Source organism: Lissotriton vulgaris, chromosome 1_1, assembly GCF_964263255.1.
Source record: "Lissotriton vulgaris chromosome 1_1, aLisVul1.2, whole genome shotgun sequence".
In the NCBI taxonomy this organism is placed as follows: Eukaryota; Metazoa; Chordata; class Amphibia; order Caudata; family Salamandridae; genus Lissotriton; species Lissotriton vulgaris.
The window spans coordinates 573438550-573510638 of NC_141685.1; positions in this window are offsets into that span (position 1 = coordinate 573438550).

Sequence of the window (72089 nt, forward strand, 5' to 3'; positions counted from 1 at the left end):
GCCGCATCGCACTGGATCATCGCATTGCGGCGCCATCTTGTTGCATCACACTGAATCACAGTAAGAAACCGAAGCATCACCTCCTCTCCGGTAAGGAGCCGATGCATCACTTCCCCTGTGCTGCAGTAAGGAACCAACGCATCACCTTCCCTCTGACTAATTTTTTTGTCTTGCGTGACGCATCCAAGGTACTTTGAAAGTAAAGTGTTGTATTTACCATCTACATCGAACTAAGCTATTTCTACCATTTTAAAGTCTTATTTTTGGTTACCCTATTTTAGATTTTTGTCATTTGGTCTTGTGTTAAGTCTAGTAAAGATTACTTATTTTTCTAAACTGGTGTGGTGTCCATTTGTACTGTATGTGTTCACAAATGCTTTACACATTGTCTCTGAGATAAGCCTGCCTGCTTGTGCCGAGCTACGAAGGGGGTAAGCAGTGGTTATTTTAGGAGTGCATCCCTCTTTCCCTGACTAGAAGCAAGGGTCCCTATCTGGACAAAGGTGCAAGCCATTGGTAACTGGAGATCCCCATTTCTAACACAAACCCACATGCAACAACAAAATATACAGACAGATGCACATCACCCACTTCAGCTCCCTCTACCTCCCAACCCCAATCCTCACCCACCTCTCCTATCCATACTCCTCCAAAATTCACCTCTTACCTGTCTCTAATCACTGTCAAACCTAGACCGACCCATTCCATAAAAGATCCTTGAGATGCCACTCCCTTTATCTTGTCTTTCACTTTTGAATCTTGGACTATGGGTACTTGGATCACACACCCCTTTTTCTTCAACTTTTTGCATGGTATAACAACTTGTATTTTTCGGGTGCCTATTTCTCCAATAGGCATAGTTTGGTGCTTTCAGCCAGGGTCATGCATTATGGCTTGAACTGGCCTTGTGATTGCAATGTACCGGTGAGGGTGTACCTGCTTTCACAAGGAGATTATTAAAACCTGTCACTTGGCAGATAACAAAACTTGTTCAATAAGTTTGGATCTACGGGTGCGTCTTTTGAAACCTATAAAAATCTTTTCTATGCAAACTGGCTTGGACTTGTGCCATCTTATGTGTATGTTTAAACAATAGATTTTTTGAATACTTATGCATGTTAATATCCTTTTGCAGCCCTGATGAAATTCCCAAGGCACGAATGGGAATGAAACGCGTTGGCTGTGCCGTTGTATGTGAAAATAAAGAATACTTTTAAAAAAAAGAACAGAAGATCTACGCATTTCATGGACTCTCTTGTATCACTGACTTCATTGTGTGCGCCTCTCCACTCTTATATACTATTGCTCAGATACACATCCTCGGCAGCGGATGGTGAGAGTAGCCGCACCACCAAATATTTCTGAAACAGACAAAGTTAATGTGCAAAACCCTGGTCAGCTGCTGTGTGCTTTTGTTCATTGTACAGATTTATATTACACAATTATTACAAATTAGTAAAAACTTACCTTATTTTCGATTTTTTTTGTCTATATTTTATCTAGTCGATATTATGTCTAGTCTATATTTTTGGTTCGATATTTTGGCTATTAATATCGATATAACTCGATATTTTTGTAGTCTATATTATGTCTGGTCGATATTTTGTCTAGTCTATATTTTTTCCTCGTTATTATGTCCAGTCTATATTTTGGAATCAATGGTATGTCTGTTTACCATCATGAAGGCAGCTTGCATGAAATTAAAAAATCTAATCAAATTATACAGGTGTGTTTTTTCAACTTTCTTAAATGACCACATTACAAACATATCTATCACACATTAATAAAAGATTGCTTTTAACCGCATCGCTGCGGCGGCTTTTCCCGCTGTGTGCGGCAATTTACAAAAAGCTGCGTTACATGACGAGCTCAGCTCATCATCCGCACACGACTACCGTGGCTGATGACGAGCTCAGCTCATCATCAGCAGCGAAGGGGTTAAGAGTAATTTAAAAATGCTCGAGGCCAGAGCTAATGTAAACAGACAACGATTTTGGTGATGACGGTATTAATTTGCTTTGTGGTCAAGCAGCAGCAGCAAAAGCAGGACTTGGACGATTCTGTTCGTAATGGAAAAGGAAGTGGAAACAAGAAAAAAGGTTAGTTTCTGTGTTATATTCCTTCGAAACCACCAACTCAGGTATGGGGGTCTCATCTCCAAAGTTAAGTTAGAAACACTGTCTGTACTCCCTTCGACAACCGCTCTTACTTATGGCACTATCAACACGGGTGGAAATATCTTGTGGAAATGGTGGCACTTGGAGAGACTTTCATCCATTGACCTACTAGCATCTAAATAGAGCCTTCAGACCGCTTAGTAGGCAGACGGAGAATCTGATGGAAAAGTGATGACGGGACCAGAACCACCAAAATCTAAATCATTTGCTTAGTACCTGTAGCCTATCTCTGATCTATTTACTGCGTGTAACTGACAGTTGGACTTTGTGTATTCATCCTAGACTTCCACACACAATAGGGAGCTTAGGTTTGCCTGGATGGGCCATCACTGGCAGGATGCGAGAGAAAAGATAGGCACATTACCACTTAGACCTGAATAGGCTGTGTCCTGCTGCCACACAGAGGGCTGCATAACCCCTATAAGTAGTCTGGAGCAGGACATGGAAGGCAGGATGGCTGGGGACAGAATACAAAAAGGAAAAAATACCTGCCAATCAGATTCAGTTGTAGACCTAAAATAAGAGGTCCTTTAGTAAATGTAGAACCAGCCGGACCTCATGGAAGCATATCAAAACATGATAACGAATATATAGAAATGTTATTGATTAGAAAACAAAATTCTCAATACATAATTATCAGGCCACAAAAAGATTTTAAAAAAAAGTAGATCATCAATACAGTTCCACATACATACAAAGCTCTCATACCATCATACATACCAAAATACCATACAATTCATACCACACACAGGCAACAAATCCACAAGTAATAGTTGTAGATGGAAAACAATCATCGGGGGGTGGAAAGAAGATCAGTCAGGTTATACCCAGATGAAAAAGACGCCGACGCTCGTTTCGGTGTTAGGCCCAAGGCGGGGCTACACCTTCCTCAGGGCTGAGATGTACAGTTCACAGTGGGACACAATATCAATTTAAAATGGAGGCACGCCAAATTTCAAGTAGATAGACTGGCCTCAAATGGCCAGACAATTATGGGATCCCAAAATTAGAAGCTTCAAACTAAGCTCATAAGGAGTCAAATCCGTTTTTCAAGGCAGCGTCCACAATAGATCCTTTCCAGTAGCAACGAATGTGGAGAGTGGAGATAGGATATACCAGTACTTCTGGAAGCACCTTTCACGGGTCAGTTACGATCAAAGGGGCATTTCAGATTTCGAGGATAAGTAAAAGGTATCTGCAATGTGAATACTACTGTCGGTAGTACGATGTGCCAGAGGGTTCCAGCAACATCAAGCTAGGGACGTCAAAAGGAAACCCCTGAAAGCTTCTTCCCCACTTCAAAAGCAAAACTGGGTGTAAATACTGGACATCAGACACCAACTCTGCAGTACACGTCTGGACCTGTTGATAAGAAGGAATGCTATGCTGCTGAAACACTGCCACTATGCCGGACTGCATTTTTCTACACTCATGCTTTTCTGTGTTGACCAGCTGCCTGCTGCAATCTTGCCTGGTTGAGTAGCAATGGAACTGCAGCTCTTGAACCCAAAACCCACATTTACTCCAAGGGCTATTAAGCTGTCATCCTGATCTGAATCCTCAGGGGCATAACAGGCTTCCAACAAACCTGCCAAGTGGTGCAACTCCAGTCTTGGATGCATGGAAGTGGGTTTAAGATGCTTTGCCAGCCTCTGTGAATCCAGCAGGACTGGCTCATCACCTCTGCTCCACGGCACAACGCTGAGCAGAACAGATGCATCTCTGCTACTGTGTAGATTGGAGCCACTGCAAGGAGTGGCATCACCGCCTAAGCCCACGTCGCCTCAGTGCCATAGCTCTGCGGCGCATCTTTGGCACAAGCCCTCCCATCTCTCGTCAATGGCAGCCTCAACAATGACAAACTCAGCACTGCACCCTCGGAGCTCCTCTGAGCTGGCGCATTGCCCTGACTATGTCCACACTGCAAACTTCAGATCGTAAGCCCTCATCAACAGGATCCTCAACTTCGATGCAAAAGGACAGTTCACCACAGCCTTACCGCATCTTCGCTGAGGCTCCAAGCAATGCTTTGCAATCCTGCATTTAAAGTACTCTGTTCAGCGGGCCTAACTGTGTGCCTGTAGCTGGTCCATGCTCCATTGTGGTTGGCCTGACCTTGTGGCACTGTCCTGGTCTGGCATTATCAGATATCCACAGTTGTCGCTCTACCCTTTTTGGCACTATATTCCCTAAAAACTTCCAAACTCAATATCTCTAGGTCTACTAATTTGTCTTTCGTCATTTTGTTCACGTTTTACTTATTAAACATCACTCTATTGTCTAATACTGTTGTGAGCTCCTTTTGTGGTATGTTTTCACTGTGCTACTCTTTTAAGTTTTGCCTACATACTTTGCACATTGCCTCTCAGGAAAGCCTGACTGCTCTGTGCCAAGCTACCAGAGAGCTGAGCACAAGTTAATTTGGGGTTTGCTTGTGATATCACCCTGACAAGGTTGGTGGGTGCTGCTCGACCAGGGCTCACGCCCTAGGCAACCAACAACCCATTTTCTGAAAATTTTACAAACAGGTGGAGAGACCTTGGACATGATAGTGGGACACATTGAGACCACCGTAGGATGTAAGCCATAGACGAAACCAGATTTTGTGCTTTATGTCGGCATTAGCTGCATCACCTTGCCTATTTTTTCATCTGTCAGCAACATAGAGAATTGTCACAGTGCTCCTCACACTTATATTTCACGTAGGTATGGAAAAAGTATCTTGGGCGATAAAAACTGTCAGAGACTGCTTCACAAAATCCAGATCTATAGTCAATCGCGTTGAGAGTGACCATAATCCTCAGGTTATCATGGTGAACGTAATCATGGGTAAACACGAGGAAGTTTGTATGTTGCATGGGGAGACATGTACAGAAAATCTTAAACGCCTTAAATGGACCTAATGCTCCGTCAACCTCATAGCTGCGGAGGCAGCTGCAAGCTTGCAGAACCTTGCCCTAACAGGCCCAAATCCACTAGTGGTTTGGGAAACACTCTAACGACAACATGACCAAAAGCCAGAAAGAGCACAGTTACAATAAGGGTTTGGTCTTGCTCACTGTAAAAAGACAACTCTGCATGCCAATGCTCGAAACACAAGAAGGAATGAAGGCAAAATCTTCCAACAGTCAGTCAAAACCCATATTTAGAATTACTGAAACAATTCCGCAACTAGAGACGGTGCATAAAAAAGAGACCTGGGCGCATACAAAAGCTAAACGAGAAACATCATGGGCCCAGCTGCTCCATGCCACCAAAATAAATAATTCAAAAACATTTTGGCAAATAATCAATAGGAGTGAGAAAGGCCCTGCGGCGCCAAATAATGCGAACATTAGCAAAATAGAATGGGTACAATACCTGAAATTACATTTCAAGGAAGATTTGGTGGTTACACTAGTCCTCTTAGCTTCGAAAAAGTCAAAGCTGCACTGCTGAGAATAACATCGGCAGAGGTTGTGAGTGTTGTAAAGAAATATCGGGCTGATTATGCCCCCAGCCCAAATGAGCTCCCCTAAGCAATGTTTAAGCACGTTACATCGCAGGGGCTGGCTTCCTGGTGTCAATGTTCAACTGCATTATGGAAAACAACTTTATCCCTGATAGCTGGAGGGGTTCAATAGTTCACCCCATTTTTAAAACGGATCAGGCAAGTTCACCTAGCAACTACCAGTCAATAGCACTGATGGATGTTGAATTGAAATATTTCTCTTCGCTACTATTACACGATTTGGAATTTTGGTCATATGAAAATAGAAAACTCCCCTTTAATCAAACTGGCTTCTTAAGGGTTCAAGGCACTCTAACCAACCTCATGGCCCTAATCCTAATCGCAAATAGAGCAAAGGCTACAGAAACTTCTCTACATGTGTTTTTTTAGATTTCAAGGCATCTTTTGACTATGTGCTCCGGAACAAGTATGGGCCAAACTCCAGTGATGGGCCATTCCACCCAACATCATTTGTGCAATCAGGCTGGGTTATTCGGATACATAGGTCAAGATAATAATTGGTGATGGCACCACATGTATCAAGGAAACTGCAAACAACAACTGGAAAAAAAACAGGGCTGTGTGGTTGCCCCCCTTCTTTTTAATTTGTACTTGGCGGATCTTTCAGCAGAACTGGATGGGCAGAGCATTGGAGGATGACCAATGTCGCACATTTTATATGCTGATTATCTACTGCTGTTTAGCAATACCCGAAACAGCCCCCAAAGGCTGCACAATTCCTTTGGTCCTTATATAGAAAAGAACGGCCTGGAACCAAACTACAACAAGACTAGTGTGATGTCTTGCAATACGGGCTCAACAAAAGTCCAAATGGCATCTTAATGGAAATACAATTGATGAAGTAACCTCCTATTTAGTGGTAAAAACAGATGAAAATGGCATCTCAGAAGAAGGTGATTAGGGCAAAAGCCCAGGCCATCAATTATGGATTTTAAACACTGGCTTGAACCATAAAAGGTCATGATCTGAAATCTATGGGAGCAGATATGAAAGCCAAATTGTTGCCAACCCTTGGAGATGGAGCGGAGGTAATGTTCGGTGATGAGGCTCCTCTGCTGGACAAACTGTTAATAAGAGCCTAGTGTAAACAAACCTTCAGGCTACCTAGGTCGGCGGCATTTGTAAAGCGTTTTCATGAATTGCCCGCAGCGGCCGATAACACCTTGACAAATCTAGGGGCATATTAGCAGGAACCTCATTAAAATTATCGCAGTTTTAGCGTCAGGAAACTGCTGCTAAAACGGCGATAATGGGCTTGCTGATATGCGTTATAGAATTCCAATCGCAGCCCAGGTTAGATGTTCTGCACATCTAACCTGGGCTTCTATTGGAATTCTATCATGCATATTAGCGAGCCCATTATCAACGTTTTAGCTGCAGTTTCCGGCCACTAAAACTGTGATAATTTTAACAAGGTTCTTGCTAATATGCCCCCTAGTCTTTTCCGAGATTAATTTACAGCAGGTTAATGACTCCCATAAAAAAAATCTTGATAATAGTATCAGGTGATTGTAGTTGGGTGACTTTTGGAACTCTAAAATCCGCAGTCAAGCCTTCAAGAAAGTTGTAAATAAATTGACCAGATTGGAAAGCGGGACCGCATATAAGGAAATGTTGTTCAAACGCCATCAGAGTGGCTAGTGCTGAACTTTTATTCAGTCCAAAGAGAATCGCTCGTGCTGGCAGCACCTTACAACTGGAAGTTTAAACAGTCATTTCTGGGCCTCAGATTTAGAGAGATACCAATACTTCATGCCAAAATGGAAGATGGGTGGCTTATCCGTAGTCCGGACTTGTCGCTTGTGTTTATCTGGAGACAGAGACTTTGCTCCACGTTATATGCATCTGTCCATTGCTGATTGACCAACGTAGAAGCCTATTAAGGCAAGCATCTCTTGCTCAGGGACTCAGATCTTGTTGGTCTGCACTTTAACACAAAGTTGAACATTAGACTAGTGAGGATTTCGAGTATTTTAAAAAAACTCTCAACTGATTAATATCGAGTACTGGGTGAACTTGGGGGGAGGGGGTCCTGAAACCTAATCTTAGGCTGTGACAACCCCTGCATTTTTTAGGAAAATTTACACAAACATGTAAACTGTAAAGTCGGGCTGCTAGGGTCCCCTACAGTGGCTGTTCCCCATCCCGTCTTGTGCAGGTAATAATTTACTCAACCTGTCACTTTCGTCTTGCACAGTGGCAATTTAATAAAGCACAGTCTTTTATATAGGTATCATCTTTGGCTGAAAACCATCATCCACTTAGCATAGTACCTATTCCCGCTCCTTGAATTTCCACACAAGCACTTTAACACCTGTAGTGTTGTATTTAAGGGAACGATGATTGGCAGTTCCACACATTTTTCCCTTAGTTTAACTGGGGATAGTGTTGTGCTTGACCAAGTTATCTCGAGAATTGTATTACCTGTATTTGGCATTTGTATACCTATAGATCAGAAGGGTTGAAAGAAAACGTAAAGGCCCATTATTATGATGCTGTCAGTTGACCGTCTATTTTGGAAATAGTGAAAAATGGGTCTGGGTCGTGCTATTGAGACTTTTGTCAAACACCCAGAAAGTTAAAAGGCTAGCGGGTGGAACATATGTTGGAGAAAAGGATGAATACTCAATAGAAAGAGAATTAAAAATAAAGCAGATGGGCCGTGTACAGGTTCATTTCATGTAAATAGAGCAGCCCTCACAATAATTGTTATTGAAGGCTAATGATTTTAGCATAATTATTTAGTCTGTAACACACAGATGTGCTAATGATTTTTTTATGTGGCACAATGATATCGGCACTTGCAAACAGATGTTTATTTTCTCTCCAGCGCTTGTTACCTGCATTTCATGCTTTATGAATGCTTAACGCAATACACCTTTCCACCAGCAGATGGGGGCCTTGTTTAGAAAGCAAGGTTTTTATAAATTGTTATAAAGCTAGAGTATGTTTCGTCAGTGATAACACTATTCAACGCATACCGATGTTTATTAACTTTAGAAGCAATAATATTTCTGGAACGCTCAAATGTAGTAGGAGCAGATTACTCTTCTGGGTTAGTTTGCCCTCATTTTTTAAATTATACATCTTCCGGTTTTGGGTTACATTGAATTAACTAAAGTCTGTTTCTAAGCACCTAAATATGCTTGAAAATAAATACTCAAATATAGATATCCAAACCTTTTAGAGCATTGGGATGTTGGGAGCTCAGTTCAATAATGGCTGATAGGGGCCTTCTGCGCCAGCATTCCAATGACTGACTTTCTGTTTCTTCCCTTTTAAATTGGAACATTCTTGTGCTTCTAGTGTTGGAATGTTCTAATATCTGATATTACATGTGAGCGTGCAAAGCCGGTCTAAACGTCTGTGTCTACAGTCGGGCTGTGACACTTCTAGTCACCTCTAATAAAGAAATAAGGTAGCTGCTCAACTTTAACAGACTGCTACAGTTGAGTTGTGGTGTCATAATGCCTGCTCCTAGAGAAGGCTGTCAATGTGAAAGGCAGGTCACAGAGCATCATATGCAGCTGCTGTTTAAACAAGGACAAATAAAACAGGCGTTTCTCTCTTCTGTTCTGTGTTTCCTAAAAAGGACAGTTATCACTAGAAAGGAAACATTTATGTTATCATGTTTATTTTTTACACTACAGAAACAATAGAATTTTTCTGCATATTTTTACACACCTGATTTATGTTAGTTAAACTGATTCTATGAATGGTTTTGCAACATATTAGGAACTGTATTATGGTGCGCTTAATTTCACAGTACAGATTATTTTTCTTGTTTGCATCCATACTATATGTTTTATATGAAAGAGCAAGATACCATGATTTTAATCAGTTTGCAAGAATGATGGCCATGATGCACTGGGCCAGGGACAGACTGATTTGCATATAGCCAGGTTCTGAGCTGGGATGGGGCAGTGAGATAAATAACGGTGATGGATCAAGCCCTGATCTTTGGACTGGGTAAGAGTGGTCTGTTTAACTCAGACACTCTGTTCATCACCACCCCCCTTTTTGTAAATCGTTTTTGGCCACTATAGGTGTGGCAGGGTATACTCAGACATGAGTCCCTTTCTCACTGCTCCATCAGGATTCAAGCAAGCCGGGCCGAAGAAGGCTGAAACGCCAGAAACCGGTCCCCGGTAGCTTGTCTCCTTTCTGGTGAAGAATTGGCTTGGTAGTTTAGTCTGCCCTGTTCCCATGATGCACTGGGCCAGGGACAGACTGATTTGCATATAGCCAGGTTCTGAGCTGGGATGGGGCAGTGAGATAAATAACGGTGATGGATCAAGCCCTGATCTTTGGACTGGGTAAGAGTGGTCTGTTTAACTCAGACAATCTGTTCATCACCACCCCCCTTTTTGTAAATCGTTTTTGGCCACTATAGGTGTGGCAGGGTATACTCAAACATGAGTCCCTTTCTCACTGCTCCATCAGGATTCAAGCAAGCCGGGCCGAAGAAGGCTGAAATGCCAGAAACCGGTCCCCGGTAGCTTGTCTCCTTTCTGGTGAAGAATTGGCTTGGTAGTTTAGTCTGCCCTGTTCCTATGATGCACTGGGCCAGGGACAGACTGATTTGCATATAGCCAGGTTCTGAGCTGGGATGGGGCAGTGAGATAAATAACGGTGATGGATCAAGCCCTGATCCTTGGACTGGGTAAGAGTGGTCTGTTTAACTCAGACACTCTGTTCATCACCACCCCCCTTTTTGTAAATCGTTTTTGGCCACTATAGGTGTGGCAGGGTATACTCAGACATGAGTCCCTTTCTCACTGCTCCATCAGGATTCAAGCAAGCCGGGCCGAAGAAGGCTGAAATGCCAGAAACCGGTCCCCGGTAGCTTGTCTCCTTTCTGGTGAAGAATTGGCTTGGTAGTTTAGTCTGCCCTGTTCCCATGATGCACTGGGTCAGGGACAGACTGATTTGCATATAGCCAGGTTCTGAGCTGGGATGGGGCAGTGAGATAAATAACGGTGATGGATCAAGCCCTGATCTTTGGACTGGGTAAGAGTGGTCTGTTTAACTCAGACACTCTGTTCATCACCACCCCCCTTTTTGTAAATCGTTTTTGGCCACTATAGGTGTGGCAGGGTATACTCAGACATGAGTCCCTTTCTCACTGCTCCATCAGGATTCAAGCAAGCCGGGCCGAAGAAGGCTGAAATGCCAGAAACCGGTCCCCGGTAGCTTGTCTCCTTTCTGGTGAAGAATTGGCTTGGTAGTTTAGTCTGCCCTGTTCCCATGATGCACTGGGCCAGGGACAGACTGATTTGCATATAGCCAGGTTCTGAGCTGGGATGGGGCAGTGAGATAAATAACGGTGATGGATCAAGCCCTGATCTTTGGACTGGGTAAGAGTGGTCTGTTTAACTCAGACACTCTGTTCATCACCACCCCCTTTTTGTAAATCATTTATTTTAGAGCATAGTATACCCTGTGCCGTATGTTAGGATATTGTCAAGATGGCCGTGTTCCTCTATATGGTCACAGAAATCTTTGGTGACTTGCCACGGTTTTAAAATTTACAACAAGTGTACTTAGTATAGTTCCTTTGCATCAGTCTTTACCAGTTGGTAAATAACCTCTCCCTCATTGTAGGCCATTGCTGGTGGCTTGGGCCTATAACTCCGGCTCAGAGCCTTTAAAACCAGGTATAGTCCTCAGCAGCATGTTTTAATACTATAATTAGCAGTAGTACAATGCAAACAGAATCACTATAGTACCATGATATCTTCGAAAAATCCATGGAGGTGGGATACTTTCATTCTTTCTAAGTACACATAATATTCCTTTAAAGGAGTCAAATTACAACATTAGATATACTATGTAGCAATGAAGAACAGTACATACTTTTACAATATGAAAAACTAGAGATCCATTCTTACCCATCTGTGCCTACATTGTGTTCATTAGTAACTATTTCTCAAGAGGTACAGAAAGTGTGTCTTAGAAACCTTCACACAGGGTGTGGCCTAAGTAACTAATACATATGAAATAGAGTCCTATGCTTGACAATCCAACTTGGCAATGTAAATTTAAAAGTAAGCAGTTGTGTTGACATATTATTCATATTTGTGATCCCATTTGAAGACTAATGAGTTATTTATTTAAATAGAGTTGGGTATCAGATTTATCGTAATTCCAAGATCTCGAGATATTGATTATTTGTCTATTTTGTGGTGAGTAGAGCGAGGTGCTGTTTACACATCTATAGGGATTCTGGATTAATATTTTTTCTTTTAAGGCCTGAAATTTTAACTTGGGTCACAGTGCTTCCAGGAGAGTACAGGGTAAAGTACATTCACTTGGAAGCAGATTTCTGCTGGTCAGGATTTGCAAAGCGAGAACTTTTTTGTCATTACACAAACTCAAGACTTTATGGTTTGTGACTGAGTTATTTTACTTAAACTCGGACTTTTATTTCCTTTCTAGGGGAAACCAAGCCTTGTTGATTTAATCTTCTTCAATGTGGTTCCATATTTGTTTTCCTGTATATGAAGAATTTGCACTGTAATTGGTTGCACAGCCAGGGAGCCATGTTGGGAATAGCGAAATATCATGATAAAGCCACACTCTGATTGGTTGGTTGCTGAAATAGTCGATTTGTGATAGATTAATCTTTGACTGACACCTGATGTTATTTGCTGTTGTTGCTGAGTTTGTTGAGAGAGTTTTACTGTGATTTTGAGTTTGCCTTCAGTCTATTAGGTGTAAAATATGGGTGGTCTATTTTCAAAAAATAAACCAAAAAGGGAGATACCTAGAGAGGGTCAGAAATTACAGAGTGAAGGAATGCCAGATTATGAAATGATGGAGCAGGTTGGGTATTACAAATGCACCTGGGTCTCTGACTGGATTAAAGATAAAGCACATGATGAGGTTTTACAGTTCCAATTAGAAGGCACCTTCAATATTAATAAGCTAGATTTCATGAGACAATCCATGTACAATATGAAACTAATGCCTAGAAGTACACATTTTGAAGCGCTTATTAAATGGGATTGCATGTCAACTGAAAAGGAAAGAGAGAAGAAAGATAACAGAACGAAGTCATTCAGGGGAAGGCTATAAAGTAACTTAAATTGTTTTAACAGAAAAGGTGAATGGAAGACAGGATAGAATGTGTGAAAGCCTTTCCTGTTGTGGCTAATGGAAAAAAGAACGATAAAGAGAAAAATAAGAAAAGAAACTTGGAGTCCAATAATGATGATCAAATTATAAGTGAATTCTTGACCTCCTGGATATACAGATAGGTTAATGGAAGCAACAAACACTGTTGTGGGGGTTGATAAGGATGCTGGGAGATACAGGAATGGCATAAGCTCCTACTGGATTTGTAGCGAGTGTCCTGATAGAAGTTACAATTGCAATGGCAGTGCCTAGAAGAAGTGTGGGAGTAGGGTACTAGAAGATAAAATACCAGTTACTCTTTGAGAGCAATGGTGATAGAGCCACTGCGTTAAAAAATTTGTTAAAATATGCAACTTCAAAAATTTCAGTAACAGCACCAAAAAGCACAGCGTGCCAACTATAGATATCTGGTTGCACTGGGCCGGGACAAATTCACAAGTTCAGGCTGAGTGTGATGGAGCATGGGCCAGCTACAGGGACCCTTTGAACAAAGTACCTTAAATCCTGATTTACGGAACAAAGATGCGTCGAACAGCCAAAGTGATGTGTCAGTTCTGAGATACAGCAAGACTGTAATGTGAAGTCCAGCTACGTTGTCAAGAATCCCATCGACGAGGGCTTCCAATGTGAAGTCTGGTGTTGAGGATGGATTGCGCAGTCGGGCTGGTGCTTTCGTTCTGAGGAGATGGGTTCCGTTGGATCCACGGAAGCTGGCTGAGCACCTTAGGCCCACTTCCAGGGGGCCAGGACTGGGGTGACACCACTTTGCAGGGTAGACTCACAGATAACAGAGTCCAGGTTGTTGGGCCAAGGTTTTTGAAGCATTCTGTCTCTAAAACTCACATAGGGAGTCCAGCCAACTAGCCCTTAGAGTCACTTTGGTGTCCTGGGTTCAAAAGATGCAGATCAAGTCCTTCTCATCCGGGAAAGAGGGCAGCAGGTCAGCACTGCAGGGCAACAGTTCCATCAGAGCAGCAGTCCATCAGTCTGCAGCACAGCACCCCTTCTTCCTGGCAGATTATCCACAGGTCTGGAAGTGTACTGAAGAGTTGGTGTCTGACGTCCAGTATTTTACCCAGTTGTGTCTTTGTAGTGGGGAGAATCTTTTAGAGTCATTCTTTTTAAGTGGACAGGTGTCCTGCATTCAGTGTCCTGACACAAGACTAACTATAGTGGGTATGCAGCCATTTGTGTGGAAGCAGGACAAAGTTTATTCAAGTGTAAGTGGGGTTGTGCCTAGCTCTTCCGTCCCATCCTGCCAGTGAAGGCCAATCCCTATTGTGTGTGGCTATCTAGGAGACATACAAAAAGCTCAACTGTGAACAACACCCAGTCATGTGACCCAGAGCAGGCTATATGGACCATGTTGCTAAGGTAGGAAAACACCAACTTTCTAAAAGAGACTTTTTCAAAATTGTAAGTTAGGGGTTTTCATTACAATTCCAAAGACACCAACCATGAACTGGCTGTCTGTAACCATTTGGAAATTACAGCTTATTAAATGTGTTGGGCTTGGCCCTTATTGTAGGGTCATCCCAGAACTGTTTGCCTTCCTCCTGGCATTTTTTCTGACCTGGTGTTGCTGGTTTTAAGACTCTGGGAACTTCATCACTGCTGTTCAGTGTTAAACTGCATGTGCTCTCTACGGTAAACTTGTTAAGATTTGTGTACACCTGTTTGGAGTATTCAATTGACCTATCAGTCCTTGTAAAGTGGTAACTTATATACCCAGGGCTAGTAAATTAAATGCTACTGGTGGGCTTGCAGTGCTGTTTCCACCACCCATCAAAGTAGCCTTCAAACCTATCTCAGGCCTCTGCCACTGCAAGGCCTGCACGTGCAGTTTACTGCCGCGGTGACATGGCACATAAAGTGATGGCCACGTCGGTAACTCCCCTTTTACTATATATATCAGCCACCCCTAAGGTAGGCCCTTGCTAACCCTATGGCCAGGTTGCAGTGTTGGTAAAAAGGTAGGACATGTGCCTTAACCGTGTGGCATGTCCCGGTAGTGACAAACAGCCTATTTGGTTTATCAATGCTGTGAGGCTGCCCTCCCATTGGAATGCATTGGGGATTCCCTGATATGTGTTTCAGTGGTAATGCTAGGAGAGGGGTGTTGTGATCACGTTTGATATGTTTGGAATACTGATGATAAATGCTGCGTAATGGTATCCACAGATTTATTATCACTATTTTAGAAATACCGCTTTTAGAAGTGGGCATTTCTGTGTGTATGTGTCTTTTTGCCTGCCTGTTGTGTATTGTATGTCTGGCTCTGGATGGCAGGGGCTGGGGAGGTGCAGTGGCTTCAGAGGGGCTGGGTGAGTCAGCGCCTGGCTGAATAGGCCTGATATGCAATTGGAGTAGTGGGAGGAGTATCACCTGAACCTGAATAGGACTGTGCCTGCCTTCCACCATGCCTGCTCCGCCCCCTGTGGCATGTCAAGCTTAAGACCTTGACTCCGGTCATAGGCCTGCACTCTCCCGGACCGCTCCTGCTCTTCGTCGCTGCTGCTGCCGCTGATTCCCCTGCCCTGGGTGTTTGAGGCTGCTGCCTCTAAGTTTGTGATTTTGCCTATTTGTGTTTTTTTGCTCAAACTGTGTTTTTATTTGGTTAATGGTGTATTGTTTTGCCACACGGCTTTTGTATTTCTTTTCTGTCACCTGTACCTGATTATTCCCCCCTTGACTGTGCTCATGACCTCGCGTGCCTTCTCCCTCGCCAGTTCCCACCACTGCTGTTCCCGGCCCCTCCCCTCTACCCGCAATCGTCTTCCCACCTCCCACCTGACCCTCCCTCCCCTCCCCTACTTTATGGAGACCGCTGCGGGGGAGCGCTCGTAAGACCTTGACTCCGGTCAAAGGCCTGCACTCTCCCCGGCAGCTCCTGCTCTTCATCGCTGCCACTGAGCCCCCTGCCCTGGGTGTTTGAGACTGCTGCCTCTGAGTTTGTGATTTTGGCTATTTGTCTTTTTTGCTCAAACTGTGTTTTTATTTGGTTAATGGTGTATTGTTTTGCCACACTGCTTTTGCATTTCTTGTCTGTCACCTGTACCTGATTATTTTTCCCCCTTTACTGTGCTCGTGCCCTCATGCCTTCCCCTGTGCCACTGCTGTTACCGGCCCCTCCCCTCTACCTGCGATTGTCTTCCCACCTCCCAGCTGAGCCTCCCTCACCTCCCCTATTTAATGCAGGCCGCAGCGCAGTCGCACCACTGGCGTGCCTAAGGCAGGCCCGACTGCGCCCGTCCACGACCTGACCGCGCCCAGCGCCTGGACCCCAGGCTCTCCGAGGCCTCACCGCTACGACTCAACCACCCTCCACGCACTCAACCCAGGAAGAACACCAACTGCGTAAGATCCTCTACTATCACCACCCAAGGTCAGGTCTTGTGGAGAGCCTGCCGCAGCTCCTTCACCTCCAACATGACCCCCACCACCACCAAAGGCCCGCCTGATGCATGCGCCACCTACATCCTGATGCGTATCCTCATCAATGTGTGCTCCCTTCACCGGCACGTGGTAGAGATCTGGGACCTAATGGACACTATCTCTCCTGACATCGCCTTCTTCTCTAAAACCTGGACCAACTCCTTATCCGGCCAAACATTGTGACTGCCATCCCCGAAGGCTACAAGATCCAGGGAAAGGATTGCTTCCACCGCCTGAGAGGATGACTCGCCATTGCTCACAAGACCCCCCTCTGCTTCTCCACGTCAAGCACTAGCGACCCCCACTCCAACACAAAACACCTTAACTTCCAGATCCAGATCCAGACCAGCCCCAGGACCACCCTATGGGGCTCCCTCCTCTGCAGACTGCCGGAGCCTTGCACCCAGTCCACAACCTTCATAGCAGAGCTCGCAGCACCCCACGCAATCACCTCCATGGACTACATCCTACCCGGGGACCTGAATTTCCACCTCGACAACCGCAATAGCCCCAACACTACAGGTCTCCTCGACAACCTCACCAACCTAGCACTGAAGCAGCTGGTCAACCCGCCCACGCCAGAGCTGGACACACTCTCAGCCCTATCTTCGCAGGTGGAACAAATATCCGGTTTAGCCACACCACCCAACCCCCCTGGACTGACCACCACTCCATCCATTGCACCTTCAACATCACCACCGCACCCAAGCCCACGCTGCGACCGCCACAAAGAAACAGGAGCAAAGCCACAGAAGATCTCCTCCTCACCACCCTTCTCCACGACCCCCCAGCACCACTACCAACACCAACTCCAATGCCACATAACTTCACTGCTGGATCTCCCGCTGCCCCGACAAACTCGCACTGCTCCAACACCCCACCAAACAACGTCCGCAGAAGGCCGCCTGGTTCACCATTGAGCTACATAAAGTCAGACGCGCTTGCAAACGCCTAGAGAAATCCTGGCGAAACCTAAAAACGACTGAAGCATTGAACAATCCCAGAAGCACCCCGAAGGAATACCATCAGCGCATAAGGGACACCAAACGAAACGGACCTTCATAAGAGACAAAATCCAGACCAACGCTACCAACGCCAAGGAACTGTTCAACATCATACAACAGATCAAGAAAGCCCCCAGCGAAGCCATGGATGTCACACCTTCCCATCAACTCTGTGACAAACTCAGCTCATACTTCAACCTAAAGATCAAGGCCCTCCATAAATAACTTCAGCGAACCCATGCCTGACCACACATCCCCCTGCAACGCGGCTGATAGGCCAACCATCATGACCTGGAACCCTGCTACCACTGAACAGATCGCAACCACCATGCAGAAAACCCACTCAGGAACCCACAGCCGACCCAACAGACCTGAAAAACTACTGGCCCATCTCTCTCCTCCCCTTTGCGGCGAAAGTCACAGAGCGACTCGTAAATGCCCAGCTGACCACCTTCATCGAAGATAACTCCATTCTAGACACCACCCAGTCTGAATTCCACAGCAACCACAGCACCGAGACCGCTCTCCTTGCCGCCACTGACGGCATCCGCTTGCAACTTGACCAGGGACATGCCGCTGCCCTCATCCTCCTAGACCTCTCCGCAGCCTTCAACACTGTTTCTGTTCACACCCTTGCAGCAAGACTTCACAACGCAGGGATACAAGGAACCGCCCTTGACTGGATCCGATCCTTTCTCTACAGCAGAACCCAGAGGATCAGACTTGCCCCCTTCCTCTCTGAACCCACCCATATCAACTGCGGAATACCCCATGGCTCTTCTCTCAGCCCCATACTCTTCAATGTCTACATGGCCCCCCTCACCACAATCGTCAGACAGCATGGGCTCAGCATCGTATCCTACGCCAACGACACCCAGCTCATTCTCTATCTCACAAACAATCCTGTAGACACCAGACTCTGATTCACTGAAGGAATGAAGACCGTGGCAGCCTGGATTAATGACAGCTGCCTGAAGCGCAACTCAGAGAAGATGGAGGTCCTCATCCTCAAATCCTGCAACTCTGCCCCGGACAACACCTGGTGGCCTTCCGCCCTCGGGAATCCACCCACTCCCACAGACCACACACAAGACCTCGGCATCATCCTCGACTCCTCCCTTTCCATGAACCACCAGATCAACACCGTCACCTCCACCGGCTTCAACTGCCTGCGCATCCTCTGCAAATCTTCCAAGTGGATCCCCTGACTGCAGAAAGACCGTCACCCATGCATTCATAACCAGTAGACCGGACTACGGCAACGCCTTGTACGCCAGAATCACCAAAACCCTACTACACAGACTCCAGACCATCCAGAACACAGCTGCCAGACTCATACTCGAAAAGCAACATCACAAACACATGTCCCAACACTTGCAAGATCTCCACTGGCTCCCCGTCGAGAAAAGGATCACCTTCAAACTCCTCGGCCAAAACCACAAATCCCTCTACAACATCAGACCCAAATACCTCAATGAGAGAGTATCCTTCCACGTACCCAAGAGGAACCTCCAATCCACCGACTTCGATCTGGTCGAGATCTCCCACATCAGCAGAAACAGAACCAGCAGGAGAGCTTTCTCCTACATAGCAGCCAAGATCTGGAACAAGCTCCCCATGAACATCAGACACTCGCCAACCCTGCACACATTCAGGATGGATCTCAAGACCTGGCTCTTTGATTAATCTGGAGCTGTCCCCCCCAGCGCCTTGAGACCCTCACGGGTCAGTAGTGCGCTTTATAAACCCCTTATTGATTGATTGATTGATTCTCTGGGGCCAGAGCCTACACTGACAATGGGGAGTGTTGTGCAATTAAGTGCTCCCCAGAACTGGTTTGGACTTGGTCCAAGGCCCTGTGCCAGGGCAGAACAAAGACTTGAGGTATATACATATTTGAGCTGTGTCCCCATATGCTGGGCTTACTTGGGCTTTGTGTCTGGTGGACTGCTGGACTGCCAGGATTAACTGCCACTGGGGACTACCTGCTGCATGCTAGGTAGCTGAAGAAGTGCCCTCTGCAAAGGGGCCCTGTGTGCTGGCCTGCTTGTGCCTACGTTTCAGCTCCTGGGGACTGCTCCGTGTATGGGAGCACCTTACGTCCCCTCTCTAGTTCAACCTGCTGGAGACAGGCGGAGCGGGCTGTCCTTCTGGCCTGGAGAGCATGAGGAGCATTAAGTTCCTTTGGGGAGAGGGAGCAGCTGGTGTGCGTGTCAGCGCCCCCCTCTGGCAAGCGTGGTTCACAGTCTCCCCTTTTTGGAGGCTCAAAGTTGTGGCAGTGTGGACCCGAAATTGACTGAGATTTTGCTCCGTAGTCACCAGGAAGTCAGGCAGAGAATGCCTGGTTGTGGGCGGGGCCCATTGCAGTGAACAGCAAGCTCACAGGAGCTGCCCCCGAAGGAGGAGAAGGAAGTCAGGCAGAGGTGAAGCCTGTTGGTGGGCGGGACTCCCGTGATGGCGAGGAGAGCCTAGCGTGTTGCCTGAGTCTGCTGGGGCTGGTGGCGAAGTTGGACCTGAGCCTCGCAGGTTCCATTCTGCGGCTTCCCACCTTTCCCACCTGTCTAAGGCGAGACACCACAAGCATTGGCAAGTCTCGCTAACTAGACCAACGAAGTCGGGAAGTGATCCTGGTGAGTAGGGCCTACGGGGTGGGCATGGTCACTCCTCCCAGTTCCCTGCATCAGCACAGTGAGGGAGCCATGGGTCTAGGGACTTTACGGGCCTGCCCAGACTGTTGCCTTCCCCCCCTGAGTTATTTCGGTTACTTCGGGCTTAGGGAGATTGGGGCCAGTGTTTGCAGCTGCACCACAAGAACGCGGGCAGCTGCGCGAGGGATGCACCTATTGGCCTGAGCCCTTACTTTGAAAAGGGGCCTTGCGAGAAAAGCTCAGGACAGGGCCCCCCTCGGACAACGCTAGACTGCCTGATGGTCGCCCCTATGTCTAGGTGGGACCCTAATGTGATTAGGTGATGTTTTATTACATTGACAGCGGGGGTTACAAATAAGTGTACACTACTAGGGTGCACTGGTAATCATGGTGTATGCATAATGTGCTTATGCTGTTCTGGCAATGTGTGCACCCTATAAGCAATTCAATTTATGCTTGAGATGTATACTGTGACAAGTGTTTACTATGGTGCACTGAGGCTGTACATGTGTAATATGCTCTTCTATGTAATGCTGTGATGTTCATGATTAAGGTGTTTATGCTAAGTGCAATGTTACCAGTACTCACTGGTTGTCTTCATTAACTGTGAATTATGATGGATATGACTGTGTCCTGATTTGCCCTGTAGTGTATATAATCCCTGTAAAGTGATACCAGGTGTCACAGTGTATATATGTGATTACGTTCTAATTTGTTTTATGGATTATGCAAAGGCTAGTTTTATATAACCTTGTGTGGAGTTTCTTTTGTGGTGTGACTAGTGTGTTGCTGCTGTGTGAGTGTGTTGCGTGAACACGTTACACATTGCATCTGGGATAAGCCTGACGGCTCGTGCCAAGCTGCCAAGGGGGTGAGCAGGTGTTATCTTCAGCGTGTAACTCCCTTGCCCTTAATAGAATGGTGGTTTCTGCCTGGCTTAGGCACAAGCCCTAGCCAACCAGAAACCCCATTTCGAACAAAATGTAATAATGTAATCCCATGGGAGAGGTAGGCTTGCAGTAGTAAAAACAGATTAGAGAGTTTTTCACTAACGGGACATATAAAACTTACAAGTACATGTCCAACCTTTTAAATACACTGCACCCTGCCCTCTGGACTGTGAAGGGCCTACCCAAAGGGTGACTTATATGTATAAAAAAGGAATGTTTCGGCATGGCCCCACCCATCAAGCAGGCCATTTGCTAGATGGGGTCTTTTCTAATGATCCCCGGCTAACCATCGGGACTCCCATTCCTCTCTCTTGGTCGGATCATTTTGCAATCCCTTTAGAATTAACAATCCCGACTGTCAAGAGTAAGGGGAATGAGCCAAGTAAAATGGAATTGAGGCGTAACCTCAAAAGCATTACCAATGATATGCTTGCCCCTAGACTGCCCACTCGGCTGATCACCTCTGAGGAGGACGTAGGGAATGCAGTAGACAGATTTGATACTGCTATTATAACTGCCATTGATGACCTGGCCCCTGCCTCACTCCGTTATTCCGCGAGGAAAAGCCCATCCGCACCGTGGTTTTCTGAATCATTAAGACTCCTCATACAGGGAGTTCGAAGACAGGAACGCCTCTGGAGGACCAGCTGGGATCTGCGAGAGAGGGATAGTCACAAATCCCTCCTAAAGGAGTACAAAACGGAGGTGATAAGGATTAAACAAGAGTATTTCACCTCGCTGACCTCCTCACTCTCCTCGCCGAAAGAGCTGTTTAAGATCGTAGACACGCTCACCTCATTGAAGGTGCCGGACCCTGTGGTTAGTTCACAGCTGCTCTGTGACGATGTTGCACAATTTTTCCAATCTAAAATTGTGGACATTTATTCGGCCTTAGAATCTCAGAGGTCGGCACTATCCTCCTCTCCGAGCTTTCCTGTCCCTCCACTAACATCCTCGGAGGAGGTACCGTCAGGGTGTTTTTCCAGCTTCCCACCCCTCTCCTTGCAGGAACTTGAAGTTCTCTTTTTGAAGACCAGGTCGGGGTCTCCTTTAGACCCTTGCCCTTTGAAACTTCTTAAACAATGCAAGGAGACTCTCTTGCCCCTGCTATTAGAGATCATGAACAGGGCAATGAGAGATGGGACCTTCCCGCTACAATGGAAAAGAGCGGTGGTTAAACCACTGTTAAAAAAGCCTACTTTGGACCCGGGCGTTCTCAAAAACTTCCGCCCCATTTCGCTGCTCCCAGCCCCAGCAAAGATGTTGGAAACTCATCTCAACCAGCATCTTGCTGCCTTCCTGGAAACCTCTGGCCTTTTAGATCACTCGCAGCATGGATTTCGGAGAGAGCATAGTACGGAGTCGGCCCTTACCACAGTGCTTGATAACATCCGTACCAGAGTGGATAAGGGCAAGACCACTCTCCTTATCCTGTTAGACCTTACGGCTGCGTTTGATACCCTGTCTCCCTCAGTGTTAACATCTCGCCTGAGGGAGATAGGGGTTGAGGGGCCTGCACTTAGTTTGCTATCCTCCTTCCTTGGCCAGAGGGAACAGAGAGTTAAGCTGGGGGAGTTCCTATCTCCATCCCTTCCTGTGCAGTGTGGGGTCCCTCAGGGGTCGGCATTAAGTCCGACCCTTTTCAACATCTATGTGACCCCATTTGCCAGGCTTATTAGATCTTACGGGATGGAGGTAGTCTCCTATGGCGACGACACGCAGATATTGATGTCTCTCGCCCAACCTGTCATCTCGGCTGCCTCCAATTTTAGACACTGTATGGAGGCAGTGGCTCAATGGATGATTTGCAATTCATTGAAGCTCAACGGCGAGAAGACAGAAATTCTGGTGTTCGGAGGCAAGGAGGAAATCTGGTCGGCGGAATGGTGGCCTTCATCTCTGGGAGTGTGCCCTACACCCACTGCTTTGGCTAGGAACCTAGGAGTCATGGTTGACCCTTATTTGGGGCTGGGCCAGCAAGTGAGTAGGACTATTTCCACCTGCTGGGGCATAATAAACATCCTGAGGAAAATAAAACATTACCTGTCCCCTCAAGCCAGAAAGCAGATAGTAGTAGCATTAATAGGCTCAAGACTAGATTATTGCAATGCCTTATACCTTGGCATTAACAAGAGTCTTATAATGCGACTCCAAATGGTGCAGAATGCTGCCGCGAAGTTTGTGTTAGATCTTCCTAGGCGGGCCTCTGCTACGGCTGCCAGGAAAGCATTGCATTGGCTTCCAATTGAGGCCAGGATTTCATTTAAGTCCCTCTGTCTGATCTATGGGGCCCTGGCCACGAATAAGTCAGGAGGCCTAAGGGATTTGTTAAATCCATACACCCCCTCCACATCCCTGCGCTCGGCCAATAAAGTCTTGCTATCAATCCCCCGTGACCGTAGAGCTAGGTGGGGTGGCAGAGCCTTCTCAACTTTGGCCCCAAGATTGTGGAACTCTCTGCCGTCTGATATTAAAACCCTTCCCTCAAAGCAAGCCTTTAGAAAGGCCCTTAAGACCTGGCTATTTGCCATAGCCTATCCTTAGCTTTGGTTCTGCCTTTTTGATTTTCTTTGTTAGGCGCCTTGATGCCCACGGGCTTAGTTGCGCGTTATAAATTTCATTTCATTTCATTTCATTTCATTCATTTCATGGCAAAAGGTTTATTTTAACTCAACACACAAAGGGTACCTAGAGGTCAAAGCAAATCTGTCATTCAACTGTGGATACCAAACCCAACACCATACCACGTATGGTGTTGGGGTTGGTATCCACAGTTGAATGACAGATTTGCTTTGACCTCTAGGTACCCTTTGTGTGTTGAGTTATATGGTTTTGGGGCATGTACCTAGTGCGGGTCATTAAACTCGCCCTTGGACCCTCCGATTAATTTGTTTGGTTCAAAAGGTTTATTTTGCCAGGTATAAATGGCAGTTTAAAACTGCACATGCAGGCTGAAATGGCTATTTAAGTTGATGAAATAATCAATGCTTGAGGTCCACTAGTATCATTCTACTTACAGGCCCTGGGCACAGGTAGTGACACTTTACTAGGGGCTTACAAGTAAATTCAATATGGCAATTGGTTATACACCAGTTCTACCATGTTTTAAGGAAAGAACACAAGCACCGATTGGCAGTGGTAAAGTGCGTAGAGTCACAAAGGGGTTTTATGACATTTTCAGGAGCTCCAATCAAAAATGGAATGTATATTTTGGATTTGTTGGGTGCAATTTGGAATCCAAAAGAAGTGGCAGTAACTAAGTGCATAGCCCATATGGCTGGCAAAGACCAGGTCACTTTAGAATATATATCTGCAGATCAAATGGCTAGGTATTGTGGCCTACAAGAACAGTCAATTGTTTAACAAAGATAAAAATGATCAATCTACCAATATTGTACTGAGTTCAAACAATGTAAGTTGCTTCTTTATGGGTTCAATGCAAACTGGGAAAAGCGGGGCTATAAAAAGAATTACCTAGAGTGAATTTAAATTCAGAACAGAACAATGTTCTGTCATATGCAATGTTACAGTGTGTGTGCTAATATTTGCATGCAGGAAGAGATAGTCTGGTTAGAATCTTCCTGAAGTACTTGTAGAATAAAGGATTCTGACATCTTACTGAGGATGTTTGTCGTGGTTGCCTAACATGCAACTTAAATAATCAGGGCAAGAAAATTATTATGGTTATGATTCACATTGGCAAATAAGAAGGTCCAGCTGAGACCTAGCCATTTTGACTGATGCCCGGTGGAGCTACCTCGCGAGCTAAAGGGGAGATGGACTTTGGATTCCCTCCTTGATCATCACCTACTCAGCCAGACGTTGGGCAAACTCTCCTGCGTCTCTCCAGACCTTATCTCCCCCTTCCCCTACCCCACCCATCTCTGCTCTCCTCTTTCCAGCTCCTGACCTTTGCCCTCTCCTGTCCTTGCCCTTAGTCTCCACCCTGTTTTTCTGTGAACGTTTTCCCTCGCGACTTGAGACCTAGCTATTTTGTCTGATGGCCGATGGAGTTACCTGGTTTAGCTAAAGGGGAGATGGGCAGTGGATTCCCTCCTTGGACGTCACCTGCCCAGTCGCTCTTTGGACAGACTCTTTTTGTCTCTCCTGTCGTCTCTCCTCTCATCCTCCCTCTTCTAACCTCCCCTTCCCCCTCCACTATTTTCTTCTCTCCTTTCTCTCCTCTCTTAATGTATTGTTTATTTTTTGACGAAATGTGTAATTGTGATTATATTCTGTTACCTTGTTGAACCTAATGTAAAGCGCTCTGATACCTTCGGGTCTAGCCAGCGCTATATATAACTCTTTAGATAGACCTGATAGAGATTCCACGGTGCAATGGCTTGAAGTATTGGTCTGCCTGTTCACCAATTGGGTGGAAGAGGTTCCCACAAGAAGAGCAAATAGCCTTACAGTTACCAAATTGATTGTGAGGGAGTTGATACCAATATTTGGACTCCTATTAAAACCGATCATGGGGCACACGTCAAGAATGAAGTATTACAAAAAAACTGCACAGCTTATGAGATCAAGCAAAGAGTTTATTGTAGTATTGACCATAATCCTCAGGTTTATTGAAACATACCATTGTTAGTCTCATGAACTGGCAAAGGTCTGTGCCTCAACTGATCTGAAGTGGTCTGATGCTCCTCATCTTTTTGTGATGAATATGACAAGTACTCCAGACAGGACAACAGGTTTGATTCCTTATGAAATCCTGATGGGCAGGGCAATGATACTTGCATTTGCGCCTTCAACAGCAATAGTTTCAATAACTGATGAGATTGTTCTGGATTTTTGCAAAGGTCAGGCTAATATGGTAAAATATGTCTCTCATTAGGTGAATGTGTCAACTGAAGACTACAAGGACACACCATACCACAATCTAAATGCCGGGGACTGGATGATTATCCAAAATTACGTTCACAACGACTGTCTGGAAGAAAGATGGCCCGTTTGAGAACACACTAATGACAAATAGTGCTATCAAGTTTGCAGGTGTGCCTCTGTGAATCCACACTGCTCAAATGAAGAGAATACAAGTAGCTGAAGCATTGGATAAAACAAATTATCAAACTGCAGAGTCTATTCATAATGCTCAAAACCACAATCCAGGTTTGGAACATGAATCCAGAAGGGGTGACAACTCCTCTGAGAGTGGTGAAGTCAAAGTGAAAAGCGAAAGCAAAAGTGAGCATAAATTTGAGGTAAGTGAAAATTCAGGTGAAGATCTTGAAATTGCTGAAGTCCAGTTACAGAGTGCATAGAGTAAAGAGCTACTGCCATGCAAAAAAAGCAAATCCTGAGAAGCAGCAAGAAGAGGTAATCTCTGATCAAAGTTGCAACAAGTTGAAGTTAAAAATAAAGTGAAAAGTTTCCTTTTGGGAGAAAGGAATTAACTGTGGAAAAAGCATGCATAGACAAATTTGATCAAGAAACAAGCTTGAGTTTGATTCAGAGCTCAGAATTTGGGCACAAGTCAAAGCCAAGATGAAGGCACCATTTTTACAACTACAGTAGACAAAGAAAGAACTGAAGACATTCTAAGAAAGAGAACCTGTAAACTAAATCATTGGGAATCAGAGAGATATTTAAGAGACTTTGAGAGACAGTTGAATCTAGAAACTAGTAAAAGTGAATCACCAAGTTGTTAAAAGATCAGCCAGAAGAGGAGCTCTGAACTAAAAATATGGCTTTCCTGAGTGGGTGTATTTAGCCTCCGTGTCTGAAGAAGATTAAGCAGATGAAATTGAAGAGGAATATTTCCAAATGAGCAAAAGTCAATATTGTTTTGAAAGTGGTTCAGACACCAAGACAGAAATTGAAGAAGAGCCACCCTAAAAGAAGATACATGAAAGAGCCTAAAAAGGTTTTTGTCTAAGAAAGTGATCTAGAGACTTTATGACAGATTTGCTTCGAATTTTTGAGATCTGAACTTTAACAGAGACTGAAAAGTAGATAATTATTTACTGTTTCTGGTTTATTAACAAGTTTAAAAAAAGAAGAAGAAGAGAAGAAGATTTTCCCACTAAAGGATTTTTTGCTTTTCAACAAAGCAGATGGGAAACAGCAACTGCTATAAGATTGTAGGGATGAGGCTGCTAATTATAACATAATTACTATTAGTTGGCCTAATGGTGTGCTTGCTGATTTCCATGGGAAGTTTTTCAAGTTATATGAATAGTGATGTTGAAGCTAAAACTAATCTTGAAGAATTTGAACAAATGATACAAATACATGAAGACCATCTAGATGGTGGCTTCAAAGATAATGTGTATACTAAAGTGACTAGGGAATACATTAACATAATTAAGGTTAGCAGGTATAATGTGTCCACTTATTTTTCTACATCAGCGGCGAAGGCTCAACAAATGTATATTTAGAGATGTCTTATTCACTGTCTTGTAACATTTCTGTAGCTATTTTTAATCATGAGGAATTTCTTTGTCCTTACCTAACTGAATTCAATGTCCCCTTGGAAATGTACTCATTAATGAGAATGATAAGTAAATTAAATATGGTGAGTATTTGAGGGTAAAGGCACAAAACAGATATGATATTAACCTGAACAGAGATTATCTGTGTTTAGTGAGCAGTGATGAGCACGATTTTATTAAAGAATATAATGAGAAAGAAGAGAAACCACTGACAAAATAGGGAGAAATTTAGAGGATCAGAATATTTTTGGCTAAGAAACGGGTAGTTCAAACACTGATAACATCTAGACTTAACTGTGGTAATGCATTGTACCTGGGCCTACATGATCATTTCATCATTAGCTTGCAGGTGGTCTAAAATGCAGCTGCCTGAACGATACTCAACTTGCCTCTGAGAATTCCATTTTCCCCATATCTCAGAGAGCTGCATTGGCTTCCTATCAGGAAGAGGATTATCTTTAAGACCTTATTGTTAATCCACAGAGCTTTGCATCAGTCAGGCGCAGGGTACCTGAGAGCAAGAATCTGTTTTTTTGGTCCCTCCAGATGTCTGCTCTCGGCCAACCTCTTTCTGGCCAAAAGTCCTCGGATTAGCAGGCCCAGATGGGAAGGGCATGTCCTTTTCTTTCTTTTGACCTTCTCTTAGGAATAAACTCTTTTTGGAATTAAGATGGATCGCATCCATCCCCCAGTTCCGGAAGTAGCTGAAAACCTGGCTTTTCTTGAATGACTGATCTGGCTCTCACTGATCTCTCTGCTCCTCCACTTACAGTGCAGAGAGTAGAATTTGGAAGTAAAAGTATGTGTGACAAATCTTATAGGGACAGTGGAGATCTTTTGTCTGAAGGGGAACCTATTATGAGGGGAATCTATAATGTTTGTAGTAAGACTGCTTATTTTTACCTGCCAAGAAACAAGGTAGGTTTGTGTTTAGTTTTTCCTAGAATGTATAATGTCGATGAGTTAGATAAAGAATATGGCATGAGAAGAGTAAAACTACATTTTGAGCAAGTGGTTTTAGACATCTTAGGATTGATTATTCTGCCAATGGGTGTAGCCATGAACTATGTGAAAATTAGATGAGTGTCTTCAGTAGTGGATAGACTTGCCGTAGATACAACAGGGTCTTTTAAAGTAGTAAATGTAGAAATGGTAGCAATTAGCGCAATGGTCATTTAGAATTGTCTTGCCTTTGATATTCATTTATCAGAGGAGGGCAGAAATTGTAAAGTAAATAAAGCAAATAGGTAATATTGTTTGTGAGTTTCTTTAATCACTCCTAACACCTATAATAGTTATGATTATTTGGCCAATTGATATATTGCTCGTACTAAAGTTTTTAGAATATATAATTAGTAGATATATTATTAAGACTGAAAGCTGTTACAATAAAAATAAAAAGATTGATGGATGTGAAAAAAGAAGGTGATAAGGAACAAAAGTATCAACAATTGAAGCAGTTGGAGAAGATGAAGGTTCCAATGAACCAAGAACGATTAATAAAGTTTATTAATGGGATTTTTGTGACCATTAAAGAACAATCAGAGGAGGGAGGTTGTTAAAATGTTTCTGATGTGCACTTTTTTGGGACAAATTATTTGTGTGACTTAATAATTTTAATGATGCATATGAACGTAACTGATGAACTAATAATTTTTTACTTAAACCAACCAATATGAGTATCCCGTAATAATGAGGTATAGTCACGCTACTTCTTCTGTTTAAGACACCCTTATTTTAAAAAGGACGCAGTTTCTGGTGTTCTGCTCATCTTGCCCACCCCGCCTCCCAATCAACTACCCTGTGTTATTTTTGTCTCCCCACACTTTCCGTGGAACCATAGGAAATGTAAGTAGAGGTGCTGGGGATAATACCCCCAAATTAACCATACTTTAGTTGAAATGGAGTTTAAATGGTATTTTTATCAGGTAACATTTGCTATGCTTCAAATGAAGAGGTCAAATGTCAGGCAATAACTTCTAGCAAATAGCTGTTCATTCTTTTAAAATGGAGATTGGTGTTTATTTCCTTTAACTGCAAAGTAAGATGATTTTATAAAGTGAACCATGGGGCAACGGGTCATGGGTACAGTAGTAATTTGTTCTAACACATCAGCAATTCCAAAAGCACAAAGGAAGCAGATTTTTTTTGTATATCTCAAGTGTGATGGAAACAAAGATTTTAATTGAATCAAAATAAATCAAGACATATTTATTTCCCAAAACTCCATTTCCACACATTATGATTTGTGCACTTTTTATCAGTAAAACTCTCTATGTCTGAGCAAATTTAGTGGACATTTCAATGGAAAATATGTTGGCTGCAAATGATACTGGCATACCACACTTTAGTAATATATTTTGTACAATGTCCTACTAAAAGCACCACCTGCTGTATACTACACCTTTACCATATCACTATCCAGCTGAATACATTTTCCACACTTGCTTTTAGTGTTACACTTGGATTTTCACAAACCATAGGACTTTAGTGATGTAACATTGATGGCAGCACCCCTAGTCTGAAAAATGTTCCAGTATCACTGCATGGACACAGAAAGCTATGACATAATGGACTGTAGTGTTAGAAAGCTTGCACTGTGAATGAAACGTTCCATCATGTACCTGATGTATAATTTTAAAGGATTTCCACTGTTAATTCTGACGCAGGCATGCAAGAGACCATCATTTTATAAGCTATTGTTAAGAAAATGTTTTTATTTCAAAGATTCGTTTTTTTAGGAAAACCTTGAACAATCAATAAAATGACCCCTTTCTGAATTCATAATTTTTCTGTTTTACCAAGATTGCAACACAAAAAGATGATGGACAGAATGCTGAACATTATCAAACATTCATCCTGAGGCAAAGCTCTGGGCCTAAATCCATCTTTTATTAGCTCACCATTCCAGTTTCGACCAAGTCATATTCAAATCAGTCTTAATCCTAGGAACAGATCAGCCAGAACTGCCAGGGCAGGTCCTCCCTGGACCGGGAAACAACCATCCTGGGATTAGTTTCGGGGTATCACCCCTTAGGCCAGGTTCGCTTGAATCTGGTGGCGTATTGAGCACGGGTTCCACATCTGGGTCTACTGATCTGACTTAGGGCAAACATTGCAGCACAAAAAAAGTACTGCATTCTGTATTCACCCATGAGTTTTACACCTGTTTACCCCACAAATGGCAAGAGAGTAGAAACTGCAAATATAGGAATTATTTCTTGCTACTTAGAAAATGGCAAACACTGTTGTGAAAATGTTTTTCTCCCTCTGTGCCTAGTTCTGAAATCTGGGAGTAAAGTATTCCTAGCAAACATACGTTTTGTTGATGCAGTCTTTAGTAAAAAAAAAACAGAATCACCCCTTCCTAAACAGCACTTTTTCCCAGTTAAGAAGAAAATCAACACGTTACCATACTTTGATTATTTTTACAGGCTTCCCCAGGATAAACCTTAGGTACTTTTACAATCAAAATGTGTTGGAGAAAAGGATGAAATGTCAGCCTGGATATCATTTGTGGAAAAACTTTTATGAAGGCTCAAACTTGAACTGCCCAAAAGTCAAATAAAGTGTTCAGAACTAGAAGAGTCCTCGGCATTTAAGAGGTTAAACAGATCCCACAGCCACCAACTCTGTTTCTACTCCACATATTTCAGAAACCTACAGTTTCAAACAACAGCCATATTCATAAAGTTGCATCAATCTTATAGGCTTAGGCCTAAGACAGAAGTAATGACGATAAAGCTAAATAATCATTCTTATTATTATGGATTCGAGTAGTCCAGTTTAGGTCCAGAAGTGCTGAATCCATGCCAGATTTTGAGAATAATGACTGTCCATATTCAATTGAATCCCATTCGAGTTTTATATGCAAATTCTCAGAGCAATGGTATAACATACAGAGTTCATAACAGGGACATTTAACATTTGCTTGGTAACTTAAAGCATACATTGATAGAACCACGGTTATATACCAAATCTATTGCAGCAGAAGTAATGTGGCAATTCACAAACATGGCCTACAAGGTATATTTTCTGTGCATTGCAAATGCTAAGTTCGCAAACAAAATATCTTACAGAACTTTAAATGAGTCTCACAGAACTCACAATCGTCATGCACCAACCCTGCAGCAGAAAGGCCACCTATCTTAAAGCACATTAAAAAATATCTCACCTGTGGAAGTAATTTGACATGCAAATTTAACTGCATAATATCTTGTGCAATAAAATAGCAGCTGTACACCAGCTTGACCATTAAACTGAATTTGCTGTCTCACCTGTAGTGCTTTGATTCACTCAGCCTACACCACATCGCTGCGCTGCCATCTCCTCGCCTGATTGCACCCTCTCAGGTCCCCAGCACTTGCACTTCCGCTTTTGCAACGCGGTCTAGTGCTCAAGGGGGAGATCAGCTGCTGCACAGCAGGGCTGATCGATGGGGTGGGCGGAAGGGAACTCTATAATTGCTGCGCTGGAGCGGATGCACAGTGAAAGAAAGCGACGCGCAAAACCTCACTAGACGGTTTTCTCAATGCGCGGTTACGTCAGAGAATGCTAAATCTGCCGCGCTGCAGCCCATCTGCGCCTTCCACGCCCGACTGGGTCCAGGGGCCAGGACCCCTGGACATTTGCTGACCTACTCAGCAGAAGACCTACGGGCGTTAGCCTTTGGGGATCCCCCTCTGGACAAATGGGTAGAAGACATAGTGAGGTCAGAGAACATATTGGAAAACAAAGAGGGAGGCTGGTGGTCCCACGGCCACCTTCCCACAAAAACACAGAGCCTGGCAATTCGCTAGGACTAAAGGTTGCGGTTCTAAATATGCGCTCACTGGAAAGCAAAGCCTTGAAATCTTCTCGCTCCTCCAGGATGGCACTATGGACATCCTGGCAGTTTACAGAAACTTGTCCTGCGGACACCTCAATCCTGGACGTTGTGGCAGCCCTTCCCGAGGACTTCGATGTCTTATGGCACAACAGGCAGCAAAAGACGAGGGGACTGGGTGTAGCTATATTTTATAATAAACGACTAGCTGTAGATAAGATAGAGGCAGAGAGCCTTGAGAGTGCTGACATTTTGGGGGTAAAAATCCACTCCAAATCCTCCTGCTTGACACTCCTGGTGGTGTATCACCCTCCACAATCGACCCCAGGTTCAATGAGCTATTCACAGAACTTGTCAGTGATCTTTTCTCACCGTGCCATTGACTCCTAGTGGTGGGGCACTTTAATTACCGCTGGGACAAGGCACCAAGAATGTTGCATGCCAGTCAATTAGAGGAAGCCATGACCTCGAGGAGAACCAACAACTGGATGACTTCCCAACCCACAGCAAGGACACATCCTCGACCTGATTTGGACCTCTCAGTCAATGCTAGGCTAACAGACATTAGTCCCTGCGCCTGGTCAGACCATTCACTAATCAGCTGCTGGGTCCCATTGACCAGCCGACCGGCGCTGTGGTACAAGGCTTGAAAAAATGCAGGCAGACAAACTAGTGGGTACTTTCCATTGTATCCCACCTGAACGATACATGAAAGGCAAACCTTGACCAGGAGAGTGAGGCCCTCACTGGCATCTTGAGAGAGGCCATAGATCAGGTGGCACCTGCCCGGGGGGAAAGAGTTAGGAACAAGGGAAAAGGGGGCCCCTGGTTCAACGAGGAGCTGAGGGGAAGGAAGCAAACCCTTCGCCAATATGAGAGACTATGGTGCGAATCATACGATACAGTTGCACTCGCAAGCTACAAAACCATGCTGGCCACATACAAAAAAGCCAGCATGACCATAAAGGCTGAATACTATGAGGCGAGAATTACGGATCCTGCAAATAAACAGAAAGAAACTTTCAGAATCCTGAAACAACTCAGCCAAAAAATAGATCAGAAATCCACACACAAGTTTCAGGCCTTCTTCCTTCATAAAGTCAGGGACATTCTATTAGATATTGACAATACACCAACTAACCAGTGCCCCCTGGAATGGGATTTAACCTTCGCATGCCTGGTAAGCAACTCACCTCCCTCCCAAGTTTAGACCACACCTCCCTGCCCCTCCTGATGAACTGTGTCAAGTCAGGCTCACCAGCGGACCCCTGTCCACCAAGGGTATTTTGAATGGTCGTTCAAGGAGTAGTGAGGGAGATCCTTGACCTACTTAATCGATCACTGGAGACAAGTTATATGCCCGCTAGGCTGAAGGAAGCCAGGGTCATCCCCCTATTGAAAAAAACGGGGGCAGATGTAGCCAATCTTAAGAACTATATGCCCATCTCCCAGCTCCCCTTCCTGGTAAAAGTAGTGGAGCAACATGTTTTCAAAACACTCTCGCTGTTCATTGAGGAACAACAGCTACTCTAGGTGCGGCAGCTTGCCTTTTGGGCCCACCATAGCGAAGAACTTGTGATGCTTTCAGTGCTGGACGACCTTAGATTCATGGCCGACAACAGGAAGCAGAGCGCCCTGATCCTATTAGACCTGTCAGCGGCGTTCAGTATGGCCAATCACGCACAGCTTTTGGCCAGGATCTCTGATTTGGGTATCCATGGGTTGGCACACCAATGGATTACATTGTTCCTGTCAAGTGGGTCCAAAGGGTACAACTGGGCGAGCAGGTGTCGAACATCAGCGCACTCACCTGTGGTGTCCCCCAAGGCTCAGCGCTGTCCCATCTCCTTTTCAACATCTACCTCCAGCCACTTGTGGCTGCATTGGTCATCATGGACTGCCAAGTGTTTAACTATGCAGATGACATACAATTAATCCTCCAGATCGATAATTCCCCTCAGGCTCCCGCCTGTGTGCAAAACATACTTAGACTCACGGTCTACTGAATGACAGCTAACTCTCTAAAAATCAACCCAGATAAAACTAAGGTCCTCGTCATTTCCTCCAAAAACAATCCCTGGAATGACCTTTTCTGGCCACAAGAGCTTGGCACCACCCCAATGCCAGTTCTGGTTGTAAAAAGCGTAGTCATCAAAATTGATGCCTATCTCTCCATGGTAAACCAAGTCTCTACTGTGGTCGGAACCTGTGTGGGCTTAATGAGACATTTGTGGAAACTTGCCCCTCTCTTCTCGTGTCGGCAATGATTGTGTCTAGGCTGGATTACGGTAATGCCTTATACATTGGCCTCCCCAAGAAACTGATCAGTAAGCAACAAGTGACCATGAACGATGCAGGTAGGCTGATCTTCAGGCTTCCAAGACAGGCTCACGCTACCCCCTACTGCAGCAGCTGTACTAGCTGTACTAGCCATTCACGTCCAGGCCCCAGTAAATATCAAAGAGGACCTAGGGAACTATGTGCCGGGACGTACACTCCGGTCATCCGAGGCAGGCCTTCCGGCCCATCCATGGTTCAAAACTGCATCGAAAGGCCGCAGAGCCTTTTCTGTTTTAATTCCTCAAGAACCTATGCAAGGAACCCGCACTCCTCCCTTTCAATGACTCAAGACTCTTCTGTTTAGGGAGGCTCTGGACACAGCATAAAGCCCCTCTGAGTGTTGTATCTATGACTGCTGGTGGGATTTGGCCACTCTCTCGAAGCGCTAAGAGACCTGTCGGAGATTATGCGGTAAACAAATCCCAGTTAACATAACAAAACATTGAGTGACTATACTCACAGGGTGTTCAAATCTTTTTATTTCGATAATGCCTTTTGCCAGATACAAATTTGTTTCATACATTTCTATTAAGTATGAATGAATGAATGATTAATGAATGATGCAATTTATAAAATGCACAAATGCCGGAGGCTTCTTGGCGCTGTGCAGAGCAAAGAAGAGCTGACGATGTCCTGAATAATATTGTAGGGGATCATTGATTAAATAGCCAGGTTTTGAGTTGCTTCCTAAAGACCGGTAATGAGGAGGCAGTTTTCAGTTCGAGTGGCAGACAGTCCCAGTGAATAGCTGTGACCATAAAAAAGCTTCTCCACCTCCCCCCCTCGAGGTTCCGAGGTTGAAGGAAGCAACCCTTGTGAGTCTAGTTGCACCAGAACACAGAGTTCTGCCTGGTATATACCACTCAAGATCTTTCTTTAAAAAGACTGGGGCTCTCCCGTAGAGTGTTTTATAGGCTAGGCAGTGTGCCTTAAAGGCCGTAACTGGAAGCCAATGCAATTGTCTAACGGCTGACCTCACTGATTTAGATTTGGGAATTTTTGAAAAGAATCAGGTGGCCGCGTTTTAAATGGTCTGCAACTTCTCGAGTGGACCTTTTGAGAGGCCAACATAGAGACTATTGTAATAATCCAGTTGTGATAAAATTAAGGCAATGACCACAGCTTTCAGAAGATCAACCAGCAGAAATGTTACCACTTTTTTGATAGTGCTAAGCCAGTGGAAGGAGGAAGAAGTGAACTTGTTGACTAAATCTTTATATTTTAACTTCCTGTCCAACAAGATCCCCGGTTTTTTTTTTGCTGAAAACACTAGTGTAGGTGCTGTGTCCAAATCCGGATGCCACCAGTTTGGATACCATATGGATGGATTATTGCCGAACTGGATGACCTCCATTTTTGTAGAGTTAAGCTTCAAGCAATTACTATCCATCCATCCACTCACTGCCCTCATGCATTTATTGACGGTGCTACAAGAATAATTTTCACTTTTTGCTAGTAATACTATAATTTGTGTGTGATCAGTGTATGATGCAAGAGACAGCCCAAAGGATTTAATCAAGGAGGCATGTGGTGGGAAATAAAGATTAAACAGTGGAGGAGACAGGGAAGAGCCCTACAGAACCCCATAGGCACGAAGTATGGATCTGAGTTAAATTCAGCAAGTGATACCACTTGCCGGCGGCCCAAGAGAAAGGACTTCAGCAAGACCAGTACTGTGTATCCAATCCCCAAATCCTGCATACGGTCTACCAATATCTCATGACTGACAGTATCAAAAGCTGCCGAGAGATCCAGCAGGATCAGAATTGCTTTGCCCCCTCCGTCAAGGGATGCTCTGATTTCCCCTGGGATTGAGATCAGAGCAGTAATGGTAGTATGATTTTCTATAAAACCGAACTGTGTCTCATTTAAAGATGATTAACCTCAATAAAAGAGGAAACTTGGAGATTCATGAATTTTTCTGCTAGGGAAGCCGCGCTATGGGTCGATAGTTGGTAGGATCCAGAAAGTTAAGATTAGGTTTCTTTACAAGAGGAAGCACTGAGGCTGGTTTCCAGGAGGTGGGGAAAATCCCTGTGTTCAACATGGAGAAGAGGATCGCATGTAAGTGACATGCTATAACTTCTGGGTCCAGGTGAGTAATCTTCAGGGGGCTCGGGTCATAGGGCGATCCCGCTTTGATCTTTGGAATAAGTAAGCAATCTGCACCACTGAGGGGGTTGTAACGTACCTAAAGCTGACTAACTTAGGGCTTGATTTTGCACCTATTGTACCAAACTTTATCCTGGAAGGAACAGGCTAGAGAATCACAAAAATCTTGACTATTGGTTGCTGTATCAGATACCATGGCAATAGGCTGCTTTTTTACAAAATGGTTTTTGTTACGTTGGTAGCTGTTTTCATTTGTATTGTATAATATTTAGATTTGGCAGCCAGGATACATTTTTATAACTGCCTAGGCATGATGTATACTTTACCCTCTCTCATGTATTCTGAGTACCATTTACGCTCCTGTCTGCGGTATTCCTGTTTGGTGGATCTAAGAGAATCATCGAACCAGGGCTAAGACTTCTTTGTTTTATTCTTTTTCGGACCCCTAAAAGTCATCAGTGATGTCATGAGTGATGTCACTGACCATGTCATGAGTGATGTAATTTGTGACGTCATCAGCAATGCATTGCAGGCGCGCAAGTTATAGTGAGTCCAACTAACTATAACGTGGGAATTTCAATGGTTTTATGTCAGTAAAATTTACAGCTAACTATAACTGGTGTGAAACCTATGGTTTTTTCAGTTAATTTAATAGGTTTTTTAAATGCTAATTCCTAACTATAACTGGTGTGAAACCTATGGTTTTTTCAGTGAATTTCAAAGGTTTTTTAAGTGCTAATTCCTAACTATAACTGGTGTGAAACCTTTGGTTTTTTCAGTGAATTTCAAAGGTTTTTTATTAGCAAATTTCTATAGCTATGAAAGTAATATTTTTTATAATGAATCCTATATTGTATATTTATTTAATACTATTTTTTTAATGTATATTCATGGTTTTTTTTTTTTGCCCTGGAGCGCTCCCGGTGCGCTCACCGGGACGCGCACCGGTAAGCGCAGTCTTGCGGCGCGCCCCAGGGCGCGTACCGGTGAGCGTCCCGTTACCGCTTTTGCCGCAAACAAAAACATCATCGTGACGTATCGCGTAGCCGTGTCCGCGTGATACGTATGGCGTAAACGCACCCGGAAGCACTCGAGCGCATACGATCGCGCAACGTAAGCATCCGACGAGCTTACGCGACGCGCCCCTGGGCCTGCCCCGGGGCGCGCCCGAGGGCACGTTGCGTAAGCGCGTCGGGTCATGTGACCTAAAAATAACACTTTTTATTGGATCAGGACAGTTTTGGTTTCCAAATGATGAAAGCCCTGGTTATGTGACCTGAAAATAACACTTTTCATTGGTTCAGGACAGTTTTTTTTTCCTAATGATGAAAGCCCCCACCTTTTTTCCTCATTCTCACTTTGTACTTTGAGTGAAGAAGACCTGTTGAAAGACCTCTCTGTACCTTTTTGGACTGAAGAATGGCTTCAGTAGCAGCAGCAGTAGGAGCATCTCAGCCACCAGCACCACCACCACCACCAAGAGGACCACCACAACACCACAGTGGTGGAGATGAAGAAGAGGAGGAGGAGGAGGAGGAGGAGGGGAGGAGGACATTCCTGCCCGAAGATAATACCCCATATAGGCCAAAGCAGCACATTATATGGGAGTTTTTTTCCATCCCAAAGGACCTCAAAAAAGTGAATGCGCCAAGGGTTACTTGCCTAATCTGTGGCATTGAACTTTCGAAGGGGGAACCCTAACAAGAAATACTCATTTGGCAATAACACCTTGATTCACCACATGCAGCGCCGACATCCTAACAACTGTGCTGCGGCAGAGGTCCGAGAACTGGCCAGAAACCCTCCCCAATCTTCACCCAGCACCTCCAAAAGAAAGCAACCCACTCCATCGGGAACAGAGACAAGGGAGATGGTCCCAAACATACAACCCCAGTTTGGGCAATACAAGATCACTTGTATATTTTGTGGTAAAACAATCACCTATGGTGAGCAAAGCATAAAGCTCATCAACCGTGCTGGTGAAAACTACAATTGCCCCAAAAAACATAATTTTTTCCAGATTTTTTTTGCTCCAGTTGAGCTGTTTACAATTCCCTGTTTTATGTTTCTCCCCATAAAAATAATTAAAAAAATATAAAATTGTTCATAAAAGCCAAAAAAGTACAAAATCTTCAAAAAAACATTAAAAAAAATATAAAACAACAAAAAGAAGAAAAAAAAAGTTATTTTTAGAACTACCTCCAATTTATAAAAAAAGGCTACATTTTTTAAAAACTCTGTCATTATTTTTTCCCCATGCTACGCTCCCCGGTTCGCTCCCCGGTGCGCGTACCAGGCGCTCCCCCGCGCAAATCGAAAAAAAAAAAAACATTTTTGCCCCGCGGGGCCCTTTTATGACCCCCACATCAAACCTCGGAGGTCAGGGGGGTCTACTCTGCTCCCTTTTGGTCATTTCCTTTCTTTGTTTTGCCACCTCTTGTGTCTCGATCCTACCGAGACACAAGATGGCGGCCGCTCCGGACTGTTTGGAATGTTGACAGACACCCCAGAGCCAATCAGCTTTCCGTGCGCGAACTCGCATAGCGCGCTGGTTCGCGCCCCGGTGCGCTTATAGATATGTATATTTTTTTGAACCTAAATTACTTAAAATCCACTGGAGCACATATCTTGAGACATAGCAAAGGCACCTCGGGCTACCAGTCCCTACAATTTTGCCAAGTTTGGTGGAAATCCATTCAGCCGTTCGGGCTAAAAGTGAGTTCAACCGCCCTATGGAAATTCACATGGGGAAAACACGTTTTAGGACCCCCCTTTTATCTCGGCCCCAGCTTGACAAATCCCCCCCAAATTTTCAGGGAAGGAGCGGAGCGCCGCGAGGCAAATTTGAGGAAAATTTCAGGCAGATTCCTCAACCGGCGCCAAAGTTATTCCCAATAGAATGTTGCGAATTCCCTATACAAAATAATCCTAACTATAACTACCTACTGGCGACCGCCAGTAGGTAATATATATACATATATCCAAAGAATTTGCCATACACAGTTCAATTTTTAGGAAAATTATGAAAATGGATCCACAATCCAGTGCTCAGGATTTTATGTGTATACCCAGCACCTCCGCCACGACACGTTTCGACCTTCAGAGGTCTTTTTCACATAACAGGCATGTGAAGTGCCTTTTGTCAGGATTCAGCCCCTGTTCAGCATTGGGCGGCACGGAACTACAATTCCCATGATGCCGGGGTGCTGACAAGAAGTGATAAAACATGTCATGGCGCGCGAGAGGTTGCGCGTAATTCTTCCTGTTTTGGTTCCTCGTCAGGTTGGGGAGGATCATCCTGATACTGGGGAGAGTGTTTGGAGCTGACGAGGCTGGGACGGAGCATCAGCAGAGTCGGTGAGTAAACGGAGCGGTGCCTGCGGATGCACCGCCTTTCCCCTGTTGCGGTGTTCTGTTAGCGGGCGCTTGCCGCTTGCGGATCCTCTCTTTTGGGCACAGCGGGTTACTGCGAGCCTTCCGCCGCGTAACGCCGTATGTGAGAATTCATTTGTGACTCAGAGATAGACATTACAGTGTGTTACAGCGTGCTAAGGAGGCAGCGTAAAGCCGTCTGATACTAGCGATTGGGAAGGTGTTCTATGGACATTACAGCGGGTTACTGCGTGCGGTGGCAGCATAACACTGTCTGTATATTGGGATCCTTACAATCAGTGCTTGATGTGCGGAGCTTGGCGGTGGTCGCAACCGCAGGTTACCGTAACTTGTGGAATTTCCTTTGGATTGAATTCCTTTACTTTGGCTGTGAGAATAACAGCGTTCTTGGTTTGCTTGATTTTTAAAGATACTATCTTCCTAGGTAGGGGGTAACCAACGTTTAAACCCAGGGAAGGCTTCCGTATTGTTTCGTTGGGTAGCCTTCAGTCAGGGTGACTTTCAACCTTGTCTTGCTGCCTTCGGATTATCTGTCCCTGTTGGTTCTCAGTTCCTGCATGGCTCATAGGATTTACAAGCAGGGTAGGGGTCTGGATAAAAGCATTTGTGTTGAGAGTTCGTTGATGATTGAAAATACACTGATACTTTATTCTGCTTTCCTCATCAGATGGTGTTACAGGGTGTCATATGGTGTTTTGTTCTAAACATATGCAGAGGACATACAGGTATTCTTGACATCTGTGATCTAGCGAGAATATATGAGAGTAGTTTGAGTACAAGTATCTTATTGTTGTGTTAAAAATCCACAATATGAAACGTATTTTTAAGATAGGCAGACAATCAAACAGATAGTAAAAGATTGTAAACAGTTAATAACATGTAAATACATATATATCAACTGTAAGCATTTCTACACTTAATCTAATAATAAGAATTAAGACATGTCCTGCGAAATGGTGCCTTACAGAAATTGTAGTACTTAGTATCTATTGAGTATTGTTGTTAATTAATACAGCCTTAAGTGGGCATCGACTCAATTCTTCTTTTATTTTGTCAAAGTGCTAGTGCTAAATGTGCTACCCCACAAAACCACCCACGTTTCTTAAAGTGCTAAGTGCGAATATAAAGATGACTAAAAAGTGAAGAAGCAATAAAACAAATATAAAATGCTTGTCAGATAATCTTTTAAATGTGCAAATAGAGCAAACAGGAAATCTCAAGTATATTACAGGCAGGTGTCGAAATCCTCGCTGGAGTTCAGACCAGATGGTGTCTTTGTGTCTAATTTTAGGATATACCTAGTTTCCAATTGACGTAGACGGGCCTCACGATTACCTCCCCTTCTTAATGGCAGGATAGTATCTACCACATAATATTTTTAGAACTCTGGATTTTTGTTATGGGTGTCCTTGAAATGCCTTGTGACTGGGTACAAGAAGTTATAGTTGTTGATTGCCCTGATGTGCTGGAGTATCCTCTTATGGACCTGCAACTTGGTACTGTCCACATATCGCAGGCCACAGGGACACTCCAGCACATATATTGCCTACTCTATTTTGCATGTTAACAGTTTTGTCATAGGTACTGTTTCTGTTTTAAAGGGGCAAGCATATGATGTTTTACTTGTAGCAAATCTACATGCCTTACACATTTCACAAATACCTTACAAGAGGATACCCAGGTTTTACCTGTCACCCTCTCTGGACTGCTTCTAACCAGCATATTGCTCATCGATCGTGCCTTTCTAAATGGTACACCCAGTTCTTATTCAGTGTTCTGCACATACGTTGGTGCTGTGTGTTATATGTAAGAATCATTCGTGTCACGGAATTGGTGTAGCTAGCGCTATTGTCATGTATTTTAGACTTTATAGACAGAGAGTCAACCCTTTCAATGTTATTAGTCTTAGCAATAGCATTGTCTATGGTCTTGGTGGAATAGCCCCTAGCGAGGAACCTCTCCCTGCTTTTTGTTGGGCCAAGTCACAATCATATGGGGCGCTGCTGATGCATTTAATATGCAGAATCTCTCCATAGGGTAGGCTTTGGATATGTTGGCTGGTATGATGGTTGGTAGTATGTAATATTGTATTCCCAGCCGTTGGCTTTCTGTACATTCTAGATTCAACTTTTCCATCACAAATAAAAACCTCAACATCAAGAAAGCAGACTCTTTCTCTACTCATATATGCAGTAAAGTGCAGGTTAAGGTTGCTGGAATTAATATGTTCTATGAAATGGAGTGAAATGCAGATCTTCAGGGCCCCTCCAAATCAGGAACACGTCATCAATATACCTGTACCAATGGCAAATGTGTTAGCTCATGATGTCTGCATAAATATTGCTGAGGACTTGCTCCTCCCATTGGCCCATTTGCAGACAGGCATAACTAGGGGAGATGCAAGCCCCCATCACCACATCTGTGTTCTGCTGATAAACCTGGTTTTAAAAGAGGAAACATTTGTTTTCCAAGCACGTCACTATCATATCAACCAACATCCTATTATGCATATACAAGCCCATTGGTCTGTAATTCAAATAATTATCGATGGCTTTGATCCCATCTTGATGTAGATATATATATATATATATATATTTGCTTCACAACTCCCATCATGAGCTCTGAACTGAGATGCGGGTGCTATAATATAAATATAACATTTTCTGGTAAGTTTTTACCATGCATATGCCTTTACCATACATGCCTTAACAAAACAAAAGTAATTGTAAAGGCATGCATGGTAAAGACATATGCTTGCTAATGACTTGCGTGGTAAATATTTGCATGGTAGTTTTGCAGTCGTTGTAATGACTGCGTTGTAAAGCCATTCGTGGTAATGGCTTGCGTGGTTCTGTCATACATGTCTCTTAGAAATTGCTACTGTGTAACGCATCAGGTCAGTGGCCTAACTGACTCCATGTAGCTGACTTGTGCTCCATCACAGTCTGGCTGAACTTGTGACCTTGTCCTGGTCCATCGGAACCTGATAACCATAATTTAAGTTTTGTGCTTGTTGGTGGTATATTCAATTAAATCTTTAAAATTGCATATTTCCAGGTGTTCTGTTCATATTTTGTCATTTTAATCTCAAATTCTTTAATATATTTTACCCAATTCTTCTAAATTGGTTTTGGATCTTACTTGTGCTGTGTTTCACTTTATTATTTATCCTTGATCTTTATTGCATACTGACTCTATTAAAATGCAAAATTCGGGGCTGGTACCCCAAGCTTGGTGAATGGTAAAGTTCCGTTGCTGTTGTTTGTGGATGACACTCTGTTAATTTCAAAAACACCGAGTGGCCTCCAAAAACTTTTGGAGAGCTTTTTTTTGTAGAGCATGGCTTGCGAGTCTAAATTTATGACTTTTAGGCATCGCAAAAAATTTAAGGGAAAGCTACTCCTAGGTATTAGTGAGATTTTGGAACAGGTAGACTCTTTTACATACCTGGGGATCAAACTTACATCAAACTTATCCTGGGGCCACCAGATTGATGCTGCCATGTGAAACATAAACAAAGAGGTGGAGTAATTTTTTAAGTATTACATCCTAGCCATACTAGGCCCATTTCTAGCTCATGAAAATCTATGTAGTCCAGTCTCTAGGTACTGCACTGTATGTGGCTGAGCTGCGGGGGTATGGCGATATAACAGGATCGTCAAAATTTGAGTATGAATTTACTAGAGAGCTGGCTGTGCTCCCAGTGAGTACCCCGTTATAACCCTTAGTTATGGATCTGGGCATTAAAAAGGTACCCCTGAAGGCCCAGTTGTGTCCCTTATTATCCTGGCATAGGATTTGGGTTACACCGGAGCCAGCACATTATGCAGCAGAATTGATCAAATTAGATAAATCAAATACCGTACCCTGGCTGATCTCAGGAAAGCAGTCCTTGAAGGCGATTGGCCTTGGTGAGCTTGGTCTGCACTTGGAGATTGGAAAAATCCCATCAAAGAATGCTATGAAAATATATATTGGTCCTATGTCCTGTAGAGGGAAGAGGGGAGAGCTAGGAATGCCTCACTTGCTAGGCACATTTTGAAATTTTAAGTTTTCCCACAGGTATGAGCAGTACTGGGATTTGATAACTGTCTCGCTTGACAGAAAGCTCTATCAACAATTTAGAGTGGGCACACTCCCTATAAAGGCGTTTACAGTGAAATGGAATGGGGGGGACGGGGTGGATTGCCCATTCTGTGAAGGACAAAAAGAGACTATTCCATATGTGTTATTTGTTTGTCCATTGTAGGCTAAGCGCCACTCTGCTTGGATTGCACCAGTTTGTAGGCAGCTAAGCACTGCTAGCTATCTTGTAGCACTAAGAATTTTACGCATGGATCCATCTTCGTTGTACGTATGTGCCATTGCTAAATATTTGGGTTTGATGTGGGCAAAAAGGAGAGCCACCATTTCTGCTAAAGGCTCCTAAAGGTTTTACTTGACTGTGTAGATTTTTTATCATGAGTTTTAGCTACATTTTATAGGGAATACCATTTGTAATGAGTTTCATTGTAAGTGAATAGTGATTATTGCCTGAAATGGACCTAAATAAGCTGTTTAATATGACAACTTATTAGTACTGTGGCACTGTGTGTATGAAATATGTTTATTTATTTTCCACTTTTATGGCTATGCCAAAATAAAGTGAGACCTTGACCTCGGTCACAGGCCCACACTCTCCCCGACTGCTCCTGCATTCCGTTCCTGCCTTGTGTGTTCGAGGCTGCTGTTAGCTACTGTTAACTCTTTGTTTCTGATTTTTGTATTGTTCAGATTATTGTTTTGTGCCCTTTAATTTCTTTAAATCCACGCCTACCTGCTTTCTTGTCTCATTCCTGCTATTCTTTGACCCTATTGTCCCCCCTGGTTTCTGGTCCCTCTCTCCGTCCACACCACTCGCTTCCCACCTCTGTTCACCCGGCCCCTCCCTTCTCCTTGTACCTGCTTTCCCACCCGTTTTCCCGCCTCCCAGCTGAGCGTCCCTCTCCTCCCCTACAAATGCAGACCTCTGCGGGGAGCACTCGTGAGACCTTGACCTCGGTCATAGGCCCGCACTCTCCCCCACAGCTCCTGCATTCCATTGCTGCCTCTGGTACCCTGCCTTGTGTGTTCCAGGCTGCTGCGAGCTACTGCTAACTCTTTGTTTCTGAATATTGTATTGTTCGGATTATTGGTTTGTGCCCTTTAATTTCTTAAAATCCACACCTGCCTTCTTTCTCGTCTCATTCCTGCTATTCTTTAACCCCATTGTCTCCCCTGGTTTCTGGCCCATCTCACCGTCCACACCCCTCGCTTCCCACCTCTATTCAACTGGCCCCTCCTATCTCTTTGCACCAGCTTTCCCGCCCGTTTTCCCGCCTCCCATCCGAGTGTCCCTCCCCTCCCCTACAAATGCAGACCGCTGCGCAGTCGCGCCGCTGGAGGGCCAAAGGCGTGCCAAAGGCAAGTCCGTCTGTGCCTGGACTGCCCCCAGCGTCAGGACCCATGCCCCGCAAACACCATGACCATGACGTCTATATCTGCTATGACTCCAGCACCCTCCACACACTCAACACCGGATGATTACGCACCTGGTGCCTGGTCGCCCCAAAGCGCACCCATGGACCCTTCTCCTGCCTGAACTGCCGCTTCACCAGCACCCGGGCCGCCAAACCGCCAACCAACAAACCCAAACCCCAACTACCTCAGATGCACCCTCCTCAACACCCACTCCACCGGCAAACACGCCGTCGAACTCTGGGACCTTCTAGACTCTATCTCCCCAGACGTTGCCTTCCTGACAGAGACCTGGCTGAACCCTACCTCAACTCCCGACATCGCCATAGCCATTCCAGAAGGCTACAAGATCTAACCGACCCGGACACCGCTGCCCGCAACCTCAGAAAATGGATTGACATCTGCGCCAACACCCTTGCCCCACTCAAGACACCCTCCAACAACTACACCAGCAAGAAAGCCACCTGGTTCACCGAAGACCTCCAGGCCTCCAACCGATCATGACAAAAATTGGAGACGGACTGGCTCCACGAACGAACACCGGACAGCCACGCAGCCCACAAGAACGCCACTGCAGACACCATCAACTCATCAGAGACGCCAAGAGGGCCTCATTCAAAGATCGCCTAGATAACAACGCACACAACAGCACAGAGCTCTCCAACATCGTGAAGGAACTCTCCAACATCAACGACATCCCGCCTTCGCAAGACCTGTGCGACTCGCTGGCCACCCTCTTCCACCGTAAGATCGCAGACATCCATGAAAGCTTCAACGTCACGACCACCCCGACAGCCACCGCCCCCATGACCACCACCTGTGCCAACCGCCTGCTCTCTTGGACCATCATCAACTACAAGGACACTAGCAAGATAAGGAACACCATCCACTCCGGATCACCGTTAGACCCATGCCCTCACCATATTTTCAACAAAGCCTGCACAGCCATCGCACACCATCTCCGGAAAGTAATCAACATCTCCTTCGAGTCAGCAACCTTCCCGGAAAGCTGGAAGCACACTGAGATCAATGCCTTACTCAAGAAACCCAAGGCGGACCCCAAGGACCTCAAGGACTTCTGACCCATTTCCCTGCTCCCGTTCCCGGTGAAGGTCATCGAGAAAGTCATCAACAAGCAACTGACCCACTACCTCGAGGAGAACAGCATCCTGGACCCGTCCCAGTCCGGGTTCCGCAGCAACCACAGCACCGAAACAGCCCTCATTGCCACCATCGACTGTCAGGGTGCACTCCGCAGGGTCCAATTGCAGCAATATAGGCTCCACCTCCTGACCTCACCAACACCCTGATATATAAATACACAGGGCGTTCGAGTGATCGGGCGAGGGAAATAAAGAAAACAGGGAGGAACGGAAGGGAACAGCAGGGAAGGGATAGCTAAAAGAGAAAACACATTGGGTTATACTACACATAGGAGATACTACTCTCATTTCATTCTCGCTAATGTCTCTCTATTCACCTGGCTCAGGTTCTCCCAAATAGCCCTCCTGCTGCTGTAAGTAGTATGTATGTACAACTGAACAGTCTCCTGCTCCCTGTGATAGAAAAGACAGGTTATTCCTCAGACCCATAAGTAGTAGTGAAATGCTTCATTCAGAATGATTCAGTGGGATAAAACATACCCCCTAGTATTAAATGTTCATACTGAAAAGATGCTCCTTAGAAAGTATTGGTCCCATAAAAATAATAGAGAATCCTTCTCCTGGTCCTTCTTACATTAACATATATCCAAAGTCATTAGAAAAGGGTTTCATCACTGTATCCGAAGTAAACCAAGCAACTGTTAAACAAACGGCAAGATGTAGCCTCCTACTACTATCTTCCATTGTATAAGTTCAGCACATATATTCCTTAGCATTCAGAAACAAAATGTACTGTAACACCAGCCTCCAAATTCGGTAGAGTGTAGAGCCATCCACTACTCCCCGTTTTGGCACTTGAAGTGAACCTCCAAACTCCCTCCAGCTACTGTGGGAACTTCGTGACGGTAGCGCGTAGCAACGCCACTGCGCTCCGCTCACAAGGCCCTCCAAAAAATGAATAAACACGTCGTGGATAGAGACAAACCCTTCAACTGTGTAAGTTTAAATTAATAGTTCAGAACAGAGTCTGAAAGCGTTCTACTCACGTTTCTGATGACTGGGAATTCCTCCGCCCGCTCCGTAGAAAGCGAGCAAGCAGCCAGCTCCCCAGCCGACCTGGGATAACGAAGACTGTCGACCCGGAAGCAAGGGGCCAAGAGGAAATGCCCTAGGCAATCACAGTGCTCGGAAAACCGAGCTGCCTCAGCGCGTTACCAAGGAATCTCTTAAAACAAAACAGGAAATCAGCAAGAAATCCTTCGCCAACACAGGAACTCGGGAAACCGGAAATGTACCAAATTCATGCACACATTCCCCTGGTTCTGCCATTATTTATACCCCAAGGACGTACACCAGCATTATGGGAAATGTAGTTCATCAGTCAGGTAGGCGCGGCTATGTAATCCTGACACCGACGACATCAGAATCCTGCTGGAGAAAAGAGACACGGTGGCCCTCATCCTCCTGGACCTATCAGCCGCCTTCGACACGGTTTGCCACCACACACTCTGAACACGCGCACGCCTACACAATGCTGGAATCCGAGAGAAAGCCCTGGACTGGACCACATCCTTTTTCTCCGGCAGAACCTAGAGCGTCTGCCTCCCCCCTTCCGCTCCAACGCCACCGAGATCATCTGCAGCATACTCCAGGGCTCTTTCCTCAGCCCGACACTGTTTAACATCTACATGGCATTCCTGGCCTGCGTCACCCAACAGCACGACCTCAACATCATATCCTACGCCGATGAAACCCAGCTGATCCTCTCCCTCACCAAAGACCCTCACACTGCCAAAACCCACCTCCACGACTGAATGAAGGCCGCTGCCGAATGGATGAGGAACAGCAGACTGAAGCTGAACTGGGAGAAGACGGAAGTCCTCATCCTCGGCTCCACCCCTTCAGCCTGGGACGACTCCTGGTGGCTGACAACTCTAGGAACAGCCGCGACACCACCCACCACGCACCCAACCTAGGGGTCATCCTCGACTCCACCCTCTCCATGACTAAGCAGGTGAATGCCGTCTCCTCATCCTGCTTCAACACCCTTCGAATGCTCTGCAGGATCTTCAAGTAGATCCCCACCGAAACGATAAGAATGGTCACCCAGGCCCTTGTCACCAGCAGGATGGACTAAGGAAACGTCCTCTATGCAGGAACATCGGCCAAAGTCCTGAGACAACTGCAACGCATCCAGAACGCCTCAGCATGTCTGATCCTCGACATCCCCCGCCGCTGCCACATCACACCCCACCTGAGAGACCTGCACTGGCTCCCCATTCACAAGGGTAACCTTCAAGCTCGTCATCCACACACACAAAGCTCTCCACAACCCCGGACCAGCATACCTCAACAGACGACTCAGCTTCTACACCCCCCACCCGCCTGCTCCGCTCCACCGGCCTCGCCACAGTCCCCCGCATATGAAGAATGACCGCCAGTGGCAGATCCTTCTCCCACCTCGCCGCCAAGACCTGGAACACCCTCCCCACCAACCTACGGCAGACCCAAGACCTACTGGCATTCAGAAGACTCCTCAAGACCTGGCTATTCAATCAGTAGCAGCAACACCCCCCTCTCCCCCCCCCCCATTCAGCACCTTGAGACCCTCACGGGAATGTACTGCGCTTTACAAGTGCCTTGATTGATTGATTGATTGATTGGTATGATGATTATAGTAATGCAAAATAATCTGGTCCCTAATACATTTCTCATGTAAGTTCAACATTTACATACAATAGGTAAATTCTTTAAGCTGACACTGTAATCATTAACAGTTTCCTCCCTTCCTATTTTCATGTGAAATAATTTGTATCCGTAAATTGCCACACATACATTAAAAGTATAACGTGCATCGAAACTAACTAACATTTAAAAATTCACATTTCTCTCCAAATCATCCCATTTACCTTTAGGAACGTAGTTCAAATCTGTCTGACACACCTGCCCCAATAAATGTAACAAAACTGCATTTTTCCTTTTATGGTGATAATTCTTCCTCATCACAGGTAGGTGGACAATTGTTACAATACGTATTCCTCTCACTCTAAGCGATCTCCTGTTCTCTGAGGGCAAACTGCAATATTAGGTGTTAGGAATGTGCCATTTCTGCACACAAATATATATCGCCAATATGAGTGGAATAGTGTAAAGTACCTTCTCCACCACGGAATTACCAAGGAGTACTAGACAGGTTGCGTTCACATTCTGTCTACTTCAATAGTGGTGCTTTGCTTTGTGGCCTGATGCTCAGGAAAGTGCTAGTTTCTCGCTACAGCCATTTTCCTTTGTTTATTTTATGCCTTTCTAGGTCACTTGAATCTCCTCCAACTGATGGTGATTTTACCGTATTTTTAGCCAGCCCACCAATGAGCAACAGTTCCTCCCTAGGACCATGCTATTCAGGAAAGATGAAACCAAGACTCGGGCTCACTTCACAGACACTGCTCTTGCAGTGAAGACTGCTGAAATTCCGTGTTGCTGAACTTATAGTGAACTCCTATATGTTCGCACAGCACAGCACCCTCTTTTCAAACCCACACCAATGCAGATTAATGTGCCACATTCTAACAGCTACTACACGCTCTTTTCACATACACACACAATCTGCCTAGCACCTCTCCTCAAGCCTTGGACTCTGTTTCTCTCTACCTAGGAAACATATACTTTCTATCACAACCACTGTTTGCTTAGGAAAGGCACAAAAAGAAATAGATTACATACGTTTTCATTTGTGGTGCTTGACATTGTGGGAAAGTTTACTGCTATTTCGCGCAATGCAGTACAGCAGGCAAAGTTGCAGTGCTACATTGCAAGAAATAGAGAGAGAGGGACAGTGCCACATCTACAAAAATATGGCACGTCTGTTCTCTTCCCAAGCGATTGTACACAATCAGGCTGCCTAGCAGCACACACGCATCTTTGCATGATATTACAAAGATATAATTGTGAATCTAGCATAGGTTTTGTACTGGAAAACTACTCTTGCAGTAAAGAACACTATGCTTAGACTAACTCTAAAATTGTTCCTACTTTCTATGCTTGCTGTACTATACTATACTGTACTATACTTTGCACATCACATGTGCAAAGTTTGAAAAGTTTGGATAAATGAAAAAGTTCTCCCCATTTGCACCTGTCACAAGGGTTATTATTAATAAATAGGGTTTTGTGTCAACCATGATGGTAGAGTGGGAAGCGTGGTCATGCCCGTGTACACACAAAGTAAAGCATACCCGCGTAAAGTGCTAGTTTGTGTTACTTTTAGGTAACTTATCCAGTGCAAAGCAAGGTATGGGCTGGAAAGTAAGTAAATGGTGGTCTTTGTGGTCAGTCGAATGGGTGGCCTCGACTGAGAGATGTTTCAGTATTCTCGGCCGCCAAGTGAAACATGTAAGTTGGATGTTGTTCATTAATTCGTTTATATATAGCAGCCTTTAGACTTTCACCTCGACTCACACTGAGTTTGGCAGTTCAAACCTGCCAAAATTTAACGGGAGAAAAGCAAACAGCATTTACTGTATCATGCCGATTTTTGTGCCTTAAACACCAAAAGCTGCATGTTATTCCTCACAAACTTGTAATAGGTGCTATTTATCACACCTGATAAATAAAGTGCTCAGTGGAATCAATATTTATCAGGTGAGATAAATAGCATCTACACTTATAATCATGCCCTAGGTATCTTCAATTACCCTAGTCATTGTGTTTTTCTCTTATCCTCAAATATACCAGCTAAGGCCTTGTAGCATTACAAATCATTACAAGAATTACAGAAATCGCACTTCAGCCATAAATATGTTTATGACAGAATCAAGACTAGGGGAGATATTTGCTAGAGAAGTGGCAGAGTGCGGGGTTAGCTTCCTTGGCTTAACGCCACGCTCTGCCACTTCTGAAACACAAGGCTGCACCGTATTTACAACAATATTCTGCTGTCCTGCGTTTCCCCCCTGCCCTGGCACTACATTTAGCTCCCTAGCACCTATGCAAGCCCCCTTGCACCATACTTCAAGGGTGTCTGCTTTGAGGGGAGGATTGTTTATGTGCAGGATGACGTCCCTTCCTGTACATAAACAATCTTTAAATGGAATATTGAAACTTATATGTGTGCTGCTTAATGCAGCACACATAGAAGTTGCAAAGCTTAATATTTTTTATTGATTGTTTATGTGCAGGAAGGTCCACCTTCCTGCACATAAACAATCAAATGCCTTTTGCTGTATCTACGTGTGCTGCACAACGCAGCACACATGATAACAGCAAAAATGAGGAGAAATTAAACATTTCTCCTCGTTACGCCTGTTTTAAGACCAGGTTTTCCTTGGTCTTCATTTTGGCACCACCCCATGTTTACGCCACACTTGTAAATATGGGGGAGCGTCAAAATCAATGAGTGTTGTAGTGGAACCCTCACAGTAACACCTATTCCGCACCCTTTTCATGCAAGTATAGCATGAAAAGGAGCCTTAAGCCACATTAAATGGCTGGATGCTGCCTTGCAAATAAGGCGAAGCATATATCCCCACAGGAACGTCACTAAAAGTGACGTTCCTGTGGCAATAAGGGCTGGTAAATATGCCCCTATGAGCTCTGAGGAAACTGCACGCTTCTATGTTCCTTACTCAAGCAGATTTCTCCAGCAAAATCCTGAAGAAAGATCCCTGGGATAAGACCCCAAACAGAAGTAAAACAATTTAGAATCAGTGCGCAATCACTGATTCCAGCGTATACATTCCCATCCACAGGGTTAAACATGCAAGTGCTGTAATACTGCACCCTGCATGGCTTTTTTAAACACAGAAAGCACTATGTATTTTTCCATTAATGCTGTCTGCTTCCTTGGCATGTGGAAATTAAGAGCCTGATTACGATCTTGGCAGATAGACACTCCCCCACAAATGTGACGGACAATCCGTCAACTGTATTTCAAGTTCCATGGGATATACTGGAATTGTAATTTGGCGGACAGGATATCCGTCACGTTTCTGACAGAGTGACCGTGTCTGCCAAGACCGTAATCAGACCCTAAGACTTATTTGATTGTTGGGTAGTGAGTAAACGTTACCCAGACTTCAGGAAAATTCCCAGATACCACAAATTTAAGCAGATCTGAATATTTCAGTCTTCTTCATTGGCTTTCTGTTGATGAAAGTAAGCCCTGAATGTGTGCACTAAGTACAATACTGTGACTGCTTAAAGTCAGGCAACGCGATGGACTGTAAAGCACTGTTGTGAAAGACGAAACTCAAGGGAAATAAATGGTACTATTAACATTGCTCCAAAGGAGTGTTTGCAGTGCTTGAAAAGCAGACGTTTGCAAAAGAATTTAACATCTACTATGAAATACAGGCTATAGTTTGAGTAAAAACCCTACATAGGTCATGATACTGAACAATAACGCTCACATTGCAGTTTCAAATAGAGACTTTTCAAATCATAGAGTTCATGCTGAAGTTCAGCTCTTCCTACAGATTAAACACAAAAACTCATACTTTTGAACTGTATGTTTTTCTCTGCCACGTGTGCAAAAAGGAATGTGCCTTGAAAGCACGTAGCAGTGGGGGAGGAAGTGTAGTCTGTCTGGTGGGGCAACAGTGGAACAGTGCAGGCGGAGACAACAGGCCTGTGTGGTGTTTCATTGCATGGCATCTTCTTGGCTGTCAACAGAGAATTTAGAACTAGCTTGGATAGTGACACAAGGACCAGTGACAGAGTTGAAGCTTAACGGAATCTCCTGGGTTGTAGAGGAATACAGATTTGTATTTACTATCATTGTTTCTTAAAAGTCTTCAGTGCATACTGACAGAAGCACTGGGTCACTGAAATGATCTGAAGGTGGAAATTCAAGGAATCAGCAAGTCTCAGCAAGGTAAGCTCCACGGAGTAGGAATTAGCGGGTATTCAACTACCGGTTGGAAAAAATACAGAAGGGAAAGTTACCAGAAAAACAATGACTTGGTTAAGGGCTACTCACTGAAGTGTGTATGGGGACCTGAAGTGGTTGCACGCCCTGGAACCTGCCTCTGAGCTTGTTAGTCAAAAGCATTATGAGCGGTTCCAAGGAACTCGTTGTGCACATCTGGAGAAAGTATCACTATGGAAATGCTTCATGAGTTTCCAGTGTCAGTATTGTAATGGTGAGGGCCCTAGGCCCTCATGCAGTGCTAATAACCATACAGACACATAGGGATACAGTCTGGAACTAGCCCAGGGAACGCCCGCCCGGCCCCTTTTATTAGCAGGGTCACCTGATTGGTTACAGCTGTGATGGATTAGTGTGGGGTGAGTGTGGAAGCCAGCCCTCAAGGAGTGGCAGGTGGAAACATCGGGCCTCATTTATGAGGCTGTGCGTCCCTTTTATGCCGCCGGTGCGTCACTTTTTGTGACGCACCAGTGGCGTGAAAAATGCGCCTTGTTGCGCCATATTTACAAAGTGACGCATCTAGGTAGATGCGTCACTTTGTAAACCCCTGTGCCACATTATACCTGCACCAGGAATAATGTATGCAAGGGGGGGCGTTTTGACGCAAGAAAGGGTCATGGAAGTGATGCAGTGAAATCTATGAGATTTCACTGCGCCACTTCTAGGACTCAAATGCGTCAAAATCTTATGCCTGCCTCACAGCAGGCGTACGACTGATGCAGGCCCTTTCACATGGGGCTTGCCCCATGTGAAAGGACACATTGCTGGAGTTGTGTCACTTTTGTGACACACTCCAGCAATGCGTCACTTTTGCGCCATACAGATAGGTCAGAATACTGACGTATCTGTAACTCCTTGCGCAATGATGCGTCATACTGTAAATATGACGCATCATTGGTGTCGCAAGGAGGGCGCAATGAAAAGTGACGCATTGCTGTTTTCACGCAGCGATGCGTCACTTTTCAGAAATGAGGCCCACCATATTTAAAAACACTAGAATGTGTCCCGCAGGACACAACAGGTATCAGCACAGTTGGGCATCGCTACAAAAAGGCATGTGCTTCCTGCCCCTTTACTATCCCATCATTGTGCAATAGCCAATTTTTATTGCCAGCACCCCATCGAGCAGAGATGCACCAATCAGCATGGAGAAATTATCGAGAGACAGTCGCGATGGAGGAAATGATATTTTCACCCTGACTGGGTAGCAAAGGGGGTTAGTACTTTACATGTAATCGTTTATAATGCTGTTATCTTAAGTAACTTCAAGTAATGTATTATAAGGAGCCATAACTAAGGCACTGCCTTCAAACAAATATATACCTATCTGTCCTGGCCTGCATGTGTTGAATTGTCTAGAGCAAGGTTTCAAGTAATTTCAGATTGAAATAACCCTCTATTACTATGTGCGCTCGAAAGTATGTGTTTACTGGAAGGAGATGAGTGTAGTGTTTCATATAATGCTTCTTGCTGGTTCTCAAATAACAATTATTTGGAACGTTGGTTATGTGTTGTAGAACGTATGGTAATTTGGCGTTGAACCTTGGTTGGGCCGTGACACAAGGACTTGCGGCAAGGAAGGTCTCCTTAGTTACACCAGAATAAAGCTTTGGGTTTAGTGTCATGGTGTTGAAGAGTCTCAACAATTTTAAATTAAATGTAAAACAAAAATACTTGTAGGCGGTCATTCCTCTGTGCGGTAGTGAGAGGCCTGTGATCAGCAAATTGCACATGGACGTGACTATTGAATTGTTTGGCGCCATAAGCATTAAATATTATTCTGAATGTACAAACTGCGCTAAAAGAATCAACCTGCGATGGAGTGTGCATTTGTAATGTTGACCGTGTGCAGTGTGAAGCCATCATCCTATAGTCATGTTTTATCATGCTAATGTCCTAATTCCAATTCCCAGTTTGGTGAAACTGAGGGGAAACATATAGCATTAGTACATACGGATTCTCCGGAGTGAGATATTTACCAGTTGTCGGAAATTCCTCTGATTCCTTGTTTGCCAGGAGCACATGAGAACTTACATGCAGAAAGAGGTACTTATCGCACCCGCATGTCTGCATCTTTTAGAGTTTTTGCTCACTAATTCCTCTTTCCAGTTTCTGCCAGCTTGACCTCTCGAAATTTAACAAGGGAAAATGGCGGGAGGGCGCTGTTCACTACAAAATTCAGGCCCAAAGTCCCATGTGTGCAGCGATCACAATTCACCACCTACTCGGACTCAGGGCCTAAGTCTGATTGGAATGAAAGGAAGCAGAGAAGCGCTCTGAAAGGGAGATTTTTTTTTGTTTCATTAAATCTAATTGTATTTACAATGCACCTTCACCACCCCTCCACTGTTCAGAGTGGGCTCATTGCACTACATCGAATAACACCTCCAAAGCTCTAATTAGGCTGCTATTACCTTGGCATGATTCTATGCTAGTAGAAATAAAGTGCTATTAAAAATGTAATCATAATATGTACCTTCTATTATACGCCACACTCTGCACGCTGCCCTCCCTCACCCCCAAGGCAGCGAGGAGCGAAGCGCGGCTAATGGTACAGCCCGCAGTATTGTCGGACAGGCTTGCGCGCTAACAGGGGGCCGTGGCACCTCCTGCTGCCACCACTAATTTGGCTCTTTTCTCTTCATTTGTCTGAATGATACATTCCTGGCACCGACATGAATCCCATCCCCTTCTGACGACGTGATCAATCATACGGCATGTCATGCTGCATTGCTATGTGACACCTAGCAACGCGCACCGTCTTCCCTACCAAGCCCGCTTGGCATGCCACAATTTTTCTTTCACTTGTAGGCCTGATGCGCAGCCTTGCCAGAGCAGATAGATGGCACCCCTGTAGGGATGTGCATCCAACCTGGCATTTGGAGTCTGTTTAATATTGGGAATAAACAGTTTTCTTGCAAAACATTTGGTACATTAGTGTCACACTCGTGACTTTGCATTGTCCTTGCGGAAATGTGCTTGCTATCTTCCAATACCGAATTGTCTGTTTCAGTGAAGTTGATAGGCTGTTCAGGTGGAGCATTTGCCCTTTGAACAGTAAGGCTGAAGGACTCTGAACTGATTGTCATTCTGGCCAGTTTATTTCTACTCCATAAACAAGCGAAAATAGAGGCCTTTATGACTGCAAATTCATTGCAACTTACAAAAGAGAAATGTTCAGTTGACTGGTAGGGCGTACTGAGGAATGTACATCTGCTTTGTGGACAGCAGTGCTAGTTTGAAGGTATTCACAAAACCTTTGCAAGTCGTCTTTCAGCCTGATAACAATCAGAAATGTAGTCCAGTTAAAGACAGAAGAAAAAAACATGTTCAGTGCTGGAAAGTGCAAGCTGCTACTACAACATTATTAGGGATTTAGGAGATCTACGAGACCAGGCCTCTTCATGAGTATTCAAAATTAAGTTCCTTACCACTAACGTCGAACAGACCGCAAACACCAATCAGAAAAAAACGCTCAGTAGCCCCCACGGACCCCTGCCCATCGCACTTATTCCACAGAGCTGCTACCGCCATCTCACCCGAACTGGGACGGACCATCAACGCCTCCCTCATGTCCGGCATCTTCCCAGACTGGAAATGGGCGGAGGATAAACCCCTCCTTAAGAAACCCACGGCTGACCCAACAACCTGAAAAACTACCAGCCCATCTCTCTCTGTGAAAGTTACCAAGCGACTCGTGAACTCCCAGCTGACCACATTCATCGAAGATAACTCCATCCTAGACACCTCCCAGCCTGGATTCTGCAGCAACCACAGCACCAAGACCTCTCTCCTCGCCGCCACTGCCGCCACTGACGACATCCGCTTGCTACTCGACCAGGGCCACACCACGACCCTCATCCTCCTTGACCTCTCCCAAGCCTTCTACACCCTTTCTCATCGCACCCTTGCAGGCATATTTCACGACGCAGGGATACAAGGAATAACCCTTGACTGTATCTGATTCTTTCTCTCCGGCAGAACCCAGAGGAGCAGACTCCCCCCCTTCCTCTCCGAACCCACCGATATCAATTGCGGAGTACTCCAAGGCTCTTCTCTCAGCCCTACGCTCTTCAACATCTACATGGCCCCCTTCACCACCAACTTTAGACAGCATGGGCTCAGCATCATATCCTACGCCGAATACACCCAGCTCATTCTCTCACTCACGAAGACCCAGAAGACATCAGAATCTGCTTCCAGGAAGGAATGAAGAACGTGGCAGCCTGGATGAAAGACAGCTGCTTGAAGCTCAATTCAGAGAAGACAGAAGTCCTCATCCTCGGATCCTGCAACTCTGCTTGGGACCACACCTGGTGGTCATCCGCCCTTGGGAATCCACCCACTCCCACCGACCACGCACGAAACCTTGGCATCATCCTTGCCTCCTCCGTCTCCATGAACCACGAGATCAACGCTGTTGTCTAAACCAGCTTCAATTGCCTGTGCATCCCCCACAAAACCTTCAAGTGGATCCCCTACTGCAGAAAGACAGTCACCAAAGCACTCATAACCAGTAGGCTGGACTACGCAATGCCCTGTATGCCAGAATCAACAAAACCCTACTACACAGATTCCATACCATCCAGAACGCCGCTGCCAGACTCGTCCTCAGAACGTCACATCACAAACACATGACCCAACACCTGCGAGAACTCCACTGGCTCCCCGTCAAGAAAAGGGTCACCTTCAAACTCCTCACCCACGCCTACAAATCCCTCTACAACATTGGACCCAAATACCTCAACTAGAGAGTAACCTTCCACGTACCCAAGAGGTACCTCCGCTCCGCCGACCTCACACAGGCAGAGATCCCCCGCATCCGCAGAAACAGAACAAGCGGGAGAGTTTTCTTCTACATAGTAGCCAAGACCTGGAACGAGCTCCCCGTGAAAATCAGACGCTCGTCAACCCTTCACACCTTCAGGAAGGACCTCAAGACCTAGCTCTTCGACTGAGCCAGAGCTGCCCCCCAGCGCCTTGAGACCCTCACGGGTGAGTAGTGCGCTTTATAAACCCCTGATTGATTGACTGATTGATTAATTGATTGTTTAAGTAGTATGTGTAACTGTAACAGTAAGCTAATGCAAATACAAGAAAATGCCTAACTTTGATGTTATGTATAGAGAGATCAGTGGCGGCTGGTAAGTGCAGCATACAGGGGGTGGCCCACACAGATGCACACTTGCTTACACCCATCCATTCACAAGTAGATACACACACACCCATTCACAACACTCACTCACAAATACAAATTTCATAGATACATGCACGCACCAAACAGTCTAAAAAACACAATACTTACCTGCTGCTGCTCTCGGGGGGGGATCTGGGAGGTGCCAAGAGGGGCTCATTAGATGACCCTAGGCAAGTCAATGAGGGGAGGCAGTAGTCCCTACCTCGTCACAGAGCAGAATGGGGTCAGAGAGACTGCTGAGTCCACCCACTCTATGATGAGTAGTCAGTGATAGACACTCAGCCCAGGGCAGTTTAGGGCTTAAAAATAAAGCGCCCTGGCAAGAGGCTATCACTGACGCTTACCCTCATCATCAGGGGAAGGGCCTTGAGAGTCTTTGCTGAGCTGAGGAGGTCAAGCCCACACGAGCTGCTACATTCTTAGCCCAGCGAAGTTCAGCTCAGGTAACCAGAAGCCTGAGCAATTAGTACATGTCTAGCTTCTGGTTGCCTGACCTTAAAATAAAGAGTGTCTGTCAGGCTGAACTTTTCTCAACCTGACACTCTTTATGTCCAAAAGGTGCAGGGCTTGGCACCTTCGCCCCTGTTGATCGGATGAGATATATGGCCAGCTATCCAGTGAGCTAAAGACGGGGGAATGAGTTCCTTTCTTCATGCTTTCCCCTAGATGCGTTGCTTTGTTTTGGATAACTGGTTATAGCATGTTGATTCAATAACCTGTGAGTTTGGCATTCAGTCTCCAATTGTGTGTGGTCTGACCCATAAACACAAGGAAAATTGGCTAAATGCAATTCGATTCATTATTGTTTGTTTGCATCACCCTGCTAATCGTGGGTGAGGATATAAAATGTGGAAATTGAAAAAGGACTTTTGTACAACACTGCCATGACCAAGAACGTTTGTTCGAAACGCGTAGGAGTTTTTGCGAGAGACCTGTGCAATAAATCATAATCTACTGCCAAGAAGAGTGCCGCGTTATCTTTTTTGTTTGGAAATGGACTGAGACACGCTCCCGGTCTTGAACGCGGGCACCGACACAAGGAGTTCCCTCTGCGACGGGAACATTTGAGACAAATCATTATTGTTTACATAAGGCCACACTAACCTGGGACAGGAAATACACCAGTGGTATAAAAGGTAATTTTAAGGAGGGTAGTGTGGCCAAGCAGAGGATGGAGTAGGAAGCAGGCCTGCATGGCTCTTCTCTGCCTCAGCTCACCGAAGAGCAAGAGCACCACACTTTTGAGCCTCTCTTCTTTCCTGAGTCCCCCCGCTGATTGAGAACACAGTCACCAGCATACTGGCCATACATTGAGCACTGAACTGCTATTCCTGGCTGTAATGGCTGCCCTTCTGCTGGCTCTTTGAAGAGGGAGAATGATGGAGAGTGACTCCAGCCTATCACCCCCATAGCATAGGGGTTAGGACTATAGACAGGGCCCCTGTCTTTCATATATTAGGGCATTTTCGTGTCACTTTCCTTAATGTAGGGCTTATGAATTTAAGTTAGGGGATAGATATATAAGTATTAGTCATGATTTGCCCATTTATTAACATGCTAGGATATTTTCCATGGAGTTATGCATATTGTGGTCTCCGTAGGCCTTAAACGAGACAGACTTCATTTTGCTTTCTGCCTGGTAGCTCGAGAAGGCTTTCTAGGTGAAGTGTAATATTTTAGTTTCAAGCTGTTGTTCGCTTGGAGAGAACCGGTTCAGGCTGACCCTTATCGAAGGAATGTATTTTTCTCCACACCGAAGACACAACTTCAGGCCGGCCGGCTGGGAACGTGTCCTTGGTACGGGGAGGTACAAGAATTTGGTGGGCGGCAGGTTACTGGCCGTAGCTTTCCATGAAGGAACGGGCTTTGATATTAGCGAAGGGGTTAGTCAGTTTTGAGTTAGTCCGTAGGCGGCATCTAGCCGTTAGCATCTCTGCCATTAATTATCTCATGGCGGACAGTCGCCATCTTTGAAGTCCTAGAAAGATTTAAGACCGAAACTCTCTTAGAAAGACTGAAGGAGAATTAGCGCGGAGCGCACTGATACAGAGAGAGAGAGAGAGACGGTAGCTAATAACCAGCAAGGTTCCGGTGCCCTGGAGGGAAGCAGACGAGGTTGAGCCTAGCGGTGCAGACGTGTACTTGTGACGGCTGGGGTGTGACTGCAAGGCGAGCCAGGACACAGAGACGAGAAGGGAACCTAGATGACTGCCGAGCCCAGACTTCATATTAACCAGGTGATGTCCGTCCATTGTTCATAGAACGTGCACTCTAATCTTTACCTTTTCTTTGCAGAAGTTATGTTGCATAGTAATGTTATTTGTGTCTACTGTTAATAAATATCCTAATTCTTATGGAATTATCGTGTGCCTCGTGTTCCTGTTCAATCTTGGTAAATGTATCTCCTAGTTGAAAATTGTTTATGTGAACGGATGTGAAATCCCGATCGGGTAAATGGTGATCGAACAAAGAGGGAGTGAGTGGACCTTTGATGTCAAGATCAGGAAGTACACTATATAATTTGGGAACCGTATCCAATGTTATTATTGTAGTTTTATCCCGAGTAGGTAACTGGAATATTATCCTGATGATTGTTCATAGGAATGTGGTCGTCGTTGATATACGGCGTTAGTGAGAACGCTGGGGGGGGATTACCAGCGTGTATACCCACAGGATTGTGGCTTGAATAAGTGAGAGCGCCAGGAAGGAGACTGGCGTGTAGTTTTGCAGGATTGCGAACAGTTTGGAAAAGGGAGCATCGGGTTCTGCAGGCCCATGTGTAGACACACCGGATTGTGTGTCATATCTGCCCTAGGGTAGAACGGTCTGGGTCAGGGTGGCCGCGAGACCAACTGATGTGAATAAGATATTGTAGAAAATCCGTACATGTATATTGTCATTCCCCATCCTTAGGTGCGACCTGTATATATATATATATATATCTGTAGATCTATCCATGGTGAATATGATCTGAGGAGGGAAGGTGAGTACGTTTTGGCTGGGTTCTAGGGCCCCTGGGGGCTGATCCCATCTAAGTAGAAAATCCGGCCATAACATCTGGCGTCACGAACTGTTTACGAAGCCTGTGTGCATTGTGTTGATTTAATCTTGTTGGTTTGCGCTCGGCTTATACGTATTGAATTTTGTTTATAGTTGTGTATATAATTTTTTTTTTGTTGTGTGCTAATATGTTTGCGAAAAAATCATCGTCGGTTTTCAAATTACCGATTCAGATTCCCGGCTGGGAATGTACCCCTTACGAGGCCTTGGCCTGTGAGTGGGCCGATTCTACTGGTTTGAGTGAAAATTGGTCTTCATGCTTGGAGCAGGCGGAGCCTGCCGATGTGGTGTCGTGCTTGCAGAAAGCGCCAGTAGTGAAGGGTGATGAGCTTCCTATTTTAGGACGCAGAGGTTGGATTGTTCTTAATGCATATCGAATACTGCATGAGAGGTTTGCTCAGTTACAAAAGCAGTTTAAGGACATGGAAGGACAGTGTGTTGAGTTGCAAAATGCGCATACTCTTTTGCGTTGTCAAAATAAATTGCTTGCCGACAAACTTGAAACATATCCGACCATTGCCGAAAGAGCTGCGGTCCGTATTGCACGATATAAGTATAAACACCGTCGTGGTCGTGTATCTACACGCAAAGTGCGTATGGCTGTAGCGAAAGCTGGAATGGATTGGAACCCCGATGAGTGGGACGGTAATATCTGGGATTCTCATACTTCTGACTCCTCGGCAGAGGAGGGTGACAAGCGCGAGTCTTCTCGCTCCGGACGTGATTGTAAATCTGCTTCGTGTACTGATATGGGTCCTCACAGCGACCGTGCTCGTTCTTCCCGTTCGGATGACGTAGCTTGCCCTGATTGTTCTACTAAATCTAAAACGCGGGCTTCCTCGGAGGCTCTTCCTGAAGTTTCTGCTCACCCTGTTTTTCGACGTAAATTACAACAAGCCCCTGGTAACCCGGCTGGTATAGCTCTTGATTGTATTGAAGATTTTACTCAGCAGGAGGTTAGTGACATTTTACAACGATTTCGACAACGGCCTGGTGAGGCCTTGCTTACCTGGATGGTGCGTCTTTATGAACTTGGCGCTGCCGGTATTTTTCTTGATGCTGTTGATTGCTTACGGTTTTGCTCTTTGAGTTCTGATTCTACGATTCAAGATCATTTTCGAAACTATAATGGTGCTGGCCAAATTACTTTGCTCCAGCTTGCGTCTGACGGCTGTAATCATAAATATCCAACTGAATCTGATTGGCCCGTTGATGAGAAACCGTGGTACACTTTGCGCGATGCGTCGCAACGTTTAAAGGAGGAAGTCATGAAAACGGCTATCTTTCTTAGTACTGCTGATAGGTAATTGGATGGTCTTTTAACATCTTCTGTGCGCAATCGCATTATTCGTTCTTCTCCTGTTGCTTACAAGCAGGTCATGATGACATTATTGATTAACCAAACTGGCAATCCTTTGTCTGCTGTGCTTGAGTCTGTTCGTCAGCTTGGTGAGCTGGGTGAATGGTTTAAACCTGAAAGACAATCTCGACCTGAGGGTCGTACTGGTGGAGACTATAAGTTCTCTGGACGTGACATGTTTCTCGCTCTCATTGCTGATGGTGTCAAAAGGGAAGACATTGACGGTGAGCCTAATAATCACTTATGGGACATTTTTCGTAAGCGTGGTTTGGATCGGAAGGAGGGTGCCCGTCGTGTGCGAAAGAATGAGTATGACCGTGGTTCGGATGACAGTGGTGATGAGAGGCGACGTGTGAATTCTGATCGCCATGATGACCGGCGTTATGAACGTGATGGATCCCCTCGTCGTACTGACGGGAGGGGGAGAGAGGATGATCGTGAGAGGGGAAGGGATGATCGTGTTTCTAACAGACGTAAAGATGAAAGGAGTTATTCCCCTGATATGAGAAAGAGAGTGGATCGTAACAGACTTTCTGACCGTAATTCACAACTTTTTGAACAGGATACTAATCCGTTTCATACTGGAGACGGATATGAACAAGACGTTCTAATACCAAAGAGAACTGAGAGCATTTACCCTGATTTGTCTTGGTTGACGGAACGCAGGAAGAATGACTAGGAAATAGGTCAACTCCGGTACACAAGTGGGCTCACAGAGATTACAGACCCTATGTAGATATTGAGATTTTTTGGAAACATCGTAATATCCAAAGGGCCCGAGCATTAGTTGATACTGGGGCGGAGGCCACTTTAATTCATGGTAAGTCGAAGAAATTTCATGGACAGTCTTTTACGATTACTGGTTTGGGTGGTAAAGAGACGCCCGCAGTTCAAACTGCACTTGAAATTAAAATTGGTAGGATTCCTCGTAGAGAATACTCTGTGTTGGTTGTACCACTTTTGGAATTTATAATTGGAATTGACATTTTGAAAGGAATGACTTTGCATTTGGATGATGGTTGTTATCAATTTGGAACTAGACAGTACATTTCGACCAGACCCGTACGGGTTGGCCGTTTACGGATGCCACCTATTAAAATACCTTTAGCCACGAAGGTGGTTTGTCAGAAGCAGTATCGTATCCCAGGTGGTCATGAAGAGATTACTGCTACTATTCAGGATTTGGTTGACGCGGGAGTCATTACTCCGGTCACATCTGCTTGGAATAATCCCGTTTGGCCCGTGCGCAAAAGTGACAATTCTTGGCGCATGACTGTTGATTATCGAGAATTGAATAAAAACACACCTAAACTGACTGTTGCAGTGCCTGATATTGTCACGCTAATTCAGAGAATTCAAAAGCATCCAGGTACGTGGTATGCTTCTATTGATATTGCTAATGCTTTCTTTTCAATACCGATTGCCCCCGAATGTCAGGAACAGTTCAGTTTTACATGGAATGGACGTCAAATGACGTTCCGCAGTCTTCCTCAAGGCTATGTACACAGTCCTACGATCTGCCACCGGCTGGTGGCAGAGCATTTGTCTGAAGTGCCCACGAATTCACGAGTTCAAGTCTGTCATTATATTGACGACATTTTGATTCAAGGTGAAACGCAAGACCAGGTACAGTCCCATTTAGATCAGATCATTGACTGTTTGCGAGCGAAAGGCTGGGAAATTAATCCCGATAAATTACAAACTCCATCCCAGAATGTGAAATTTGTAGGAATTAATTGGCATGAAGGTCACAGAGAAGTGATCCCACAGGTAAAGCGTAAAATACTTGATTTTTCAGTTCCCAGAAACAGGAAAGAGGCTCAATGCTTCATTGGTTTGTTTGGATTTTGGCGTCAACATATTCCACATCTAACTCAGATTTTAGCTCCATTGTATCGAGTCACTCGTAAAAAGAATGCGTTTGAATGGGGTGAGTCTCAACAGACTGCTTTTAATTTGGCTAAAGAAGCTATTCAGTATGCCTTGGATTTGTGGCCCGTGAGTGAAGGTGATGTGGATCTGAATGTGTCCGTGGAAGGCTTGAATGCCAATTGGAGCCTGTGGCAAAAGCAGGGCAGACAAAAAGTGCCATTAGGTTTTTGGACCAAGAAGTTACCCAAGGCTGGTGAGCGTTACTCACCTTTTGAAAAACAGTTACTCGCTTGTTATTGGGCTCTGGTGGATACCGAGCAATTGACCCTAGGCCATGCTGTGATTTTGAGGCCTGAAATTCCCATTATGCAGTGGGTTTTGAGTTCACCGAAGTCCCATCGAATTGGACATGCTCAGGAGGCTAGTGTGATTAAATGGAAATGGTACATTCAGGACAGGGCACGTGTGGGTCCGAAAGGTGTGGCGGTTTTACATGACCGAGTGGCGCAGGCGCCCTCCAATGAGACTGAAAGTGAGTGTTCGGTTCCCGTGGTGCAGGAGTCTCCCGTGAAGTGGGGTAAATCATTTGATGATCTGTCCGTGGAGGATAGAAAACATGTGTGGTTTACGGATGGTTCAGCGAAGTTCATTGGTGACAAAAGACATTGGAAGGCTGTTTCTTATAACCCGATCACGCAGAAATTGTTGAGTACAACTGGAGATGGTAAGAGTAGTCAGTATGCTGAACTCTATGCAGTTTACCAAGTTTTGAAGCACGAACTACCTGGCACATGTCATATTTTCACTGATTCCTGGTCCACTGCAAATGGACTGGCGGTATGGTTACCAACATGGCATTCTCATAATTGGGAATTGCATTCAAAAGAGTTGTGGGGGAAGGAATTGTGGCAAGAAATTTGGGAGTTGCTCCCGCAGAGCACTGTAACAATCTTTCACGTGGATGCTCACACTCCAATTGACTCCCTTGATAAATTTTTCCATAACATTGCAGATGAAAAGTCTAAAATTGCTGAGGCAGTGGTGGACATGCAGGATTCTGATTTGGCGGGATTGGCGAAGTGGGCCCATCAGAAAGCAGGACATTTTGGAGAGAAAGCCACTAGCAGGTGGGCTGCCGATAGAGGAATTCATATTCCTTTTTCTTTAATAAAAGATGTCATTCTACATTGTCCCATTTGTCAGCATTCTAGGAAAAAAGAGGTGCCTCAGATTGTTCGAGGTCACTTACATCGAGGAAAATTGCCCGCCCAAATTTGGCAGATTGACTATATTGGTCCGCTCCCTATGAGCAGAAATTGTCAGTATATTTGTACAGTGGTTGACACTTATAGTGGCCTTTTGGTCGCTTTCCCTTGTAAGAACGCTACCCAAGTGAATACTATTAAAACCCTGGAGCTAATTATACTGTACTATGGTGTCCCATTCCAAATTCAATCTGATAATGCATCCCACTTTCGTGGAAGATTGGTGCAGGAATTCTGTGCGGAAAATAATATTGATTGGGTGTTTCATATTCCATATTACCCACAGGCTTCAGGACTGATTGAGAGGATGAATGGTTTGTTGAAAGAACAGTTGCGCAAGTTGACTGATGACCGTTACAGCCAGTGGAGAGATGTCCTGCTTCAGGCTTTATTAATTATGAATAATCGCCCTTTGTTACATGCTGAATCTCCTTTAATGCGTTTGTTTCCTCCAAATGTTGATGTGAAACCCAATTCTATATCGAACACTGTCATGTAATGGGAAATTACCCCCGGTGCTTTGGCTCCATGTAGAGCAACCCCAGGTTCCGCAGGCCTCGACCTGCATGCTTTAAATAATGCTAAATTCCCAGGAAAGGATCGTATTATTGTTGAAACTGGCGTTGGTGTTTGTATACCTGCCGGTTGTTTTGGATTAATTGCCCCTAGATCTGGCTTGGCCCTGAAAGGTGTACAAGTGCTCGGAGGAGTAATTGACAGTGATTATCAGGGAGAGATTAAGGTTCTCCTGCTTAATAGCAGTGAGACGGATTTGTTGATCAAAAAGTCTGACCGTGTTGCCCAGTTATTGATTATGCCTGTCTTCAGTGGTGAGATCAAGAAAGGCTCTGCCCCAACGTTGCTAACTGTGCGAGGACAAAAAGGCTTCGGATCATCTGATCTTCCTGGAGCTAAGATATGGGTGCAATCGCCTAAAAATCCTCCTGAACAGGCTGATATTATTGCGACCGGTCATGACAACACCGTTTTGGTGATGAAGCCAGGGAAAGATGGCTGGGAAGCTGTCCCAGCTGATAAATGTTACTTACGAGAATGATTAAGGCCTGTGTTTGTATTCTTTCAGATCATTCTCTGGACTGCTGCTGCAGGATGTGTCGGCGCTGGACTCCTTTTGGCCTGCTACGCCGGGAGAGGAGAGGATCCACCGACGCCGGTTGATGGGATCATCCGAGCCCCGCGGTCCGCGTGGGCATCTTCTTCCAATTTTTGGATTACACTCGCAAAGCGAGTGACGAACTCTCCGCATTTCTGTCTTACCCCAATGAAATCTGTCACTGACATTTTAGCGACCTGTTTGGTTGCTGTCCCTGCATCTACCGAGACTTTGCGACATATTTTTAATATCTCAAATGCCCGACCTAATGTTATCCTAGGCGACTTCGCGGCCCATGAATTCTGCCCCTCATGTACTGCTCTTCCAGACCTTGATATTGCTATTCATTCCCGAATAACTACTTTTAATATTACCCCTGGAGATCTATGCTTCATCATGACGTGTGACCCTAAGGCTATTACCGAATGTTTAAAATTGAAAATTCGGGCCGCTACTTCTTTTTCAGCTCATCAACGATTGCTGTGTTTACAGAGACTTCCGAATTCATGTCTTTCTGTAAAGAACAATATGACTTGTAAACGTTTATTAGTTGCCCCTAGCCATTATCGTTCAATGTTACTGCCAGCTGGATGGCTATTTTCCTGCGGGAATTCATCTTGGCCCTATATTCCTGCGAATATTTCTGGTGGCCCATGTGCCATCACTAGATTGAGTTTGCTAATGTTTTCCTCACATCCTACTTCACATTCCCGTATTGTACGTGATTCAATGTCATTGCATGAAGATTGTGATTCCTCTGTTCACCTCTATTCTAGATCAGAATACCTTGGTTTAGCTTTTTCTATTATTGGAGTGCCCGCATTGGCCGTTTATAATGCCAAGACAATCGGCAAAATGGCCTGCTGGATGGTTAAGTCTATCAATCAGACATCTACTGTTTTGTCTGACCTTTTATTAGATGCCCAAGGTGAACGTAGAGCTATTTTGCAGAATAGAGCTGCTATTGATTATCTTTTGTTAAAACATGGACACGAATGTTCTGATTTTGAAGGTCTGTGCTGTTTTAATTTGTCTGACCATTCTAAAGCTATCCAATCCCATATTGACAAACTCCACGACTTGACTGCAGAAATTAGACAACACATAGATCAGGGTTTCTTTGACTGGCTTTTTAATTGGTTGCCTGACTTGCATTCCTTACGACAGATTTTAGGGGGAGTTATTGTCGCTATTTGTGTCTTGATAGCTATTTGTTGCTTTATTCAGTGCATCCCTTCCTTGCTCCAATTTTTTAGACTTAGTAAGAGACATAGATCAGTTAATTTTGTTTCCTATTATTCTTCTACTGATGTTAGTTCTATTTAGTTTGAGGTTAATAGACTGGAGTCAAGGGGTGTAATGTAATGGCTGCCCTTCTGCTGGCTCTTTGGAGAGGGAGAATGATGGAGAGTGACTCCAGCCTATCACCCCCATAGCATAGGGGTTAGGACTATAGACAGGGCCCCTGTCTTTCATATATTAGGGCATTTTCGTGTCACTTTCCTTAATGTAGGGCTTATGAATTTAAGTTAGGGGATAGATATATAAGTATTAGTCATGATTTGCCCATTTATTAACATGCTAGGATATTTTCCATGGAGTTATGCATATTGTGGTCTCCGTAGGCCTTAAACGAGACAGACTCCATTTTGCTTTCTGCCTGGTAGCTCGAGAAGGCTTTCTAGGTGAAGTGTAATATTTTAGTTTCAAGCTGTTGTTCGCTTGGACAGAACCGGTTCAGGCTGACCCTTATCGAAGGAATGTATTTTTCTCCACACCGAAGACACAACTTCAGGCCGGCCGGCTGGGAACGTGTCCTTGGTACGGGGAGGTACAAGAATTTGGTGGGCGGCAGGTTACTGGCCGTAGCTTTCCATGAAGGAACGGGCTTTGATATTAGCGAAGGGGTTAGTCAGTTTTGAGTTAGTCCATAGGCTGCATCTAGCCGTTAGCATCTCTGCCATTAATTATCTCATGGCGGACAGTCGCCATCTTTGAAGTCCTAGAAAGATTTAAGACCGAAACTCTCTGAGAAAGACTGAAGGAGAATTAGCGCGGAGCGCACTGATACAGAGAGAGAGAGAGAGACGGTAGCTAATAACCAGCAAGGTTCCGGTGCCCTGGAGGGAAGCAGACGAGGTTGAGCCTAGCGGTGCAGACGTGTACTTGTGACGGCTGGGGTGTGACTGCAAGGCGAGCCAGGACACAGAGACGAGAAGGGAACCTAGATGACTGCCGAGCCCAGACTTCATATTAACCAGGTGATGTCCGTCCATTGTTCATAGAACGTGCACTCTAATCTTTACCTTTTCTTTGCAGAAGTTATGTTGCATAGTAATGTTATTTGTGTCTACTGTTAATAAATATCCTAATTCTTATGGAATTATCGTGTGCCTCGTGTTCCTGTTCAATCTTGGTAAATGTATCTCCTAGTTGAAAATTGTTTATGTGAACGGATGTGAAATCCCGATCGGGTAAATGGTGATCGAACAAAGAGGGAGTGAGTGGACCTTTGATGTCAAGAGCAGGAAGTACACTATATAATTTGGGAACCGTATCCAATGTTATTATTGTAGTTTTATCCCGAGTAGGTAACTGGAATATTATCCTGATGATTGTTCATAGGAATGTGGTCGTCGTTGACATACGGCGTTAGTGAGAACGCTGGGGGGGATTACCAGCGTGTATACCCACAGGATTGTGGCTTGAATAAGTGAGAGCGCGAGGAAGGAGACTGGCGTGTAGTTTCGCAGGATTGCGAACAGTTTGGAAAAGGGAGCATCGGGTTCTGCAGGCCCATGTGTAGACACACCGGATTGTGTGTCATATCTGCCCTAGGGTAGAACGGTCTGGGTCAGGGTGGCCGCGAGACCAACTGATGTGAATAAGATATTGTAGAAAATCCGTACATGTATATTGTCATTCCCCATCCTTAGGTGCGACCTGTATATATATATATATATATCTGTAGATCTATCCATGGTGAATATGATCTGAGGAGGGAAGGTGAGTACGTTTTGGCTGGGTTCTAGGGCCCCTGGGGGCTGATCGCATCTAAGTAGAAAATCCGGCCATAACACTGGCCTCCATTGTTTCCCCTCAAATGAGAAGACGAGAGTAGCAGCAATCTTGAGAGTGGAGCACAACTGTAACTCATCACAGCGTCTGTCTAGAGACTTCGTTGTGTGTAAACAGTTGCAAGCTGGGGCATTCTGCTGCACGATTGCTTCTGGCCACTGATTCATTGGGCCTTCTATGCCATAGCCTGAGCAGTTGTGCAGAGGAGTGTGTGAAGGCATCTATTACTCAGCAAGCATCCTTATGAGTCACCCGGACCCACTCTATAAAGATGCTCCTTCTTTGGCATGGCTCGGCCAGCATCTACTTTGGAGAGAGCTTGGAGGAAGATTAAGTTAACTGCCTTCAGTCGTCACAGCAATATTAAAACCTTGTTCCATGAGGGGTGGGAGATTGTGCCCCATCAACAATGGTGATCGACTCATCCACTCCCACCAATAATATAAGCCTCGAGTAAGTACAGCAGGGCCATCAGCACAGCAGCAAGGCATAATCCGAAATCTCCAGCTCGTAGACACACCAAGGAGGCCTTACTACTCGCTAGCTGAGCAATAGCGGGGCACAGAATCTGGTCACTCTATGCTTTCCTCACCTACTTCTTATCTGCCAAGCAGTGATATAACCTCTGCGCGACGACACCCTCTGGGAAGGACATGATACCTACCCTGCCAGCCGGGGTGGAGGCGCTCAATAGGGGTGGCCACAACAACCTTTCTAGAGATGGGAACAAGATCCAAAACAGGTGCTCTTCACACTAGAAAACCCTAAGGCTCCAGGAGCTACTGACCCTAAAGCTTGACCTAAAACCATACTCTGCCTAATTGCCACGCTCTGCATTCCTTACCATTATCTTCCACACCAATAGGGGATTTTCTGACCACTGAATCCCCCATCTCCCATACTTGCCTTGGAAGGTTTTTTTTCTTTGCCATGGTCTTTATTAGACACCCTGAGCAACCGAGTTCCCTCAGAGCAGCTTTCAACTTTTGAAGTCCAGAACCTAACTTTGACGCTCAATATAAAAGGGTCTGCTGCTAAACCCCAAAACACCCATCATCAACAGGAGGCCTGAATACCAAATCACATTTTAATAACAAGGGCACCTGTGAGAAATTTCCGCATTAGAGTGGTGTTCACCCAAACTTGTTTCCTTCACCCCTCCTATTTTTGCTGGATCTAGGACTCTGCACACTTTATCACTGCCAAACAGTGCTAAAGTGCTTGTGCACTCTCACTAAAACATGGCAGGATTGGCTTATATCAAATTGGCACATTTAATTTACCTGTACGTCCATAGTAAAATGGTACATGTACCCAGGGTCTGTATAATAAATGATGCTAAAGGGCCTACATCACTTATTGTGCCACCCACATAAGTAGCCCTTTAAACATATCTCAGGCCTGCCATTGCAGCCCAGGTGTGCAGTTTTAAACATCTATTTCACCTGGAAAAAAAAGATTTTGCCAGGTCGAAACCTTCCTTTTTAATACATGTAAGTTACCCCTGAGGCAGACCCTGGACAGCCAGAGGGCAGTGTCTTTGGAAAGTAGGACCTGTACTTTTAAGTTTTACATGTCCTGGTATTAAAAAAAGTTTCCATTTGTATTGCTGCCAGGCCAAGGATATCATTGTATTTACCTTACTGCATT